Genomic DNA, 53,507 nt, shown 5'->3' with positions numbered 1-53,507 from the left:
GTTGGCATTGGTCGTCCTGTAATTCCATAGAGTAACTCACGTCTATGGAAAGTATGATATTAAGTTTTTGTTGGAGATTGTAGCATTGCACACGGACAACATATTTCCACTAGCGCTTTGCCATTCTTCTGCACGAAAGCAAGAAGACGTTGACGCTTTTTTTGAACTTGAAGCAGCACTTGTTAAACGCGTTCAGGTATTTGTCTAATTTGATCGACTGTGGTTATTTTATTAGTTCTGTGCGGGCAACTGCTGAATGGCGGAACCCAATGCATAACCACACGTTACTGTGTGAGGCCCTGAAGGCCAATTTTCCAGAAGAAATATCCTGACAGGCCTTGCATGACTTAATGTGGATGGGCCGCAACGAGCACCAGCATGCAAATTCATGAGACGGCATATTTTAAGCGATCCGGCAGATTGATCCAACGAGCATAATACTTGGCTGATGGGACATGAGCTTTCACATGTGACATGCATGTTGATGGCGGCAGACGATGGGAGCCCTGACTACAAATGTTGTCGGAGTCATTCAAACGGCTTTGTTTGAAGTCTGCCCAATGGATTGACTGTCACGCCATGGTCCCGCATGACATTCAAACAGAGTGCGGAGAGGTTTAGTTCAAAGGCATGGAGCTTGTTGCATCGGCATTGATGGACATGGGGTGTTCAATTTTATGCCAATACCGATGAAGAAGATTTGAAGGTACAGGAGGTGAGCATATTGGCAATTCATTTTTACAGTACGATCACGATCGGGGGTGTTTTTGAGTTAAGACTGCTATCCGCAGGACACCGTGGGAATAACCTACATAACTATGAATGAAGCCAGAAGGTTGTGTTCTATGTGGGAAAACAAATTGAAATTTACAGTAATACAAACATACCTGCGCCCTGTGGTATATCGCATCAACCGCCGGGGATGAGGCATAACTCAATCTAACGCCCACCATCCACGTCCTGGGTCGGCCGAATCCTCAACTGTGATAGATGGGAACTGAAAAGAACTGTTTCTAACATCCCTGTCAAATGTACCCGTGATCAACCAATTGTAATCTGACGGGGTGACCTGCGATGCTGGCAAGAGATAGCTGAAGGCTGTACGACGGTCATGCTGTGGAAGGCTCATCTACTTGAGGGAAATTACCTCGGCTGATCAATCTCCAAGATCCTCATCATGTGCCTCAACAGGTGGGGACAAGGTGCCATCAACGTCCCTTTGCTGGGGACCACACCTCCTCGCCGTCCCCCGACCACCCGTAGGGCACCCCTGCCTCGTGCCCTAACCCTGCCGTCGTGGGAACACCCACCCCGATGGTACTCCTCTGGCGCCGCATACTCCAGCCTCGTGATCCAACCTCGCGCCATCCTTCTTCGCTCGATATAGGGTTCTGACGAGCCAGCTCTTTGCCACCCGCCAGCCATAAACTCAAACGACTCCAACATTGTCGGCCTCTGCTGCTTGATCTCCTTTGTCCCAAACCGGTAACAATGCATAAAACCATCAATTGCTGGTTTAAATGACCAAAACACATAGTTGAAAATATATTCTGGTCTGTCCGGACTCCGCTCACGCTTCCATTCAACAACAGTCCCGGGGTTAAAGTGTTGCAGTGCGGCCATGTACCTGGGCAGATTTGAAAAAGACTTATCCCAGTCGCCATAAATAAGTTCAAAGGCACGTTTGCGACCAAGATATGCCTTTCTTTTGGTTATAGTACAACCATACTCCTGGTGGACGGCTGTAATACACTCTTTAATCTTGAACCTAATGGACACTTCCAAATATGGAATCAAGACAAGAGAAATCAAGTCTACATCCAGGTTGAAGTGATTCTCATTGAATGTGTCCATTTCACATCTGTGGGTGCTAATAAATTTACCCACTTTCCACAACCCTGATTTCTTCTTGCTGGCACGCAACATCCAGTGACAACCCATAAAGTATCTACGGCATACAGCCTTGTATACCTCCGTAGTTGACTCGCTTACCGTCATCTCACGACACTCTCTTACGCTGTAGATTTTTACAGCCCTGATTAGGCGAGCTTTATCGGGGAAATACATGCCCTTTGTCAGCACCGCTGGTCTAGACTCATCCCACATCGCTGACCGAATTTCGTCATCATCCCTTGTGAGGGCATCCACGTCCGGCATACTTGGCAAATTATCAAAGTAGGGAATATTCCGCTCATGAAATGGCACGTGGGACTCGTACACTCTTGGTCTAGTGGGAGGTGGAGGAACATGCTCCCTCGTCAACTCAGGTTCAACATTCACTTCCTCCTCCTCATCACCCTCATCAGGGAAGGGTGTGTCATCTCCAGACTCATCCGCATTGTTGTCATAATCACTATCATCTTCCTGACTCTGCGCATCTGCCAAATCACGAGTCAATACGTCGTCTATGGCCAACTGTGTGAGGTCAGGAGCATCAAGATGCTCGTTTTCACTGCACAAAAGAACAAAATGATAAGCTACCCAACTAGATAAATACCTTACATATAGCTATATCACTTTACTTACAAGTCGTACTGTCTTAACGTTTCATGATGGATGTTTTCTTGTTGGTGATGACTCCCGGATGGACCATCGTGGTCCAATACGTCAGAACTACGCATATTCCAACTAGGGGCGGGTCATAACTTGTAAAATTCATATCCAGACGGTACCCCCTATGAAAAATATGAGTGTTAATACAAATCCAATTAAAACATAAAACAAACATCGCTAAAGCGTAGAAAAATTGAAGTTTACCAGTCGTCTTGTGGATTATATAAAGTCAAAAAATTATTTTGTGGCTGCTCATTCGCCGGTGGTGACAAGTTTAAATCAAGGCAAGCTCTTTCATCAGCAATCTGCCCCGCAAAAATTGCTCCAGAATAACCACCTGATGACTGGGGGTTATCCCTACTATGCACGCCCTCATTATTGGAAACGTCTTCAACCCTGACGTACATTTCCAATAATTTTATTACAATAAATTCCCTGTATTCATCCGGAATCCGCAAAAAATCTCTAAGAGTTTCATAATCTTCGATGTAAAACTCAGAATAATAAGCAAACCCCTGCGGAGTCACTGAATACGGAAATCTACCGGTTACTTTAAGGTTCACCGAACGTTTCCTCGCACTCATTTTTTTACGTAACAACGATACCAATTTATCGTACTCCATTGTAAGCGGCAATTTAACATGACACTGTGGATGTGAGCTATACCTCACAAAGTTATTCTCCAGCACAACTTCAACCCCCCCCCCCTCCCCAAATATAATGAAACCCTTATTTTTGGCTCTTCAGACATTATAGAAAAATGATTGATAAGAAGAAGAGAGAAGTATGAACGGAAGTTTGAAGGAAAGTTTTGAATGGATTTTCATAAAATTCAAACGCCTTTAAATAAGGCAAGTCCGAGCTTGGGGTGCAGAATTTTTATATATAAAATGCAGTACAATACTACGTTTTATCTATTTGAATTATTATTATGTCAGTTATCCGCAGAACACTTATTGGTGGGCCAAAAAATTGGTGTAAAACGCAGTATTATAATACGTTTTACACTAAAAAACAAATATTCTCTGCAGTCCTGCAGAACTATTATTATGGTGGGCCCAAATTTAATAGCGAAACGCAATATAATACTGCGAATTGATGAATCGCAGTACACTACTGCGTTTAGCTTTAACGGCTAACTTTTCGTTAATGTTAAACGCAGTAGTGTACTGCGTTTTATGTAGAAATGTATCCTTTTTTTTACACGTAAAAACGTACTTTTTGTCCAAAAGTACAACATTTAAGTTTCGGACTCTTTTCCTTTCTTATTGCAAAAATATTCCTTTTCTGGATTATCAGTAACCCGAGTACTTCTAAAATAGGCTTTGACCGAAATTCCTATTTTTTGGTTAAACAGTTGGATTCGTGTGGCTAAACAGTTGTTGGTTAGTTAACAAAACACTACTCCCTCCGGTCCAAAATAAGTGATTTTTTGGTTGTTTTCACACATATTAAAAAACTCACCTTTTAGCATTAATTAACAATGAAATTGGCCATATTAACCTTTACTAGCTCTTCACATAAATACTTACATACTTCAACATTATTTACTCCAAGGGCAATGTAGGAAAAAAATAATTAATTCAGTCTTGAAATCTGGAAAAATCACTTATTTTGGACCAAAAAAAATGCCAAAAAATAACTTATTATGGACCGGAGGGAGTACTATTCTAAATCCCTGCTTTATGTTAAGCTATTTTTATTTTGAGAGTCAAATAATCTTTAAATCATTACAATTTCTTAAACACTTTAAATGTTTTGAATTATAAATGATTTACTTCATATAATACTTATGTAATTTCAACACTCTTTTTTATTTCAAAAAATATTAATTTCTAAATTCATCTTAAAGATTAAATAATTAATCGTCATATTTCAAAATTCGTCATTAAGATAGTAAAGTACTACTCCTACTCCACTTGCGATATATACGAAGTAAGGGGTAGTTTGGTTTAAAAATAAGTTATATTGAGATTAGTTATACTGGAATTAGTTATACTGAAATTTATTATCCTGTTATTATTTTATATTGACTGTTTGATATGTTGTATTAATCTTGAAATTTGTCAATTTTATAATTTTATCGTGAAATAACTTATTTTGGAATTTCTATTCTACTTTCTGACAAATATAAATTAGCCCGATAAAATAACTTATTCTAAAATTAATAATCAAACTAGAGATAAGACGGTACCAAAATAATCCCTATGAGATAAACTTTGGCAGATAGATAATCATTAATACGTCCAACTGTTTTGACGTTTTTGCCCCTCAACTTTGAGCCAAAAAAAACAAAGCAACATCAGCTTTTTTACCGTTTAGTGATTAGATTACGCTTCTCGAGGCAAAAGCTGTTAGTAACATTGACGGATCGCTCAGTCCACTCTCCGTCTTCCGTCTCCTATATAAAGACTAAATTCCCATTTCACACTAACTTCGACAAACACGCCGTTTTCCTCGCTCCGATTCTCTAAATCCTCTCTCCAGATAGCCATGGCGATCCGAGCCGCGATTTCCGGTCGTTCCCTCAAGCTTAGCTCGTCGGTCGGAGCGCGATCTTTGTCGTCGTTGTGGCGAAACGTCGAGCCGGCTCCTAAAGATCCTATCCTCGGCGTTACTGAAGCTTTCCTCGCCGATACTACTCCCCATAAAGTCAATGTTGGCGTTGTAAGTTTTTTTTTCTCTTTCCTTTGTTTTATTTTCCACCTCATTTCGTGTAAACAAGGATTTAGCTTACTTGACCAGTTCGCCATAGCTGTAAAAATAGTTTTACTGTGACGAATCACCAACATATGGATAGAAACTACTCATATAGTCAACAACATAAGTCGATCTCAATCGCTTTGGGATTGAGAGAGAGTTTATTGATTTAATTTTTGTATGCGTTCGACTTTTGTCAACTTGATCTATTTAAGAAAAAATTGAAAAAGATTTGACCATTTTTCTTAAAATATTTCTTTTTAAAAAAATTATTTATTGTAATTATTGTGCAGGGGGCTTACAGGGACGACAATGGAAAACCCGTGGTACTGGAGTGTGTCAGAGAAGCAGAGCGGAGGATCGCTGGCAGTTTCAACATGTGAGTGCTTCTCCTGATTTATTCAAGTTTTTCTGTTATTTTATTTGTAATTAATTACGATTACGTTAAATTTGATCTATTAAGTAGAAACTTCAGCCAGTAAGATTGTTTTTTTTCTTCGAGGAGTTTGAGATGTAAAACCCAGGTCGGATGCACTGGGATTTTTAAGTAGTTTGTACAAATATATTCTTAAATATTTTTTAAAAATTTCCTGTATACACACACATACATGTGATTAATTAATTACCTACTGATCTAGGATTTATAGGTAGTTTGGAAAAATATATTTTCAATATCCTTTAAGAATTTCCTCGTATGTGTAATTTGAGTATGAGAAAATCACTGCTTACGCTAGGGATCAGCCTCTAAAAAGCTGGTGCTGAGTCTTGTGAGTGGTGACTGTTCTTTATTTTCAGTTACTATAGCCACAAATTGTTGGTTATTGATTAAGTATAAATAAACCAATGTATTAGGGAGTGCATTCGTATGAAGCATCTTTTTTAAGTCTCTACAGAAATGGGTGGTCCGATATTTTCCACCCGTCACTTCCACTAACCAGTTTGATTCTTTGGGACTTTTTCTTTGTATTCTCACGTTTACGTCTAGTGGATGGTGCACATGGATTTCCTTACTAATTCTTTCTAATGCGTTTGCAGAGCTTTCTCCCAAGATAAATTATTAATATCAAATTGACCTTTCGTTAGTTCAATGATGCTTAACTTTTTCAAATATTGCCCCTCACATCCCATTTTATATTATGAAGTTTGAAAAGTTTAACTAGACATGCTGTAATAAAATTTTATTTGACTTGTATATTTTATTCATTATGGTAGGAGAAAGTATTAAAATAACAAGTGAAAAGTCTGTTTTATGGATAAAGAATATTACGTGAAATTTGAATTTGAAATTTTGAATTGATTTGCTTCTTTAAATTTATGAAACCGTCTATGAGAATATTATTAGTACTCCATTTGTCTCATTTTATATGAAGGCATCTGACTTTGCACAAAGTTTAAATATAAAGAAACTCATGTATTTAAGTAAGTGATAGTGAGAGTTTCACATTTATTTTTGTTCTCTCTTCTTATAAAAGAATGAACTTTTGTATCAAGTGGATCCCAACAAGTCATGTCATTAAGGGTAAAACAGGGATGCTAAGATTAACTAATTTCCAAAAAGAGAAAGATTTCATTCTTCTTGGACATGCTAAAAAGGAAAGTGTGTCACATAAAATGAGACAGAGACAATATAAGTTTGTCAAACATTTTGTGACGTCCTAAACTAGAAAGTGTCTTGGATGGGGGAGAACTACGTTATCTGTTCTCAAAAAAGTGTGCATCATGTGATACTATGTGGATAGTTTAGTTCACATGTTGACAATTCATCATTTATCAGGGAATATCTTCCTATGGGAGGTAGTGTCAACATGATCGAGGAGTCACTGAAGTTAGCCTACGGGGAGAACTCAGACTTGATAAAAGATAAGCGCATTGCAGCAATTCAAGCTTTATCTGGGACTGGAGCATGCCGAATTTTTGCAGACTTCCAAAGGCGCTTTTGTCCTGATTCACAGATTTATATTCCTGTTCCTACATGGTCTAAGTAAGTGTATTCTTCTGCTTCTCTGCATCTCTACAGCATCCTAATTGATCTTCCTCAATTGGTTTTTGCACATTAAAACATGAGTATGCAAATACCTTCAAAATTTTCTAATTTCCTGTCATTACTAATATGAAATTCTTGGCAGTCATCATAACATTTGGAGAGATGCTCATGTCCCTCAGAAAACATATCATTATTATCATCCTGAAACAAAGGGGTTGGACTTCGCTGCACTGATGGATGATATAAAGGTAAGAAAACATATATTTGAGATTGTTTTCCATGATGGTTTGTTCTCCTGTTTGATGATATAGTGTCCCTCCTCAAGTGGCAATTATGTGTTCTATCCTGACGTATTTCAATTTTCATTGACATAGAATGCCCCAAATGGATCATTCTTTCTGCTTCATGCTTGTGCTCACAATCCTACTGGGGTGGATCCTACAGAGGAACAATGGAGGGAGATCTCACACCAGTTCAAGGTAATGATTTGTATGTTTTGTCTCTCCCTTTTCTTGTCATAAGTCATATTAAATTTATTACACTGGTTCCAGGTGAAGGGACATTTCGCTTTTTTTGACATGGCCTATCAAGGATTTGCTAGTGGGAATCCAGAGAAGGATGCTAAGGCTATCAGGATATTTCTTGAAGATGGTCATCCGATAGGATGTGCCCAATCATATGCAAAAAATATGGGACTATATGGCCAGAGAGTTGGTTGCCTAAGGTAAACTACTACTCCCACTATCATACCTTGTTTGCCCTAGTTACAATCTGGAGAGTGTTTGGCCAAGCTTTTGGGAGGCCAAAAGTACTTTTTTTTCCCAAAAAAGTACTTTTTAAAAAATTTGAGTTGTTTGGCCAATACAGAAAAGTACTTTTTGCCAGCAGAAGCAGTTTTTCTGCTTTTGGGAAGAAGCAGAAAATTCTAGCTTCTTCCAAGAAGCACAAGTAGAAAATTAATTTATTCAAGACAAAACTATCCTCACCATAAATTTATATTTTCCAAATTATCCCTTACTAATTTAAGTTTTTTCTTTTCATTTTTGTTTCTAGTTTTTACCATCCTATTAAAATTAAAGATATCATATTTATGAATCATATTGTAACTTTTCAAATTTTTTATTGACTTTTCTTGTTTTTGATCTTTTCTTGTTTTTGATCTTTTGTGTAATGTCTCGTAACTTTCCAAATTATCTTCTTCTTTTTTCACACTAAAGCAAATTATCTGCATCTTCTTTGGATTATCAATTCTCTTCCGACAAATAATTATTTATAATTTCTTCTATCATATGCTATTAGTTCCCGAATCTTTAAAACAGTTATCAAATCTGATTTGTGAAAATGACCTACAAATAGGTAATAAATTTACAATTGCATTATATAATCTATCGATATATTATTAAAAGAAGAAGAAAATGCATCCATGTTTAGTCAAGTGGCAGCCTCACAATAGGCCACTTGGCATTTTAGGACAAAGTTAGTAAGGTTAGGTAATAATTAGTTTCTTTTTGAATTTAAATTTTTTCTTTAAAAAATAAATTATACATTATGTGTTGTTAATAATTAGTTACTCTTTTTGAATTAGAATTTAAACATACTTAACTATTTCTTTTACGATTTCTTTTTTTATATATTTAAAATTATTTTTATTTTACGCTCAATGCCATCTTTCAAGTTTGACACTCAAAATCATTTAGTTACAACTATCATGGCTATACATAATTTCATCCGATAATATTCTTCTACCGATAAAGAATTCAACTATTATGCTAATGAAGACATTACTACAGAGATTGATGAAGGAGATCAGTCTTCTGATATTCCTTTAGAAATGCGAGGCAAGTCTTCTACTAATATGGAAGCGTTGTGTGATAGAAGTAGAGATGAAATTGTTGAGAAGTATTATCATGTGTGAGCGACTTTACTTATTATTTCATGATGGATTATCAATATATAGTAATTTGTGGATAGACTTCTAATTTATACTGAATGATGTTATTTTAATTATTCAAATCATCATATAAAAATAAGTAATTATACTGGATAATATCATATACTTTAGTATAACTATATATGTAAAATTGATTTAAAATTTTAATATGTTTGTTTACTTTATGTTTTATATTTTAATTAAATAAAATAAAAAAATAATAAAAGTCTCGTACGATAAATATTTAAGTTCATTTTTAAATTTAAAAGAATTATACAACCTTGGTACTATCCTTTTTGGTAATTTGACACTCAAAAGCACTTTTTGAAATGATTGGCCAAACACAAATTATTTACCAAATGTTGCAAAAAGTACTTCTTAAATGAATTGGCCAAACACAACAGTTTTTTTTCAAAAGTACTTTTAAAAAAAGTACTTCTGAAAAAAAGTACTTTTCAAAATAAGCAGATTTTGGCAGCTTGGCCAAACGGGCTCTAACTTTTTGTTAGACCATAGTTGGTCTATTTTCAAATGTTCTAATTCCAAAAGCAGTTACTACTATTAATTTTTTACCGTATGTCATATTTTCATATAATCAATATGTAGAGTTAGTTATTTATTTATATATTTTAAATTTATTTAGAATAAATTGAGTTCTTTCCGGTAATTTCAGTTCATTTCCACCTCAAAGTCCAACTCGACGAGAAAAACAGAATTTTGCTATTCAAAACTTAGATCCAACAAAAAGCACCAAAATTTTGGTTTTAAATTATAAAAAATGTCTACTCTAGGTTTTCGTCCTATGCAAGTGATGTGATTTTACAATCTTAAAATAAGGCATCAATCAATCCCAAACTAGTTTGATTCAACTATATAAATCTTTGTTCCTATTTCACGGCATTGGGCCCATTGCATTCCAATGATGGTAAATAAGACAAATTAGGGGTTCTCTAAGATTAGAGATTCCTTAATAAAATCTCATACTATTATCTACACTGTCACACGTCTCTGACCTTAAAAAAGGACTTCTAGCAGACACTAGATTTAATGTAAGTGTAACAACAACAACAGCTAAGTTTTAATCCAAACTAGTTAGTATCGCTTATATGAATCCCTTGATTCCATTGAGTAGCACTGGAGGCATGAAATAGAAAACTTTTCTTCTGATTTAAATCTATTATTAAATTATCGAGGAGAAAAAATTTGATTACTTGTTGGTAAATCTTATTTGTTGTTTTAAACACACACAAAGCCGAAAGACCTCTAATACTTTTGCTGAGATGCTTCCGCAATTCACTGCAGTGTGGTTTGTGAGGATGAAAAACAAGCAGTGGCAGTGAAAAGTCAGTTGCAGCAGCTTGCTAGGCCCATGTACAGTAATCCACCTGTTCATGGCGCGCTCGTTGTTTCTATCATCCTTGGAGATCCAAACTTGAAAAAGCTATGGCTTGGGGAAGTGAAGGTAATACGTTTAGAACAAGATAAAGATTTATGATTATATAACTATCATTGCTATTTTGACGAAAGGTAGGAACTAGGAATCTTGCTATTAAAGATATTTGCTTGCCTTTATTTTGGAAAAAGGGTATTTTCTCGCTTTTTCAAATGTATGAGATTTGGATCGAGCCATCACATGGAGATGCTGTGCAATTTTCTGCTACTCACATGGAAAGGATCTTTTTCTTTTGGTGATCTGTTTAAGCACCAATTTGCCAAAGCCTACTATGTTGTCCAATCTTTTCAGCCACAGAAACAGGTCTAAACCAGCCCCTAACTTTAATAAGCTTACCATGGTAGTTTCAGCAAAAATAAATTGGTCTGTGCAGCCGTTAACTGTTTTCTTTGTCGGGCCTGTTAAACTTGTATTTCTCCCAGCAGGGGAGGAGGTAGCCTTTTGGCTACGGGTTCAACTGAACCCATAACTTTCAACACGGAGTATGAATTTATATGTAAAAACCTACTAAAATTTCAACAAGTATTATAGATTTGAACCCATAATTTTAACAGAGCCCAAAGGTCAAGTTGTTGGTGCTGTGGCTGCTCTTTAGCTTTGTGCTCATTATCAGAGCATCATATGTTTAAGCGTTGAGGTTCAATGACTAAGAGTTCTTTTTCCAGGGCATGGCTGATCGCATTATCGGGATGAGAACTGCTTTAAGAGAAAACCTTGAGAAGTTGGGGTCACCTCTTTCCTGGGAGCACATAACCAATCAGGTATTGAAATCAACGACATCTGTTGTTTTCTATACTAGTAGTATATAACCATTTAGAAAATTACTATGGTTCACCTACTGCCCCATTAATACTCGATACTACCAACAGATTGGCATGTTCTGCTATAGTGGGATGACACCCGAACAAGTCGACCGTTTGACAAAGGAGTATCACATCTACATGACTCGTAATGGTCGTATCAGGTATAATCATTAGGTCACCAATTTCTGCTTAATGCTCCGGTGTTCTTGTACGAGTTATATCTCATTATTTTTTCCACTATGTTATGTCTTTTGTATGTGCAGTATGGCAGGAGTTACTACTGGAAATGTTGGTTACTTGGCAAACGCTATTCATGAGGTTACCAAATCAGCTTAATGTCTGAAATTATGGATTCATTTTAAATAACCAGCAGCGGAAGGCTGTGGAAACGACATCAAATGTCAGAATATCAAGATTCATTTTTTCCCCCTACCATTTTCTCTCCTTGTAGGATGGACTGTTGAATTCCTTTTTTTCTGGTGGGTGAGGGAATAGGGACTTGATTTCTTTTTTTTCTGATGGGTGAGGAAACATGTTGTAATAGCTAAGTTAAAATAATCATACTGACAGAGGAACGAATAGGGACTTGATTCTGGGAGAATTTTGAGGTGTAGAAGCAGAGTCTTTAGACATGTTGAGGTGGATAAGTTTCTCTGTTGTATTATATGTCATTCTAGGATACATCCGGGGAGAAATTCAAAAAGTCAGATTTACAAGTGGTCGTTTAAAAATAGCTCAGTTTCAAAAGTAATCGAAATTTAGTCACTTTTCATGTAAAGATAAATCTGAGCGAAAACACTGTTCAAAACCCGAAAAATACGCCAGTATATTATGTTGTAGTTCCAGCATAAGTATATTTGAATTCCAGCATATTATACTGGAGTTCCAAGATAGGTATCCTGCTGGAGTTCCAAGATAGGTATGCTCCAGCATAGGGGTGGCAATATGGTTCAAAGAAAATAGTTAATCACCATATTATCCACTAAAAAATGGGTTGGATAATGAACTTTTTAAAACGGGTCAAATATGAATAAGAACCATATTATCCATTTAGAAAATGAATAACCAATAAGTAACCAATGGATAACCAATGAGTCTAACTTTTACATTTGTAAAGCCTCAAATTAGGGGTTCCTAGTTAGGGAGACTAAGAATTCTCCCAAAAGTGATCATATACAAGAAGTCATGGATAATATGGGTAACCTATATTATCCGCCGGTTAACCCGTTTTTTATCCGTATTAAATATGGGTTGGGTCGGATAATTGATCCGTTTTTTCATTACCCGTTTTCGACCCGAACCATATCCGACCCGACCCGCCCGTTTGTCACTCCTGCTCCAGCATAATATGATGGAGTTCCAGCATATGTACACTAGAACTCCAGCATAATATATTAGAGTTCCAGCAAGTATACCGGCACCATTCGCCAGCCCATGAGGCACTGGATTAAACTCATCTGCGGATGTTATCATTAATTCTAGGTTGCATCAACTGAACTTCATCATTTGCCTTAAAATCTCAGTTTTCTGACTTTGTTCTGCAATTCAACTGTTTGAATACAGCAGAATTCAGAAAAAAGATTACACCTTTTAAAAAGATCATGTTTAAAAAGATTACACCTTTTATAATTCAATTCAACTACTCTAGCTTCATTTTAAGATAATTCTTGGTGAAGGACTCGAGGTAAATAGCTGAAACAGTCGTCTCGTAACCAGCATTAGTATGGCATGATAAGTATTTGGCATCTCATTTGTTAGCCCCTATTAAAAAGCCTTATCGACATTGAGTTTGCTCTAAGTGGTATTTGAAAATTTGACATCTCCTGTCTACATATTCAATGGTTCTTTAAATGTCCATTTTTCTTCCTTCTTTGATTTTTGGGTTTCCCTTGGTGATAATTTCCTCTACTAATACACAACTATGAAACTTGAGAAATATAGCATAAGATTTTAAATTTGTCTGTAGTCTCGAAAATAAATTTAACAATCATCAGTTTAAGAAAAAACAATCAAATTGATCCTTCAAAGGCAAAAAAAAAAAAAGCCAACGCTTGGAGAGACCTTGGATAACATTTGCTCCAGACACAGGAGAACAGAAAAAAGAGCAAAAAGGAACTGCATGTAAATATAAATAACCACAACTGAAAGCTACAAATCCTATTATGTCTTCTCAAGGAAATCTCTGCCTAACTAGACATTACAATATTTATCATTTTATACTCCTATCTGAAATTTTCTTATCAAAACAATATACAGAAGCGGCAACAAGTCTGCTATTAAGATGACATAGTAGCAGGATCACTTCCTTGTAAGCCAAGCAGCGACTATACGCATACAACTTACAGGCGTACATAGCTGCTGGTTAAGCCAAAATGCCAGGTTACACCAAATCCACAAAACCTCCCTCTACCTTGATACACCAGCTTTATATTTCATTAGGACAATTACGTCGCACCAGGATGGGGAAAATTCAAACCAGTTTGCCTCCACACATGCTCGGGGATCAGCTTGCTTACCAAATCAGGTGAAGCTCCAGTTAACTGCAAGCAACAGGCAGACAATGAGAATAATCACAAAGAAACAAAAGATTGGTTCATGTAACAACCCACTAGTAGAAAACAAGTCCACCTAGTTGACAATGAAAATAAATACCCAATGCCTGCCTCATACAATTTTTTTTTTATACACACACACACACGCATGCGTGCGTGTGTGTGCAATTCCTGAGAGAAGGCTCATATTGGATAATAACAGGAACCTTTTTCTAATGGTTAATGTTTCTGATAATAAGTTGTGAAGCCAAAATTATTATCTTGATGTTTAAAGATCTGCTAACTGTTTGGAAAATGGAAGCTTTTACCGAGTGATAAAATTTTAAAACCATCAATTACCATAGATGAATTCTCATGACAACCAACCACCAAAATATATTATATTAAATAGCTCCGCAATAATCGGTAACTATAAATATGAATACTTAGATTCATGCACGTGCAGACAATTTTTAATACTCACGTTTTGAAGCAGAGGAAGTACAGATGAATAGAAGTGATTGTTATTTCTTAGAAAAAAGACAATAAATTATCAAAAAAAGGAAAAAAGAATATGAACGACAAGACGCATGACGCACTTAAAAGTACAAGAAAAAAGGACAACACACAAAAATCATGAGCTAATATGTAACGCATCATTTTCCGGTATTATTCACTTTTGAATATCTTTTTCTAAAAGGACCTACTTTAAAAGTTCCTTTCCTGTAATTATCACTTCACACGAGAAAAACATGTGCATCCCCACTCCCAACTCAACACTTCCGTTTTCGTTTATAACAAATATCCTAATAATGGATAAGGAAAAACAATGCTCTAATTGACAAAATAAATCTTTGATGGTTGTGTAGAATTGCATAACCGTAATAACCGGTGAGCCAGCGATTTGTCAAAAATTCAAAGATAAGGTCAGACAGAATAGTTAAATAGTTATGGACAAATATAATTATATTAGTAAAGGAACAAAAGATTTTGGAAAACATACTTCCTGTTTGAAGTTGAAAAGAGGTGGAAATGGACGTCCATTCGGGAGACGGGCATTGGGCTCACGAAGCTCGTCAAAGAATGAATGTGCACACGCTTCTAGCTGCAAGGAGTAAAAGCAGGTAAATAGAGTGATATAGCATATGTTTTGAAGATGATACAACAGTACTTTAAAGTATATCACTTGCACAAGAGGAAATAAAGCTACAAAAAGCAATTCCATCTTGTGACTAATGCCTAGCTATATGTCACTGTCAGATTGCCACACATAGAGAGAATGAGACAACTCACCGCAGTACATCGAAGACTTGGTGAATATTGGAGAAGCCGTGAAGCAAGATCAATTGCTTCAGGGGGCATTCTTTTGTGGAATACCTGAAACCATGGAAGTTTTTTAGCTCTCTTTTCAATTAACTAAATCTGATCCTAGGGGTAGTTAACATAAAAATATTTCAACAACAATATGACCTTATTCAGAATAACTACTAAAATATAATAATGCACAATACCTTGTGCCAAGGATGAGCTTTTATCTGTGGGAATCTGAAATCCGTGTAATTTGGGTTCATACATCGAATTTCTTCTCGAGTAGGAGTACCAAGGACCTGTGACAAGGTCTCGCATTAGTAAAAAGAGATCCATGTAATTGTTATCAGGATTACTAGAATGTCCAACAATGAAAGTATAAAGACACACCTTGATAATCTCTACAAGTTGGTCTACAGCATTTTCGCCGGGAAAGAGCGGCTGTCATAATTTATGATTAATGAAAGCTCAATAAAGTTACAAACTCCAATGAAATAATAGATAGAAAATTATCCACTTGAAAACAAAGTTATAACACAAACCTGCCCCAGAAGAAGCTCAGCAAGAACACATCCCGCTGACCAAATATCAATTGATGTTGTATATTCTGTGGCACCAAATATGAGTTCTGGAGCTCTGTAGTAGCGAGAGCAAATGTATGAAATATTTGCTTCACCATTCACCTGTGCATGGGAAAGTCTTTTAGTATTAAAATGCAACAAAATGAAATGGTTCAGTTTAAATGTTATGCGCAAAATAATTCTCCTGACAAACATACCAGGACTTTTGCACTTCCAAAGTCACAAAGCTTGACTTGATGGGTCAGAGGATCAACCTTCAAAGGACATACAATATAGATTTAGGTCAACGGTATCGTATAATAGGTGTAAAGTGGATTCTCCTTCACATACAATAGGAGTAAAGTGGATTCGCGTTAACATACCAAAAGATTTTGTGGTTTCACATCTCTATGGCAAATTCTTGGAACATTATGAATGTAAGCCAGCCCCCTGAATATCTGACGTACAACTTACTTTATTAGGATCACATAATATCCAATTGCAGAAGAGCCATAAGAAGATAAAGGAGGAGAGAAGTAAACCTGATACATATAAAGTTTGACATAGATGAGTGGCATCCTTTGGTTTGAATTGCTATAGTGCCTTAAAACCTTGTATAAACTTTCAGGGACATAATCCATGACCAAATTAAGGAAAAGCTCGTCTCTACTTGTCGTGGAAAAGAAGCAGTGCTTTAGACAAATGACATTTGGGTGATCCATCAAGCGCATCAGCTGTAGTTCACGATTTTTATACCGTTTGTCCTGCAAAACCTTCTTTATGGCCACGGTCTCTCCAGTTTCCAAGCATTTTGCCTAGAGACAGCAATGTTAGGTTACTCTATGTGCAAGCGGACTGATTCAAAGTTATAATTAAGTTAGCCCACAAACCTGAAACACTATTCCAAATGATCCTGTACCGACAACTCGCTCTGCCATGTAACTGATTGTCTGCAGAAAATAAATACAAAAAAGTGTCAATGTTTCTGAAAAAGCATGTTTATCAAAGGAATGAATTCCCAAAAATATCTCATCAGATTCTGTCAGTTAAACTATCAAAAGCATTGACACCAACGATTAGAATCATCTTAGTAATGTCCCCAGATTAGAATCCCAATATTAATGAACCAAGAAATTACAAAAAATTGAATTTCCAAATGAATAAGAACCAAAGAAACTGACATATATCAGGTACACACCCTTTTTGGTTCCCCATTCTTGCCTCCAATTGTGGTGGATATTATGTGACCAGTGACAGCACCATTACCCTCAACAACGGCAGCTGACATTTCCTACAATGCAAAACAAGCAAGGTCAATTGAAATGCCAAAAGAACTCCATCTCGTCTAAAAAATAGTAAGAACCTGTCATTACCATCAGACGACCTTACAAAATCGTTCAACAAAAACAGAAAAGCAGCGAATGGAATAAAAACATAGGCTTTAAGAAAGCATCACATGATAGAGGCTTGTAACTGAAACAAATACACTATTTAAGGAGAATCAGCCATCACCATTCACATGAAGCAAACGCTATGAAAGATTGAAGCACAATTTACCTAAAGATGAAGAAAAGCAGCTAAAAAGCCTTTTCATAAAAAGAGACTTGCAAGCAACCTAATAAAATTCAAGAATACCTGTCCTATATAATTCCCAACACACAAACAAGATAAAAGGGTAAAAGAGTCACTACCCTACATAAAAACCCTCATGGATCTAACCCAAAATGTGCACTTTATACGAAACCCCAAAATCAGCTACACTAGAAACAAGTACTAGTATAGAGCAAACAGCAAGAAAACCAAGAATAATTATTTGGTAAATAAAACCAAAACATGAAGCGGAAGCTACTCAAAGTTAAAAAATTTAAAATAGTAAGAGCTACAAATAAAGATGTTCCAAAGGAAAATAAAACTAAAAACAAAAACACTTTCTGCTGCTCTCTCATTTTGTTTCGGAAATACATTATTTTCCCCAGCAGCTGAAAAATACCTCAATTTAAGCAACTAACTCAAAAAAATCGAGCCGCCGGAAAATTCTCCGGCGATATCTCCGACGAACATTCCGGTCATGGAGAACGCATGAACTCAAAGAGATAGAGCTAGATCGAAGCACAAAGAACAAGGACAAAAAGTTTGAGCCTGTAGTCTTGGGAGAGGAGTAAAAGTACCTTGTCGGAATCCGTTTCCGGCCGTACGCCGGCGACGGCGTGCCTAACGGCAGCTGCTGCTCCTTGGTCACGATGAGCATTCTGCTGATGCTGAAGATTTTCCGGTGGATTATGGTGCTGCTGAGGTACCAGCGGTAACGAGGCCATGTGCTCTTCCTCTTCTGCTGCTTCTACACTCTGCTTCTTTCTTTTCTTCTTTCTCTATTCTCTAATTGCTTTATTATTTCAGCCTTAACCCCACTACTACTACTGCTGCTGTTCTCTCTCTCTCTCCAAATAAGGAATTATTGCCCAAACAATAGATAACTCTTGTCCTTTTACATTAATATTTAGTATTTATATTTTTATTACTATTTCAATTTGTGATTATTTTTTTTTTACTTTTATTAAATTTTTACTTTATAGAAAAAAATGGGGATGACCATTCAAGATGAGCTAGCCAACTAAGTGAACTATTAATTATTCAACTTTTTATTTGATGTAAACAATGTGTTCGAATAATTTTCTTATTTCGGATAAATTAATATGGACTCAACCTAGTTTAAATTTCAAATGTCAATTAGATACTAGAAATTAAGCTAGCGTTTGGATATAGATTTGATTGAAACTTAGAAAAAAAAGGTTTTGAAGTTATGTTGAAAAATAATTTTTAGAAGTTGAAGTTGCGTTTGTACGTGCATTTTACTTGAAAAAGAATTTAAGTTTTGTGAGTGGAAAAAAAAATCACTCAAAAACAAATAGAACACCATGAAAAAAATAACATTTTCAAAACAATTTTTTTTTAAAAAAAGTTTTATGTCTAAATACAAGCTAAAAATTCACCAATCAACATTAGGAAAGCCCTATCCGTTTATGAATTTTCTAAACGTACTCATTTAAGCATGCTTTATGTTTTATCGTTTTTTGGTCGGAAAGAAATTATACCAGGATTAATTATTTTACCTTTCTATGATGATAAAAAAATACTACAATCCCGAGATAACTAATTTCGAAATTAATTATTCCTTATCCCTCAAACCAAACGAGGCCTTAAAGTTTTAATTAAGGCATCATTAGTGCCTCATCAATTTCTATTACTCTTTCCTAAAAATGTATATCAGCTAAGGCGTACAGTACAACACAGTCTTTTTAACTTTTAGCTTTTTTGACTAGCAATAGTGATACTTCTTCACCCTTTATAAATTTTAGCTCTTTTGTTTGGCTGTGGGTGCATGAATTAGCTTTTCAAACTTTCAACTCCAATCATTAAAAAGAAAGCACTATGCTAGTAGTTTGTCCCTAAAAATAATATATTTGGGACAAAAAGTCTTATTGACCGCTTTAAATAGTTTTTTTTTAATCCTAAGTTATTTTTGCTACTTTTTATTTTATATTCAAAAAAGTATATTTATTTTTCTAATAAGAAAAATAATATTTCATAATGTAATATTCCTTTTTCCACCCCAAAAATAATAAACAATTGCATGGTAGCTAAAGGTGGATGCAGTTTCGTTATGAATTCAACTGAGTCTAATATTTCGATACAAAATATAAATATATTTAAAGAGGTCACAAATAATTCAATAAGTATCATATTGTGAATCCATAATTCCAACGATAAAATATGTTCAAACTAAGAATTTTAAAAGTTAAATTCAACAAGTTTAAGCCGGGGATCTACCTCTATGATGACAAGAAATGATGAAGTGGAGTTGAACCATATAATCAACCTTTTAGATACTTTCAAAGGCGTTTGAGATTTTTATCAATCAAATAATCCATTGAAATTTTTAGTAGTTAGTGTATTTTCTTCAACATTTTGTCGCCTTTGTGTTTTGCATATTTTATTTGGTGATTTCTTTATAAAAATTATACATTTGTTTAAATGTCTTAATTTATCCTAATAAATAGAGCTACTTAATTTATCCTAATAAATAGAGCTAGCTTGTTTTAGCTTGTAATTAAGTCTTTTCCTCTTATGGCGTCCGGGCAAAACATTCCCAACTACATAGGACGAAATCTTATTAGTATTGCATGTGATGTGTTTTTTGAAAAGTCAGTATTTGTTTTGAAGAACCATCAATGTTTCCTTTCTTTCCTTCTTTTTATTTTCTTTTTTAGCAGAAAATAATGTTAATTAATGCATATTTTTCTTGTGTATTTTTTTTTAGTTCATTAACATTAGAATACAACGGAAACATTTATGTTATACTACTGAACTTCACGGAAGAATCTTGAGAATTAATACTCTTAGAAACCACTAGCGACTTTTGGTACTCTCAAAATTAACTTCTTCCTCCATCTTATTTTAAAATGTCGTTTTAGCTCTTTTCACGTTCATTAAAAAAATTAAAATACAAGGTATAGTTTATTACATTATCCCTATCAAATATTTTTTAAGATTGAGCAATAAAAAGAACTATTACTTCTTTAATGTAAAGGGTATAGTTAGACTCTAAAAATAATTAACAAATTTAAAATTCTAAAGTCATAATTATTTTGGAATAATTTTTTTTTAACTAAAGCCACAATTAAACTGAGATGGAAGGAGTATTAAGTTAACGTTGAGGAACGATATAATTTTTTTTGAGGGTATAAATTTCCAAAATTAAATAACTATTGTAGTGTACACAACCAAAATAATAAATTCATGGGAAAACTTAATTGGATAGAGATGAGCAGACAATACAGGAACAAGGAATTAAGACCAATGCATTAGAGGACGAGTCCATTCCATGTGCCATATCATTGAGCCTGGGACCTATATATACATATCAGATCTCCTCGTTGGCAAAGATTTTGACTAGTTTAATCAATAACATAAGACTCCATTTTATTAACCCACCCACGATTATTAGTCTTTTTATTATTTAAAATGATACTCCAATAATAACAAACGGAAAAGGGACGAAAGCATGCATTATTAATCTAATGATACACTATCAAGAATTGTAGTGCGTGATAGAATCTCTCCATTCTTAACTAAAAGTTTATGATCGACTCATGGAAACGAGAAAAATCCAGATAGGGAGCGTTTTCCTTTTGAATGGGTCTTACGGGATACGATCAAATTAATTGAGATTCGAATGGAAGAATTAAATACCGAATTTCGGATGGAAAACCAAAAGAAATTCAAGACTCCATTTTTGCTATATATGTGGCAAAGGAAAAATACTTAACAAGTTCAGTGCACTGCGTTTTTACTTTTTAGTGCAGGATTTTTTATTTTATTTTTAAAAAGGCCAATAATTAATTAATGCAATGAGCATACAAAATTGTGCATGGTGTTAGGACCGAAAAAAGTCGGGTGTCATGCGGAAGCTAGCAAAGCAAACCTTGAACGACTATAAGTCCGACAACAAAGAGAAATCTACCAAAAGAGACACAAATATTTAACGTGGTTCGGTCAACTGACCTACATCGACGGCGGAGATGAGCAATCCACTATATAAAAAAAAGTACAAAATATCGAGAAAACAACCTCACGAAGAGGCAAACACAAGTGACACACTAACACTTGTCCCGTAAAGTTCTCTCCCTAGACACGACTCTCAAGCCCCCTATGGCTACATTGTGGATGCTACTGAATGTGAAGGAAGGATCCTCAATTTATAGAAGTCCAAACATTTTCCTACAAGAAAAAGGACTAGCCAAATATTGGAGATTTATAATTTCCTTTTACAAAAAGGAAAACCCAGTTAAGGTAATTATATTGCCCTTTTCCTTCAAGAGATAGGAAAACCAAATACGGTAAGAAAATTATGGCAAACACCTAACAATTCTCCCCCTTGGCCTGAATTTTCTGACAAAATAAACTTGATCCACCTTCTTCACATAGCCTTCAACAGGTCGCATCTCCAGATCTCCGCCACAAAGTTTGTCTCAACGTGCGCAGCACTCCGGTCAAATTTCTCAGACAAAAATCACGATTATCGTCAAAAATGTTGCGGCTAGAACTGAACCCGCCAAGATGAACCTGTCTTGAACCTGGGCTCTGATACCAGTTGTTGGGCTAAACTAGCCCAAATACACTCTTAATATGGTGTGATATTGTCCGCTCTAGGCCAAGCCCGCACGGTTTTTCCCAAAAGGCCTCACACCATTAAGAGATCCCTACACCTTATACGTAGACTCCCAATCTTTTCAGCTACCAATGTGGGACTTTGTTCGCACACCCAAGAGCTAGGAATTCTCAGGTTGCTTGTAGAGTTTTATTTATCGGAAAAGGTCCAAATGTGTCCCTTTACTATCGAAAATTAGTTATTAGTGCCCTCCGTTATACTTTCCTTCACTATTTACCTCTACCGTTATCCATTTTAATATTTTTACCCCCACAACTAACGGACTCATTTAATAAGACACGTGGCACAATCTTAAACAACCTAACCATCTACCCATTTACCCCACCCGTTCAGCCCCGACCCGATACCCCCACCAGTCCTTTCCTATTTTCCAAATGAGTTATCTTTTCCTTCCCATCTTCCACGCCTTCCCCTTCTTTCTTTTTTCACAAACTAATACCTTACCCCCATTTTTATCTCTCTGTACATCGAATAATTATGGTGATATACTTAGTAATTAATAAAAAAATCCCTTTCTCCCTCTCTGTTTCTTTATTTCTCTTTATCTCTATACTATATCACTCAAAAATGGTGAAACAGAATCTTTTCCATGTTGGAAAAACCAAACTCAAACTACCAGCAGGCAGCAGGTAGCCTAATTGATCTTCAATTATCTAAATGGGTAAGAGTCGGAATCAATTTTTGTTTTGTTTTCGTTTACCCTAATTCAAGACTCATGAAAGCATTTCAATTTTGCATAATTTCATTGTTTATCGATAACTTTTAGGAAGTTCAATTGGATCTTCCCATTTGGAGGTCTGAGTTGAAATTTGTGTAGCTTGACCAATATTTCGACAACGTGAATAGTGAAGGTGACGAGAAAATTGAGAAGAACAAGGGGTGGCCAAGCTGAGGAATAGGAGAAAAGTAAAAGAGAAAGAACAAGTGCAATAATTATGCATTTGAGAAAACTAAAATTTAATTTCTCTGATTTTCCACTGAGATTTAGAGTTCTATTTGGGGGATGATGAATATATCGCATGCAGCAAGTTTCTTGATTTTGAGTGAAATTGGCATATTGTGTTAAGGAGATGCTGGAATTTTGAATGAAATTGGCCGAGATTCGACAAGCTTTTGATGTGAGTTCATCAGTTTTTGGGTGGGTACAAGGAAGAATGGATGGAAGGCAGGTTGAAGATGATTAGAGTACATTTATTAAATTTTTATGATACCCAAAAAAAAAAGAGGGCACACGGTTTAGTCGAATTTGGGAGGAAAGATCCGAACTTTGATATGGGTCAGCCATCTAATCGGGTATCAACAGATAGTCGCCACGTGTCCGTTTGAAGATGGGTCTGAGTTGTCCGTTAGATTGAGGGGTAAAAATATTAAAATAAGTAACGGCGAGGACAAATACCTTTGAAAAGTATAACGGAGGATACTGATAACTAATTTTCAATAGTAAAGGGGTATAAATAACCCTTTTCCGTCAATCAAGACCTACGTATGGATTACATATTTTACAACAGTTAGTATAATTTCTTATTAAATTAGTTCCCTTAACTAGATTATTTGGCTATCCGCCTATAACTAACTATCACATCAGTAAATTCATAATCACTTTTTTGGATAATGCAAAGATTTTGATTAACTCAAAACCAAATAGGCGGCTAAGTATTTTTGGAGTTAAATGCTCTTTCTAATGGTGCCATGTGTCCCTTTCCCTTGAAACACTATTTTAATTTATTTCATTTAGCTTGAGAAAATGCCTTTTGGTTGGACTAAAACCTGCATTGCTCTTCCTTAGACAATTATTTATTTATTTATTAATTTCATATGTTTACTTTCCGAGAATAATACATCACTTCTATATAGTCAATATATACTTTTTCCCCTCATACGTCTTCATCTTTTCTCTCCCTTTAATCATTATTTTTAAATTTCTTTAATCTAAGTCAGCTATGAAGTTCGACAAGAGAAGATTTAAGGTTTTTGTAACCTTTCAAAGCTAGAATCAGCACCTATTATATACTCTATAGAGTTATATTTTCTTCTTTCGGATTTTGCCTTTTTAGAAGTTTTTGCTTAATCTAGTGACATTTTATCAGATTTTCTCTGACGTGTGAGATTTTTGTAAGTTCTTTATATCACAAGATTTTAAAAAATAACAGCTATTTATGTTGAAGGGTAGCCTTGGCATAATAGGTAAAGTTGTTGCCATGTGACCAGAAAGTCACGGGTTCGAACTGTGATAAACTGATAATTGATATTGCACCCAGAAGAATAAGAGAGAGGAAGAAGGATACATATAAATGGAAGAAGTGTGTGTTCATTCACTTAGCTACATCTGTACAGTACAAGATATATATATACACACACAATGAGCTTAAGTATAATTAACAGATTCTAACTAACTAATATATCCGTTAGACGATTAACTAACTGATAACAGGAAATGTCCAAACTATCCTTTCATTCACTATGTTACACCTTTCTCTGCATCCCCTCAAGCTAGGTACTGAAAAAATATTAAGAACTCCTAGCTTGAAAGAAAGGTATTCACACTGTACTTTGTTGAGCCCTTTAGTCAAGAGATCCGCAGGTTGTTCTTAAGTGGAAATGTAGGCTATTTTGACTAGTCCTTGTATGATGTTTTCTCTAATGAAGTAACAATCGATTTCGATATGTATTGTTCTTTCATGGTAAACAGGATTTGTTGCAATTTGCATAGCAGCATTGCTATCACTGAAGATTTCCACAGGTAGTTTAATGTCAACTCCAACTTCTTTTAAGAATCCTATTAGCCAAATTTGTAACGACCCAATCGGTTGTTTTGAGCACTTGCACTTCGCTCGGTTGTTTGAGGATATGAGTAGCTCCGTATGATGTATTATGACTTATGTGAATCGTCGGTTTTGGTTTTTAGGCTATTCAGAATTTGATTTGGAAGAATGATTCTCAGCTAGAAGCTTTAAATTTGAAAGGTTTGACCAAGTTTGACATTTTAGTATTTGACCTCGGATTAAATTTTTGATGGTTCCGTTAGCTCTGTTGGGTAATTTTGGACTTAGGAGCGCGTCCGGATTGTGATTTGGAGGTCTGTAATAAAATTTGACTTGAAATGGCGAAAGTTGGAATTTTGGGAAGTTTGACCGAGAGTGGACTTTTTGATATCGGAGTCGATTCTGATTTTGGAAGTTGGATAGGTTCGTAATGTCAAATGTGACTTGTGTGCAAAATTTGAGGTCAATCGAACGTGATTTGATAGGTTTCGACATTGGTTGTGAAAGTTTGAAGTTTCAAAATTCATTGATTTCGAATTGAGGTGCGGTTCGTCGTTTCGATATTGTTATGTGTGTTTTGAGGCCCCGAGTAGGTCCGTGTTATGTTATTAGACTTGTTGGTATGTTTGGATGTGGTCTCGAGGGGCTCGGGTGAGTTTCGGACTATTTGTCCTTCATTATGCGTTGCTTGTTCTGCAGAAACTGAGTATCTAGTTTCCTTAATCGCGATCGCGAGGTATGGATCGCGACCACGTAGAGTTATTTTGAAGGCTGGGAGAAATTATTCATCGCGTTCGCGAGTCTTCAGACGCGATGGCGTAGGCTGCTGCAATTTGAGCATCGCGTTCGCGTAAGCCTTCACGCGTTCGCATAGAGTGTTTGGCTAAGCTGGGCAGTGTCCGCTTCTTCTTCGCGTTCGCAGTCCTTTTTACGCGATCGCGTAGTGCATTTTCAGGGGGCAGTGCATTTCCTTCTTCGCGATCGCGAGGTTGCTTCCGCGACCGCGATTCATTGATTCGCCCAGTGATTATAAAGTACTCTATTTCGAGGGTTTCGGCCATTTTTGCATTTTGGGAGCTTTGTAGCTCGGATTGAGGCGATTCTTGAAGCAATTTTCACCATATGAATTGGGGTAAGTGTTCTCTACTCGCTTTTGGTCATATTCCATGAATCTGTCTTCGATTTTAGCTTTTGGTTGATGAATTCTAAAGAGGAAAATTGGGGTTTTGGCCTAAAGTTTCATAATATGAATTTTTGAATTTTGAACACCGTTTTGGAGTCGGATTTGAGTGAAACTAGTATGGTTGGACTCGTAATTGAATGGGTTGTCGGATTTTGTGAGTTTTGTCGGGTTCTGAGGTGTGAGCCCGGGCGTGATTTTTGGCCGAATTTGGGATTTGATTTAGGATTCGATCTTTATCATTTGTAATTGCTTCCTTGGGCTTTATCTGAGTATTTGAGTTGTTTTTGGCTAGTTTTGAGCCGTTCGTAGGTCGCTACGCATGGGATGGCATTCTTGGAGCATCGCTTGGCTTGCTCGGTATTTTTAATTGGCTTTTTTGAGATAAGTAACTCTTCTAAACTTAGTGCTGAGGGTATGAAACCCTAAATTATATGTTGTGTGATCGCTATTGAGGTGACGCACATGCTAGGTGACGGGCGTGTGGGCGTGCACCTTGTGAATTGTAACTCCGTTCTTTCCTTGGCACTGCTTAGTGGCCCTAGTTTGTTGATATCTGTATTTTCACCATGTGATTAATTAATTGAGCTGTCAATCATGCTAGATATAATGTTTAGGCTTTATGCTAATGTTGTTAGGACCTATAGTGGTCGTTTCTTGCTGTCACCTTACTGATTTCATTGATATTTCGTACTCAGTCATATTCATGCATTCATATCATATCTTAGTCTCAATTGTTATTTATTGATACATCATATCATTGTTGTCGGGCTAGTTTTATGACATTGAGAGTCCGAGAGACTGGAGAGATTGATAACTGAGTAAGGTCGAGGGCCTGATTGTGAGAATATTTATGGGATCGGGCTGCACGTCGCAACATGTTTTGTTGATTTATGCCATTATTGGCTTGTTATACCGCTTGGGCTAAAGGAGACCCTCCGGAGTCTGTACATACCCCCAGTGAGCGCAGGTACCTACCGAGTGCCGAGTGCCGAGTGCCGAGTGATTGGGAAGATTGAATGGCTGTGAGGACTGAGTGGCTCTGAGGACTAAGTGGCTGTGAGGACTGAGTGACTGTGAGTGACTGGGAAGACTGAGTGAATTGATACTCTGAGAGTATGCATATGGTTTTATTACTGAGTCGCATTGCATTTGACATGTACATGACATACAGGCATAGAGATGCATTTTCCTCATGCTGTACGGTATCATGTCATTCGAGACTTCTACACACATCGATATGTGGGCATAAAGAGGTATTTCACACATGCTATCTAGAAAGAAAATGAAACATCATATTTACTGTTGAAAGGATTTTTGGGAAAAAGTTACAGTTTTCAAACTTACTCATATTTTTGGACGATTTCGGTAACGGATTTGGGCTTTCATTGGTATACTTGAACAGCGGAACTGTTTTCGGAAAACTATGAAAAGGCTGAGCACTTTGTCTTAGTTTTTTCTTTATTCATTTGCTTTACAATGTTATGAACTGCTATTTGGTTATTGGTGTTGGACCCGACCTATATTCCAGCTCGTCACTGCTTTCAGCCTAAGGTTAGGTTTGTTACTTATTGAGTACATGGGGTCAGTTGTACTCATACTACACTTCCTGCACATTGCGTGCAGATTCCGGATGCAGATGTTGTTGTGTTTTATGGTTGCTGGATTTGAAGATGTACCTGCGTTCCTGTTGTAGCTGCCTCTTGTTCATGGTAGCCTTAGTTTTAAAAAACTCTGTTAACGTACTTTTCAAACAGAAGATGTACTTACTTCATATCAGCTTTGTAAACTCTATTCGTAGAAGCTCATAATTTGTACTACCGGTCCTTAGGAAATGTAATAGATCCAGATTGTTTATTTTTTTTGTTTAATTGACTTATTAATAGTATTGAAATTGGATAGTTATTAGTTGGCTTACCTAGCGGGTTGGGTTAGGTGCCATCACGACTAATGGATTTTGGGTCGTGACAAAATTAGTTCTGCCACAGTAGCAGCAAGACTTCTGTTCTCAGCTTCAGCTGAGCTTCTTGAAATTGTAGTTTGATTTTTTGATTTCCATGATACTAAAGAGTCTCCAAGTTTAATCAGATAACCTGAAACAGACCTTGTAGAGTGTGGGTAGGCAACCCAATCAGCATCACAAGTATGCTGAAATTGTGTTAGTTACATGTACTGGAGAGTAGTATCCTTGTCGAGGTTTATTCTTAAGGTACTTTACAATTCTTAGAGTTGCTTCCATGTGAGATTTTTTAGGTCTTCATAGAAACTGACTCAGTGTTTGTACACTGAAAGAGATGTTCGGTCTTGTCATTGTTAAATATTGAAGTTTACCTATCAATTTTTGATAAGAAGTTTGATCTTCCAGTTCTTCATCTACGCATACAGTAGATTCAGTTTCTCTGATGTGTTCATCATACTCTTTTGTCGTAAGTTTTAGGTTGACATCCAGTGGTGTAATTGCTGGTTTAGTTGCTGCCTCAAAAATAAGTTCTAAGGCATACTTTCTTTGATGCATTAGTATTCCTTGTTTTGATGTAGCAAACTCTATGCCTAAGAAATATTTCAGTTCTCCTAGGTCTTTCATTTTGAAAGCTTGCTGTAAGTTTGGTTTCCTCTATTAAACTCGGGCAATCACCTGTAATGGGCATGTCATCTACATATACTAATACCACAGTAATACCTTATGAAGTTTTCTTAAAGAAAAGAGAGTGATCATATTGGCTTTGTTGAAACTGAGAGCCTAGTAGTGCTTCTGTTAATTTAGCATTCAATTGTCGAGGGACTTGTTTTAATCCATACAAGGATTTGATAGGTCTGCACACTGGAGTATTCTCCCCGTCACTTGTGAATCCTTGTGGTAGGTGCATGTAGATTTAATTAAACAAGTCTCCCCGTAAAAAGGCATTGTACACATCCATTTGATGTATATGCCACTATTTTGTTGCAGCTAGAGCTAAGACAGTCCTTACAGTCTTCATCTTAACAACCGGGGAGAAGATTTCTTGATTGTCTATACCTTCTTTCTGACTGAAGCGTTTAGCCACTAATTTGGATTTAAATCTTTTCACTCCACCTGAAGCTTTGTACTTTATTTTATAAATTCATTTGAAACCTATAGGAGTTTTACCTTCAGGTAATGAGACTATGTCCCAAGTATGGTTGTTCTGTAAGGCTTCAATTTCTGCCTTCATGGCATCAACCCACCTAGGATCTTTTACAGCTTCTGAATATGTAGTGGTTCAATAGTACTTGAGGCAGATGTCAAGTAAGCTTGGTACTTTGGTATGAGACTTTCATAAGTCAGAAATTTAGACAAAGCATAGGGTTCATCTTGATGAACATTTAGAGATGCAAAGTCTTTTATCCATATAGGTGGTTTCTTTCCTCTACATGACTTTCTGATTTTTGGTTGATCTGAGGGATTAATAGGAGCAACTTGTGATTCCTGAATCACTGGTGGTTGTGTGTCTGGTGCTATTGAAGGGTTGATCACGATGATTCTGAATGAAAAATGTCAGTTGGTTGTGTAGAAGTCTCTTCTTGGTTAGTTGCTTGTGTGTGAGTCTCAGAACTTGTATGATACATGACTAAATCTTCAGTAAGGTATAGATTGTCTTCTATGTTAAGATGGGTGAATATAGGTTGACTGTTCTCTTGCTTGTTCTTGAAAGGAAAAATATCTTCCCTAAATAAGACATCTCTGTTTACAAAGAATACTTTATCAACCAGATCATATAATAAATACCCTTTTGAGCAGGTACATATCCCATATGTATAGATGGCCTTGATCTAGGCATTAGTTTGTCATGTTGTTGAACTATCTTAGCATAGGATAAACATCCTAGAACTTTCAGGTGTTGTATTGCTGGTTTCTGCCATATGACCTTTCATAAGGAATTTTGTTGTCAATGGCTGAACTAGGCAACCTGCTAATGAGATAAATAACAGCTAGAACACACTAACCCCAGAACTTGATAGGTATTTCAGCTTGGAATCTAATGGCTCTAGTTAGTTCTAGGTTATGTTTATGATTTCTCTCCGCCACTCCATTTCGCTGAGGGGTATATGAACAGGTCTTTTGATGAATTACTCCTAGACTGTTGAACATATCACTACAGATTGAGTTAACAAACTCTGTCTCATTGTCTGTTCTTACTATTTTCACTGTTTTCTCAAACTATGTTTTCACAAAGGCAAAGAATTATTGTATAACTGTGCACACTTCAGACTTTATTTTCAGTAGAAATATCCATGTCATTCTAGCAAAATCATCCATCATAGTTAAGAAGTATTTGTTTCCAACAATAGTAGGCACTTTATAAGGCCCCCACAAATCTATATGAACTAATTGAAAATAAGTAGTAGTTCATATGCCACTAATAGGAAAAGGCTACCTTGTCTGCTTTGCACAAGGGCATATACTGCATTTGTCTATTCTAGCAGATATAACTTCTGACTTTACTGGTAGTATCTTTTTAAGAATGATAGTAGATACTTGACCAAGCCTTCTATGCCAATGATCTATATCATTTGAGTTAATCTCTTGTTGACTTCGGTATCCTTTGCTGTTAGACTGACTGCATCACTCCTTGTATTTTTGTCTGCTCAGGATATATAGACCACTATCTTCTTTACCAATCGCTTTCACTCTCCCACTGAAGAGTTCTTGAAATATGCAAAAATCAGAAAAGAAAGCAAATGAATATTTCATCTCCTTGATTACCTTTGAAACTGACAGAAGATTATATTTGAACTGAGGAATGTAAAACACATTAGTTATTGTGTTTTGATATGATATAGTGCTAGTTCTAATATGTGTGACTTGAGTTGTTTCTCCATTTGGTAGATACACCTTCTTTGGTTGACCTGTTTGAACTAAAGAGGCTTTGTTCAGTAATTCTAAGTCAGCTACCATAGGATTTGTAGCTCCTGTATCTATTATCCAATCTTGCAAACTATTTGATGCAAGTAAGGCACATGGTATACCTGCTGCATTTGCTGAAGGAGGTGTTGCAGAAGCTGTTGCAGTGGTTTTGTTTAAGAGTTTTACTATGTGATCATATTGCTCCCTAGTGAATGTGCAATTTCCCAGTTGAGAAATCATGCATATTGGTGCATAGGTCTCCTATCCCATGTTCTGTGAGTTTGTAACACCCATTGTACTACCAATTATCTGAGTGTTCTGTAGGTTATTCTCTGTCCAGTTTGTTCTTGGTAGCTGATTGTTCTTCATATTTGTTTCAGACAACACATTGTATGCAATATGAGGATTAAAATTCTTCTTTCTTGGCTTGCAATCTCCAGGGTAGCCTACTATTTTTTTAGCAATTTTCCTTGTTGTGACCTTTCATTTTGCAGAAATCACAATATACGTTGAAATTCTTCCTAGATTTTTGAAAGGTACCTCCAGTTTTGGTGTACATAGCAATATCATAGTGCCTTGTAGTGGTGCTGAGATTTGCCCCTAGTAACCCTGTAGTTGCAGCTACTGATTTCTGACTCTCATCACTAATAACCATTGCATATGCTTGATTGATTGTAGGCATTAGACTCATCAATAGAATTTGGCTTCTAGTTTGATTGTAGGAATCATTAAGACCCATCAAGAATTGACACAATTTGAGTTTTTGCAAGTGAACCACAAAATCTCTTGATTTTGGAAAATGACAACCAGGAGCAGGGACTAACGCTTCAAATTCTTCCCACAAATCTTTAAGCTTTGAAAAGTACACAGACATAGATGCTGTTACTTGACTTAGAGTAGCAATTTTTATGAAGATTGTAAGATCTGAAACCATCTATTTTATCAAACCTTTCATGCAAATCATTCCATACTGCTTGAGCACTCGAATCAAACATTATACCACCAAGAAGACCACTAGTTACTAAATTCATTAGCTAGGATAACACAATCACATTTACTCTTTTACAGTGGTTCCACATACTTTCTGGAAAATTTTCTTTAGAACAGGTTCCATCCACCATATCTAATTTATTTTTCCTACCAGGGCCATCCTCATAGACCTATACCACAGAGAATAATTTTCAATACCTTTCAATTGAAAGGAGATAATTTGAATTCCACTCACGTCTAATGGACTCAAGAATAAGGGATGATTGTAATCAATTCCAGGAGTATGATTGGGAATTACCCCTTGATTGGAACTTGAAGACTGGTGTACAGCTGGAATTGGTTGTTCTTCGATCGCCATTGTCAAGATTCTTCAAGAAATTGATGAAATTGAACAACTATTTTGAAAAATTGCAGAATTGTAGAATCGAATTTCAAGCTAGACAGTTCAGCTTGACAGTTTTGATACCATGAACTGATAATTGATATTGCACCCAGAAGAATAAGAGATAGGAAGAAGCAGAGAGAGAGAGAGAGAGAGAGAAAGAGAGAGAGAGAGAGAGAGAGAGAGAGAGAGGAAGAAGGATACATATAAATGGAAGAAATGTGTATTCATTCACTTAGCTACATCTGTACAGTACAAGATACATATATATACAACGAGCTTAAGTATAATTAACAGACTCTAACTAACTAATATATCCGTTAGACTATTAACTAAATGATAACATAAATGTCCAAACTACCCTTTCATTTACCATGTTACACCTTTTTCTACACATGGAAGCAACCTCTTTAAAAAATACAGGGTAAGGAGCATTTAATAGGCATTTTTGGTCCGGCTGTCACGATCCAAATTCCAACTAGTCGTGATGGCACCTATTCCAACCCGCTAGGTAAGCAGTTATCAACTATCCATTCCAATGAAATTTAACAAGACAATTAAGTAAAGGAAAATATCTAAATCCTATACATTCTCAAAGGACTAGTAGTGCAAATCATGAGCTTCTAAGTTTAGAATTTACAAAGCTGGTATGAAATAAATACATCATCTATTTAAAATATACATAAATAAAATTTATAAATCTAAGGCTACCATGAACAAGAGGCAACTACAACCGGAACGCAAGTACGTCTTCAATTCCAGCTCCCTCGATCACAGTAGCATCAGCATCCAACATCTGCACGGAAGGTGCAGAAGTGTAGTATGAATACAACCGATCCCATGTACTCAATAAGTAACAAACCTAACCTTAGGTTGAAAGTAGTGACGAACTGGAACATAGGTCGGAGTCCAACACCAATAGCCAACAACAGTTCATAACAACATAATGAAAGTAATAAAAGAAGTAACTTAGAGATAAAATGCTCAACTCGTTCATAGTTCCAGAAAATAGGTCTGCCTTTCAGGATATCAGTGAAAAACCCAAATCTTTTACCGAAATCGCCAAAAATATGAGTAAGTATGAAAACTGTGATTTTTTTCCAAAGGCTTTCAGCAGGTAAATGTTTCATTTTCAAATGGCATGAGAAAAATACATCTCTATGCCTACATGTCAATGTATGCATGCCAACTGTAATACCATGCAATGATAAAACCATATGCATACTCTCGGTGCATCAATGCACTCAGTCCTCCCAATCAGTCTGCACCCAGCACTCGACACTAGCACTCAGTAGGTACCTGCGCTCACTGGGGGTGTGTACAAACTTCGGAGGGGATCCTTTAGCTCAAGTACTATAACAAGCCAATCATGGCATAAATCAGTAAAACATGCTGCAGCATGCGGCCCGCTCCCATCATAAATCAATAAAACATACTGCAGTATGCAGTCCAATCCCATAAACATCCTCACCATCAGGCCCTCGACCTCACCCAGTCATCAATTTCTCCAGTCTCTGGGCTCTCAATGTCATGAAAAATCAGCCCAGAATAATGATGTGATGTATTAACAAATGGCAATAGAGACTGAGATATGATATGCATATGAATGCGTATGACTGAGTATGTAAATGCAATGTAAGCAGATAACTCAATAGCATTAATGACCTCAGTGGGTCCCAACAGGATAAACATGTAGCCTAGACATGGTTTCTAACACGGGTCACAAATCAATAGCTCTAATACGTAGAGATTTCATGGTTACAGATAAGATCATGTAACTACACAATACCACAGGGATAACAGAGTCACAATTCACACAGTGCATGCCCACACGCCCGTCACCTAGCATGTCCCTCATCTCAATACCAAACACATAACACGTAATTCGGAGTTTCACACCCTCAGCACCAAGTTTAGAAGTGTTACTTACCTCGAACAAGCCAATTTCAATACCAAGCAAGCCAAGCGATGCTCTAAAAATGCCATCACACGCGTACCGACCTTCGAACGGCTTGAAACTAGCCAAAAGTAACTCAAATACATCAAATAATGCCAAAGGAAACAAACCCAATCGATAAAGGTCGAATTTTTAGTCAAAGCCGAAAAATCATCCCAAAAGTCCAACCCGGCCCCCCACCTCGAAACCCGACAAAAATCACTAAATCTGATAACCCATTCAATTACGAGTCCAACCATACTAGTTCCACTCAAATTCACTTTATGAAACTTTCGGCTAAAACCTAATTTCTCTTTAGGAACCCCTAATCAAATGCCAAATATGAAGATAGATTTATGATGTAAAATAAAAAATGAGTAGAGAATACTTACCCCAATCCACATGGTGAAAATCGCCTAAAAAATTGCCCAACTGTGAGCTCCCAACTCAAAATATGACCAAATGAACAAATCTTTAGTATTAAATATTTTTTGCCCAGCTGTTCTACCTTGTTTTGTCTACCAAATAATCTCGAAACTCGCTTTTGATGCCTCCAACAGATTCTTTGTGAAATTTCAGTCAAAATAGGCTTTTGAATCACCCAATTTGACCTTAAAATTAGGGAGATATGATGTTTTGAAGTTGTAAATGAAGTCTGGAAATTTAAGGGATAAAAATTGATATTTTCGTAATTATTTTACACCTGAAAATCAGCAACGAAAGAATTTTCGTTTTAGCACCCAAAACTCATTGGAACCTCCCGGACACAAACCATATATGCGTTTCAATCATAAAAAACTATGCAAACATGCTCGCGCAATCAAAGCACCGAAAAGAGATCATCTTGACCCGATATTGACCATGGGCAAACTCCAAATCCTTAACTTAACTAATTTCTCAACCAATAATCCAAAACACCCGAGCCCCTCGGGACCCCATTCAATCATACCAAAAAGTTTTAAAACATGATACAAACTTATTTGAAGCTTCAAATCACATCAAACAACATAAAAATGACGAATCACACCTCAAATAAAAAATCAATGAACTTTGAACTTTTAACTTTCAGAACTCGCGCCGAAATATACCAAATCAACCCGGAATGAACCCAAAGTTTGCACACAAGTCTCAAATGACATATCGAAGCTATTCCGATTCCCGGAATCACAATCTGAATCCGATATCCTCAATGTCAACTCTCGGTCAAACTTATGAACTTTCTAAACCTTCAAATTTCCAACTTTCGCCAATTTGTGTCGAAACCTTCTAGAAACATCCAAATGCAAATCTGGGCATACGCCTGAGTCCAAAATCACCATCCGGACCTAACGGAACCATCAAAACTCCGTTCCGAGGCCAAATTCACAAAAGTCAGACTTGGCCAGCTCTTCCAACTTAAAGCTTCCTAGTTGAGAATCATTCTTCCAAATCAATTCCGAATAACCTGAAAACCAAAATCGACGATTTACACAAGTCATAATACATCACACGGAGCTACTCATGCCCTCAAACTACCGAGCGGAGTGCAAATGCTCAAAACAACCGGTCGGGTTGTTACATTCTCCCCCACTTAAACATACGTTCGTCCTCGAACGTGCCAAGAGTCGTTCCAAAGCCATCAAATCACCGTGTAACCTTACCATGAACATACCCGGGGGTGATCCCATGTCACCCGAATCCATATAAGCCTGACGAGACAACTTAATTGAAGATCCTTAATTCAACCTTAGCCCATAAACCTTGGAATCCAATTTTTCAACATCCGAAATTTCCTATAAGACCTAAATCCCGCATCTATACACTGTATAAGTCTGAATAAACTGCATCGAGCCTTAACCGTAACCCAAGACACAATCACATGATATACCACATAACTCAAATACTCATAGTAATAATTTCTAATTACCGTAGCTGCTTAAAAATAAACCAATACTAGTAATAAACCTCATATATAACCAAACCTCGTTCTAAAACCTTCGTACACTACTGATGATGAAAGAAACACGCAGAAACTCATAACCACTTATCAGATCAACAAGTCATGGAGCTCCCTATCCTTCGACAAGAACTATAGCAAATTTCTAAGCCGATCAACGTCATTATCCTGTCGAATATACCACAACCAAATCCGATAGAACCCATCCTAGATCCCACCACCTCATCTTATCAATACCAACTACCCTGCTGACATGCCGCACCAATACTATCCAGAGCCACAAACCGTGCAATCTGTGCACCAATACGGAACAATTCAAATGTACTCAAACATGGAAAATGACTCAAACGAGAGAACCATCTCACAAGCTCAACAAGTACCGCCACAATGCAATGCTAAAAACCCATCACACACCGTGGAACCATAACTCACGAATCTAACACAAAGCATTATCCCATCCAAACACTGGTCCATATGAAATACCTCAAGCCACCTTGCTCAAAATTAATAACCACGCGCAATTCGACATCAAGTACCCAAGGTGCATGACCATAACCACGGAGAAGCAAATGACACAATTCCACACAAACCCGAAAGAAACATAACTTATGCGCAATCAGTCACGCAACACCCAAATACCCATCTCGCTCAAATTTCGCTATAAGGCCCCAATAGAATCGCACCATGTGTGCATATAACCAATAAATCACAACCCCTCGTAGCATAGAAGAGTAACTCATAGAACATATCCGAACTCTAACAAACTCAACTCTAACCGAATGCCACACCCCTCAGCACAAACAGTTCTGTGTCATCAAATCCGACCCGATGTAGAATACCCGTCCTCATTGGGCCTACATGGGCCCCCAGATCAATCTTGGTCATCCATAAATAGATACATAACCTTCAGAAAGTCCACAATCACTGAACCATAACACATACTATCTTCTGGATAGCTTTGGCACATCATCACAGTCCACAACCACGAAACAATCTGTTTTTGAGAACTCCAGTCTCCAAATCCATAAAACACATGAATCACCTTATCTGATCCCAACTTCATCGGCCGAATGTCTAGCACATCTATCATACACGATTATCCCATGAGGAATACTTCTATAATTCTTCCTCACCACATAGCGGAATCTGAATGTCAGCAGTCGATCAATTCGACGAGTATCGCAATACCAATGAAGCATCCGTCAGTCATAACACAGTGCACCTTCTGAAATGTGCACCCTTCTAAGGCAATACCAAGTAGTAATAGCATTCATCTAGTCATCTGAAACCATCCATATTATTTAAGAATTCATGACTTTCCCTTCAAACTGAACCGTGACCCTGCACATACAAATCTCAATCCTACACAACACACCGCATCTATCATCCCATCATATGAAAAGTACGAGAATCTCATAATCAACTCTGATTCGCAAGCAAACTACATACAATTATCGAGGAATCTTCTATTTGATCTCATTTAGGAGAAAATCACAATACGAAATATGTTCCTCACACTGGTAAGAAATATCCATCTCAAACTGTGGTAGAAACCATCGAGAACTCTTCGTAGCCCATTTGCACATAACCAAGCCGACTGACCTGAATCTCTCTAGCTCAACTAAGCCACGCAAGTCACCAACCCAAGAGTATCGCCACAAAACACCTATAGAAACTCACTACATCATAAGTACCCAAAGAACCGATCATATCCATTACGGTGCTGATCCAATCTACTACTAAACTATCATATTTCTCCGAGTTCCTTCCGAATTGCCTTCAAATTGATACTTCTCCTTTCTAGAACAATACAATCCTCAACCAAAACTCACCCCACAAACTCTAGCATGGGACCACACTGCCCTAAGGTCCATAAGCCGCTAAATTCCCTCTTATGTACCCCAAAAGTATAACAACCGAGACATCCACTCTGAAGAGACCTTGTTTTAGTCTAAAGTCGTTGCCTTCACCTTCCTGATACAGAAATGTAGAATTCATAATGATATAGAAATATCGCAAGTCTCGACACCATCCGATGAAAAATCTCAGATCCTAGCCATACACAATTCCAAAAAATGCCACAATTGCTACATAAAAATCTTGAATCCATTAGAACTTTCTCGAGAGTCATCCACTCTACTCAAATCTCAATTGCACCACCCAAACGGGATGAACAACTATGCCCCTTAGTACGACAACACCCCAAAAAAGTAACCCCGTTGATCGGTTCCAAGCCTGTACTACTATTGAGCAGCAAGGATGGTCGACGCAGTTTTACCCAACAAAGGTCGGGATCGAATCCACAGGGAGTTAATTAGTTGGGAGTTAGGTTTATATCCGAGTAGAGATGCGGGTTTCGCTCTTAATTGCACTTCCACAAATGGTTGGTTTGTTTTCTACTACTACTTCTATTCTATAGCATGGAGTATTTGAAACTAAGTACAATGTTCTTTTGTTGGTTATTTTCAAAGATTTAAAGGGACTAGGGTAGTGACTTCCGCCTAGGTGGATATCTACCGGGTAGCAAGAATCTAGGGAAATCATGTGATTAATTGGGGTCATAGTATAGCCATCACATTCAGGTACTCACTCTATACCTCACGGTAGTTTGAGTGATTTTGCCCAATTTGTCTTTCTCAAGTCCAAATGGGTATTCATGCAATTCAAGTGATTTTAGCTCAAGTCGGGTATTACTATCTCTAGGTTTAACCCTTTAGTTAGGGCTATCAATTTCTTGAGTTCACCCCAATTCCTTGTTAGCCTATTTTTCCTAGACTTAGTCCCACTTTCTCAAGTAGAGACTAAGTCATAAAGGCATGAATCAGCGTTTGCAATCACCAATTCCTTAGTTCTAGCAAGAACTAAGCTAAATACTACTAACTCATACACATTCAAGCCCTAAAATTCAAGACCCATTAAATACCCACACTAGGGTTGGGTCACAACCCTAGCTATAGGTTTAGCTACTTATGAAAATAGCAGAAATCAAAGATAAAGAGAAGATAAAATCCATAATGCTATATTAAAAGATGAAAATCTAAAGTTATAAGGTAAATCTTATACAAAATTGCCCAAATAGGTAAAACTAGCCGTCTCACGTACTCAGCCAAACATAGCATAACCAAAAAATGTGAAAAAGATCTATTTATACTAGGCTGAAATTCCGAAAAAAATGCCCCTGCAAAGGTTTTGCGGCCGTGTAATTTTGACCGCGGCCGCACTCTTACTTTCGCGGCCGCGTAATATTGAGCGCGGTCCGCGTTTTTTTGTATCTGTGAATGGGCTGGAACTTGTCATCGCGTCCGCGTGAGTGATTTTTCACGACCGCTTATTCTTGTCGCAGACCGCTTTCTTCATTTTTGCATGACTTGCAAAGTCTCTAAACCTTAACACACGCTGGCGGAATTCCAATCGCGACCGTGGTGGTACTTCCGTGGCTGCCAACTTCTGGCGCGGTCCGTGCTTTATGTCTATCCCAAAAAATACCTCTCTGATTCTCCTTCTCGCAGTCCACGAATTCATGATCGCATCCGCGGTGACACTTTTACAGCCGTTCTTTTCTGCCGTGGTCCGCCTTCCATAGTTTTGGCCTAGTCTTTGTCTTTATTCATGTTTTGACTCCTTTATGAGTTGATCATGGTCACTTTGGCTCATTATGAACAATCCCTGCAAGCAAGCATATTATGTTAGTTTTCGAGAATACCTTTACGCATTTCAAGCCCATTGTTGGACAAAGCCACAGCTTCAACCCACTTGGAAACATAATCAACAACAACCAAAATGTAAGTGCTACCACATGAACTCACAAATGGACCCATGAAGTCGATGCCCCACACATCAAAAATATCAATCTCAAGAATAGTGGTGAGAGGCATTTCATCCTTCTTGGAAATTCCACCAGCTCTTTGACACTCATCACATCTCTTAACAAGCTCACTAGCATCTTTATACAGGGTAGGCCAATAAAATGCATAGTTGAGAACCTTTGAAGCAGTTCTCGCCTCACCATGATGACCACTGTAGGGCGAGGAATGGAAAGAATCAATAATACTCATTTGCTCCTCTTCAACACATCTCCGGATCACACCATCATTGCAAATCTCTAAGAGGTATGGCTCATCCAAGTAATAATACAAGCTGTCCTGTTTAAGCCTCTTCCTTTGGTTAGAAGAGAGATCACTCGGGGCACTGCCGGTCACAAGAAAGTTACCCACATCGGCGAACCAAGGCATACTATTCAAAGACACGGAGAGGAGTTGTTCATCCAGAAACGAATCACTAATTTCGAGGCCATCATGGGGCCTCCCCTCCTCTTCCAAGTGGGACAAGTGGTCCGCCACTTGATTTTCACATCCTTTTCGATCAATAATTTCAAGGTCAAATTCTTGAAGTAGAAGAACCCATCTCATCAACCTAGCCTTAGAGTCCTTTTTTGTCATCAAGTAACGGAGTGCAGCGTGATCGGTGTGCACAATCACTTTGGTACCCATGAGATATGGCCTGAACTTTTCCATGGCGAAGACAATGGCTAGTAACTCTTTCTCGATCACCGTATAATTGACTTGGGCATCATTCATCGTTTTGCTTGCATAATAGACCAGATGAAATATCTTGTTGATCCTTTGCCCCAAAACCGCTCCTACCGCAACGTCACTAGCATCACACATGAGCTCAAATGGCATCCAATTGGGTGCGGTAATGATAGGAGTGGTAGTCAATCTATAATTGAGAAGCTCAAAAGCTTTCATGCAATCATCATTGAACACAAACTTTGCATCCTTTTCCAACAACTTGCACAAGGGGTTCACCACTTTTGTGAAATCCTTGATGAACCTTCGGTAGAACCCCTCGTGCCCAAGAAAGCTCCTAACTCCCTTGACGAAAGTAGGAGGAGGGAGTTTTGAAATCACTTAAATCTTCTCTTTGTCCACTTCAATACCGTTCTTTGAGATCTTATGGCCGAGGACAATGCCCTCCTCAACCATAAAGTGGCACTTCTCCCAATTAAGTACTAAGTTGGTCTCTTCACATCGGGCCAACACTTTGTCAAGATTATCCAAGCATTCTTCAAAGGAGTCACCCACAATGCTAAAATCATCCATGAACACTTCAAGAAAGTCCTCCACCATATCCGTAAATATTGCCATCATACACCGCTGAAAGGTAGCCGGTGCATTACACAAACCAAATGGCATCCGTGAAAATGCAAAGGTGCCATACGGACATGTGAAGGTGGTTTTTCTTGGTCTTCCAGTGCAATCAAAATCTGGTTGTAACCTGAGCACCCATCCAAAAAGTAATAGTAGGCGCGCCCGACAAGTCTATCCAACATTTAATCAAGAAAGGGCAATGGAAAATGGCCTTTGCGGGTCACTTTGTTCAGCTTTCGCTAATCCATGCATACCCTCCATCCGGTGATAGCTCTAGTGGGGATCAACTCATTTTTCTCATTTGTGACCATAGTCATACCCCCCTTCTTCGGCACACATTGTACCGGCGAAGTCCATGAACTATCCGAGATGGGATACACAAACCCTGCATCTAGCAACTTGATAATTTCCTTCTTGACGACCTCTTGCATGGCCTCATTCAACCTCCTTTGATGTTCTACGGAGGGTTTGGCATCATCCTCCAGCATAATTCTGTGCATGCAAAAGGCGGGGCTTATACCCGGATGTCAGCCAAAGTCCATCCAATTGCCTTTTTCCTTCTTTGGAGCACCACAAGCGTGGCATCTACCTGCATGTTAGTTAAGCACGAAGAAAGAATAACAGGTAAAGTTGAACAAGGGCCCAAGAATTCATACCTGAGGTGTGAAGGCAAAGGCTTCAACTCCAATATGGGAGGCTCCTCGATTGAGCGCTTTGTTGGTGGAGTCTTTCGGTTCTCAAGATCCAAGGAAAGTTTCCGGGGCTCATATGTGTATGAACCCATTCCTTGCAAAGCATTGACATATTCCACCAAGACTTCATCCTCAGTCACATCATGGTTCAACAGCTTCCAAAGGGTCTTCCACATTAATCACAGCATTGGTGTCTTCAACAATCACCTCGGTCACAAGATCCACAAGTGAACATACTTCGTTGCTATTGGGCTGCCTCATTGACTTGCAGACATGGAACACAAATTTTTCATCACCCACCCGGAAGGTGAGCTCACCTGCTTCCACATCCACTAATGCCTTCCCTGTAGCTAGGAAAGGTCTCCCCAATATGATCGGCACCTCATAGTTAACCTCGCAGTCAAGTATCACAAAATCCGCGGGAAGTATGAACTTGTCAACCCACACTAGCACATCATCTATTATCCCCAATGGCCTCTTCATTGTCCTATCTGCCATTTGTAACCTCGTAGATGTGGGCCTTGGTTGCCCAATCCCCAATTTCTTGAACATAGAATATGGCATCAAGTTAATGCTTGCCCCCCAAGTCGCACAAAGCTTTGGTGAAATCAACACAACCAATAGTGCACGGGATTGTAAAAGCACCGGGGTCTTCTAGCTTTGGGGCCATGGGATGTACAATGGCACTCACTTGATGCGTCATCTTGATTGTTTCACAATTTATGGATCTCTTATTTGTTACCAAGTCTTTCATAAACTTGGCATATCCTGGCATTTGTTCTAGAGCTTCCACCAAAGGCACATTTATGGACAAACTTTTCATCATATCAATAAACTTCTTGAACTGGTTCTCATTGTTTTGTTTTGCAACCCTTTGAGGGTATGGTGGAGGAGGCCTTGGCAAAGGAGCCTTGGCTTTGGGCACTACCGTTTCCGGTATGTCTATCACGTGTTCCCTAGACGGGTTCACATCATTTTGTGTCTCCTCCACGTTGTCATCAATGTCAATTCTCACTTCTTCATTCGCATTCTCATCACTCACTTGCACATCATTGCTTTGCTCATCATCATCTTGCACCAAAACATCACCACTTACAACCTTTCTTTCATTAGAGGTACTAGCAACTCCACCTCTACCACTTCTTGTAGTCACCGCCATAGCATGGCCCATATTGTTCCCTCCCTTCGGGTTTACTACCGTGTCACTAGGTAGTGCCCCCTTAGGGCGAGTATTCAAAGCTTGAGAAATTTGGCCAAGTTGGACCTCCAAGTTGCAGATAGAAGTATTGTGGGACGCGAATTGGGCATCAGAGTCGCCGATTTTCTTCATCATTTGCTCAAACATGGATTCAATCCGTCCTATCTCATTATTAGATGAGGTAGGGCCTTGAGATGGAAATGGAGGCGGGTTGTTTGGTTGTTGATACATCGGAGGCCTTTGAAAGCTCGGCCCCCGATTCCCTTGACTATTAGTATTCCAACCCCCTTGGTTGTTATTCCCTCCCTAATTGCTATTGTTATTGCCACCCCAGTTGCCTTGGTTACCTTGGTTGCCCCAATTTTGATTGTTGTTCCCCTAGTTGCTTTGGTTGTTGTTGTTGCCGCTATTCCAATTTCCTTGTTGATTTTGATTTTCCCAATTTCCTTGGGATCTCCACTGTTGTTGTTGATTCGGACCATTGCCCCGTTGTCCTTGGTAGTTGTTCACATACTGAACCTCTTCACTTTGATCATCATACACATCATCTTGATTATAACCACTACCACTTTGCTCAAATTGATCCGGATTTCCTTGAACTTGTTGACCTCTTTGCCTCCTCTTGTTGACCATCATATTTACCCCTTCCATGGCATTCACTTGTTTTGGCCCTTGAACTTGTTGCAATTGAGCTTTGGCCAACTGGTTCATGGTTGTAGTTAACTCGGCTATTGCTTGGTCGTGGTCATGGAGCTCTTTGTGTAGGTCAATGACATTGGGATCACCTTGTGGCACATTAGCTCGACTTTGCCACGCCGAGGAAGTATCCGCCATCTCATAAAGAATATCACACACCTTAGCATAAGGCGTGTTCATGAAGTTTCCCCCGGCGAGTTGGTTAACTACACACTAGTTGGTAGGGGTGTTCATGGTTTGGTTTGGGTCGGTTTTTCCCTAAAAGAAAACCAAACCAAGTAAGTCGGTTTTTCAAATATTGGAACCAAACCAAACCAATTAAGTCGGTTTTTTATCGATTCGGTATTTGTCGATTTTTGTCAGTTTTTCGGTTTTTTCGATTTTTGATCGGTTTTTTTCCTTAAATATGAGACATACACTACCAAACACATATTCCGGCGACTACATTTTCAATGTAACACTATCAAATCAATTGCTCTTTGAGAAATCTATCATTTACCAAAATATATTGATGATGATTGAATCAAATAGTGATGAATAATTTAAGTACTCAATTAAAAATCGATTATTTTTTACATGAAATAAATTCATGTATTTAGCAAAAGAAAACTACCAATCAAACTAGAATGTAAAGGCAAAAAATTATATTATTATAGTAGCAAAGAACTAGACTAAAAATTAAAAATGACTTATGTACTATAAAATTTTAGAAACTTTATATAAAAATATGCACATATATAGGTGTAATAATAAATTTAAATAGCTACTTTTATAGTCGGTTTGGTTCAGGCTTTTTTCGGTTCTTTTTGATTAAAACCAAAACCAAACCAAATTTGATTGGTTTTTAAAATTCAAAACCAAAACCAAACCAAACCTAAAAAGTATCGGTTTTTTGGTCGGTTTGGTTCGGTTTTCGGTTTGGTTCGGTCTTTCGGGTTTTTATGAACACCCATACTGGTTGGTAGTGTTGATGCCATGGTAGAATGTTTGCTGGATCATGGCTTCGGTCATGTCATTGTTAGGACATTCTTTAACCATCGTCCGATACCTTTCCCTAATCTCATGAAGCGGTTCATTTAGCTCTTGTTTAAAGGCAAGGATCTCATCTCTCAGCGTCGCCATACGTCCCGACGAGAAGAACTTTGCTATGAATTTCTCGACCAACTCATCCCAAGTGGTGATGGAATGGTTGGGCAACCTTTCAAGCCAATCCAAAGCCCTCCCCCTTAGAGAAAATGGGAAAAGCCTTAATCTCAACGCGTCCTCAGAAATGTTAGTTTGCTTGCTCCCCCAACATGTATCAACAAATCCCTTGAGATGCTTGTAGGCATTTTGGTGTGGAGCTCCGGTGAAGAAACCCCTATGTTCCAAGAGTGTAAGCATGATATTTGTTATTTGGAAGTTGCCCACCCTAATCCGGGGCGGGACTATTGCACTTGCGTATCCTTCGTTGGGCAACACCCGGTGTGTTGCCCTTGCTGGAGGTGGGGGAGGGTTTGGAATATTATCATGAGGCAGTCGGCCTCTCCTTGTGCTTGAGGTTCGGGTTGAATCTCATCTACATTATCATCATCTACCTCCTCCCCCAATGGCAAAAAATCGGGAGCATCATTGCTAAGAGCCATATTGTACCTAAAAGCAATTCACAAATAAATTATAAAATCGGAAGGAAAGAAAAACAAAACACACAAATACTCGGAGATATAGTTAAAACCGTTTAACTCCCCGGCAACGGCGCTAAAAATTGATCGGTTCCAAGCCTGTACTACTATTGAGTAGCAAGGATGATCGATCCAGTTTTACCCAACAAAGGTCGGGATCTAATCCACAGGGAGTTAATTAGTTAGGAGTTAGGTTTATATCCGAGTAGAGATGCGGGTTTCGCTCTTAATTGCACTTCCACAAATGGTTGGTTTGTTTTCTACTACTTCTTCTATTCTATAGCATGGAGTATTTGAAACTAAGTACAATGTTTTTTTGTTGGTTGTTTTCAAAGATTTAAAGGGACTAGGGTAGTGACTTTCGCCTAGGTGGATATCTACCGGGTAGCAAGAATCTAGGGCAATCATGTGATTAATTGGGGTCGTATTATAGCCATCACACTCGGGTACTCACTCTATGCCTCTCGGTAGTTTGAGTGATTTTGCCCAATTTGGCTTTCTCAAGTCCAAATGAGTATTCATCCAATTCAAGTGATTTTAGCTCAAGTCGGGTATTACTATCTCTAGGTTTAACCCTTTAATTGGGGCTATCAATTTCTTGAGTTCACCTCAATTCCTTGTTAGCCTATTTTTCCTAGACTTAGTCCCACTTTCTCAAGTAGAGACTAAGTCATAAAGGCATGAATCAGCATTTGCAACCACCAATTCCTTAGTTCTAGCAGGAACTAAGCTAAATACTACTAACCCATACACATTCAAGCCCTAAAATTCAAGACCCATTAAATACCCACACTAGGGTTGGGTCACAACCCTAGCTATGGGTTTAGCTGCTTATAAAAATATCAGAAATCAAAGATAAAGAGAAGATAAAATCCATAATGCTACATTAAAAGATGAAAATCTAAAGTTATAAGATAAATCTTATACAAACTTGCCCAAACAGGTAAAACTAGCCGTCTCACGTACTCAGCCAAACATAACATAACCTAAAAATGTGAAAAAGATCTATTTATACGAGGCTGAAATTCCCAGACAAAAATGCCCCTGCAGAGATTTCATGGCCGCGTAATTCTGACTGCGGCCGCACTTTTGCTTTCGCAGCCGCGTAATATTGAGCGCGGCCCACGTTTCTTTGCATCTGCGATTGGGCTGGAAGTTGTTTCACGAACTGCTAGTTTTCATCGCGTCCGCGTGAGTGATTTTTCGTGGCCACGTATTCATGTCGCGGACCGCTTTCTTCATTTTTGCATGACTTGCAAAGTCTCTGAACCTTAGCACACGCTGTCAGCGAAATTCCAATCGCGGCCGCGGTGGTACTTCTGCGGCCGCCAACTTCTGGCGCGGTCCGCGCTTTATGTCTGCCCCAAAAACTACCTCTCTGATTCTCCTTCTCGCGGTCCACGATGACACTTTCGCGGCCGTACTTTTCTGTCGCGGTCCGCGTTCTACAGTTTTGGCCCAGTCTTTGTCTTTATTCATGTTTTGACTCCTTTATGAGTTGATCATGGCCACTTTGGCTCATTATGAACGATCCCTGCAAGCAAGCATATTATGTTAGTTTTCGGGAATACCTTTACGCATTTCAAGCCCAAAACGCAAGTAAAAAGAGAGTAAATAATGGTTAAAATCCCCACTTATCACACGTCTTAACGCAACCGAGCAAATCCTTACACCATGCGCACTACATACGAATAACAACTCTAATCTTTCCATGATTTTCATATACCCATAAAGCGTATTACATCATGCACCCAGAAGTTCCTTGCTTAAGTCATCCTCAAAACCAGACTCTGCAAGTCATAATCGATTCACAAGTATGCCTCAGACTGAAATCGATACAACACGTAACCATGCAATCAAATCGTCGATAGCAGACCCCCCCCCCCCCCACCACTTGGCTCAAAGCCATAGAATAAAATATCTGATAACTTACAATAACCATACCCCATTACTGCCATAATACTGCAGTGAGATTCAACTAAATGCTTCCTAAGCTCAAGTAAAAACCATCTAATAACTTAAAGCATTTACAATTCTCGCATTCACCCTTGTAACAGTCAAGCCAACTTCAACAAGCGGTCCAAACTCAAATTGCAACACATATAATTCACTGGTAAAGGAGAACTCTCTACAAAAACAACATAGGGATCACACAACGGACACCCCGCAGGAGATAACCCACCTGCTTTGCCTCAAACTGACATCTCTTTATACCCGTTAATAGGTACAATTACTACGCAATCACTTAATCTTCCTGAGTCAGAACTCACCAACAATACATGAGAACCTAATTCGTTCCACAATTACACAACATGAAAGATCCTCCAATTCACTCATAACTCGAGACTACACATCAAATCAAGACAAAATCAAGCACCCAATAGTCCTTTTTACATCTCAAGCAAACTCCTTTCGTCACATTCAAACAATCTAGATACCTCCCACAGTCACATCATACTCGTTATATAGCCATCCAACCACTCATCGAGCCCCAAATTCCACTAATAGGGACGCAACCAGACTTATAAGTCCAAAAGCACGTGCTCACACAGCCGAAATCTCCGTGCTCAAGCTATAGTCAAAACCCAACCTTAAGTCCTCCAGACTGGCCTGCTATCAGCACACCAAAATCACATCTCGCACCTCATCCATGGAATCACAAGCCGGCTATACACATATGATACCGAGCGCTCACATGCGCATACGAATGCGTGGAAGAAATTCAAAGAGTTACGCTTCAAGCTGAATCAATGCAGCACGATAAGGAAAGAAAGATGGGAAGTATATCCTAAATGTACTGTAGCCTCTCGAAGATAGGTATGGACGTCATCATACCGATCCACAAGACTCTACTGGACACTTGCTCATGACTTGTAGAACCTATAAACCTAGAGCTCTGATACCAACTTGTCACGACCCAAATTCCAACTAGTCGTGATGGCACCTAACTGACCCGCTAGGTAAGCAGTTATCAACTATCCAATTCCAATGAAATTTAACAAGACAATTAAGTAAAAGAAAATATCTAAATCTTATACGTTTCCCAAGGACTGGTAGTACTAATCATGAGCTTCTAAGATTAGAATTTACAAAGCTGGTATGAAATAAATACATCATCTGTTCGAATGTACATAAATAGATTTTTATAAATGTAAGGCTACCATGAACAAGAGGCAGCTACAATGGGAACACAGGTACGTCTTCAATTCCAGCTCCAGTCGATCACAACAACATCAACATCCAACATCTGCACGCCATGTGCAGAAGTGTAGTATGAGTACAACCGACCCCATGTACTCAATAAGTAACAAACCTAACCTTAGGTTCAAAGTAGTGACAAACTGGAACATAGGACGGAGTCCAACACCAATAGCAAACAACAGTTCATAACAACATGATGAAAGTAATAAAAGAAGCAACTTAGAGATAAAATGCTCAGCTCGTCCGCAGTTCATGAAAATAGGCATGCTTTTCAGGTATATCAGTGAAAAACCCAAACCTTTTACCGAAATCGCTAAAAATATGAGTAAGTTTGAAAACTGTGATTTTTTTCCAAAGGCTTTCAACGGGTAAATGTTTCATTTTCAAATGGCATGAGGAAAATACATCTCTATTCCTACATGTCAATGTATGCATGCCAAATATAATACCATGCAGTGATAAAACCATATGCATACTCTCGGTGCATCAATGCACTCAGTCCTCCCAATTACTCAGTCCTCACAGTCACTCAGTCCTCCCAATCACCCGGCAGTCGACAGTTGGCACTCGCACTCAATAGGTACCTGCGCTCACTGGGGGTGTGCACAGACTCCGGAGGGGCTCCTTCAGCCCAAGCGCTAGACAAGCCAATCATGGCATAAATCAGTAAAACATGCTGCGGCGTGCAACCCGTATCATAAATCAATAAAATATGTTACGGCGTGCAGCCCGATCCCATAAACATCCTCACCATCAGGCCCTCGGCCTCACTCAATCATCAATTTCTCCAGTCTCTCGGGCTCAAAATGTCATGAAAAATCAGCCCAAAAATAATAATGTGATGTATCAATAAATGACAACAGAGACTGAGATATGACACGCATATGAATGCATATGACTGAGTATGTAAATGCAATGTAAGCAGATAACTCAACAACATAAATGGTTTCAGTGGGCCCCAACAGGATAACCATATAGCCTATACATGGTTTCTAATATGGTTCACAGATCAATAGCTCTAATACGTATAGATTCCATGGTTACATATAAGATCAGGTAACTACACAGTACCACAGGGATAACGGAGTTACAATTCACACGGTGCACGCCCACACGCCTATCACCTAGCATGTGTGTCATCTCAACACCAAACACGTAACACGTTATTCGGGGTTTCATACCCTTAGAACCAAGTTTAGAAGTGTTACTTACCTCGAACAAGCCAATTTCAATACCGAGCAAGCCAAGCGATGCTCCAAAAATGCCATCACGCGCGTACCGACCTCCGAACGGCTCGAAACTAGCCAAAAGCAACTCAAATACATCAAATAATGCCAAAGGAAACAAATCCAATCGATAAAGATTGAATCTTTAATCAAAGCCCAAAAATCATCCCAAAAGTCCAACCCGAGCCCGCACCTCGGAACCCAACAAAACTCATAAAATCTTACAACCGCTTCAATTATGTGTCCAACCATACTAATCTTACTCAAATCCGACTTCGAATCGATGTTCAAAACTCAAAATTCACTTTATGAAAATTTAGGCTAAAACCCCCAACTTTTATTTTGGAACCCTCAATCAAATGCCGAAAATGAAGATAGATTTATGATGTAAAATCAAAAATGAGTAGAGAATACTTACCCCAATCCACATGGTGCAAATCGCCTAAAAAGTTACCCAAATCCGAGATCCCCAACTCAAAAAATGACCAAATGAACAAACTCTAGGTATTAAATATTTTTTGTCCAGCTGTTCTGCCTTGTTTCGTATGCCAAACGATCTCGAAACTCATTTGATGTCTCCAATAGATTCCTTGTGAAATTTCGGTCAAGATAGCCTTTTAAGTCACCCAATTTGGCCTTAAAATGAGGGAGATATGATGTTTTGAAGTTTTAAATAAAGTCGGGAAATTTAAGGGATAAAAATTGACATTTTCGTAATTATTTTACACCAGAAAATCAGCAACGAAAGAATTTTCATTTTAGCATCCAAAACTCATTCGGAACCTCTCGAACACAAACCATATATGAATTTCAATCATAAAACACGCTATGAACATGCTCGCGGACTCAAAACACCGAAAAGAGATCATCTTGACCCGATATTGACCATGGTCAAAATCCAAATCCTTAACTTAACTAGTTTCTCAACCAATGATCCAAAACATACCCGAGCCCCTCGGGACCCAATTCAATCAGACTAACAAGTCTTAAAACACGATACGAACTTATCGAAGCTTCAAATCACATCAAACAACATAAAAATGACGAATCGCACCTCAAATTAAAAATCAATGAACTTTGAACTTTTAACTTCCAAAACTCGCGCCGAAACATACCAAATAAACCCGGAATGAACCCAAATTTTGCACACAAGTACCATATGACATAACGAAGCTATCCCAATTCCCCGAAACACAATCCGAATCCGATATCCTCAAAGTCAACTCTCGATCAAACTTATGAACTTTCCAAACCGTTAAATTTTCAACTTTCGCCAATTTGTGCCGAAACCTTCTAGAAACATCCAAACACAAATTCGGGCATATGCCCGAGTCCAAAATTGCCATACGTACCTAACGGAACCATCAAAACTCCATTCCGAGATCAAATTCATAAAAATCAAACTTGGTCAACTCTTCCAACTTAAAGCTTCCTAGTTGAGAATCATTCTTCCTAATTAATTCCGAATAACCTGAAAACCAAAACCGACGATTCAAACAAGTCATAATACATCATACAGAGCTACTCATGCCCTCAAACTACCGAGCGAAGTGTGCCACACCTCCTTTTTCTTACACCCGCAAGAGTGTAAAAGAGTTTTTCCACTTAAAGGACAATCGGAACGGGATTTATTATTAAGATTTCAGAGTCGCCACTTGGGAGATTAATGGTGTCCCAGGTCACCGGTTGAATCCCGAACCGAGAAAATTATGACACTGTTAACAGTCCGCGAACCAGAAATCCGAGTAAGGAATTCTGTTAACCCGGGAGAAGGTATTAGGCATTCCCGGGTTCTGTGGTTCTAGCACGGTCTCTCAACTGTCATATTGGGCTTATTTATTTGATTTCAAAACATGTTTTAGCTTATGCTTTTAACTTTGAACCGCTTTTATTATTATTATTTTAAGAGAATTGCAACGTCGTGAAAACACATCTCGAACCGCGTCACATAAATGCACCCGCAATTTTTGACACATTTCAACTTCGTTGGGATTTGGATTTGGGTCACATAAATGTGCACCCGTACTTAAGAAGGTAAAATTATTTAAAATACGCATCTAAAGTAACTAGCGTGTTATTATCTTTGGGGAAGGCCGTGGAATTCGCTAAACGGCCTGTCCCGAAGTCTAAGTATTTTAGCATGAGCATTTAATGAAGGTCCCGCAATTTATGTGTTTTGTTTGTCGGGGCACACTTCTTTTATTTTAAAAGGATGTCCTAAGAAATCTTATGATTCTTCTATCTATGGTTATTTCTACAATTCAAATTAACCCCACTAATGCATGGCATAACAGTCCAATACTATATTTCAATTATCAGAACCTATGGCGGATTGGATTCCTATCACATTGGGCCGCCCATCAGTCCAAACAGAAGGAGCAATTAAGCAACCTAGCTTATGAGGGCCGCCAAGCACTCAGGGCCAATGCCAGCCCCAAAGAGGAATGGACTAACACTGGACGGAATTGTCTATCAGCAGATATTGAAGCCAAATGATTCAGAGATATGCTATCAAGCCTTAATCTATTAGAGCATTAACCTCAATTAACAAGAACAATGCAGCATTCATTTCAAATTGCTCAAATTATACCTAATACTTACTGCAAACGTTTAGAATAGTATGACTGATAGGGAGGTATCAATTTAAAGTAAACGAACTGGAAACCATGCTTTTGATAACACAAGGCCTACTACTCATTTTCAGATTGAATTAAGCTAACATTACTAAACCTGAACTGCTGGAATTGTTACTTTGAGGAAATGTTATCGTGCCTGGACTTGGTATAAACAGGAATCTATATTTTAACTATTTTTTTTACTCAGTTTCCAATCCAAACTACAGCGATCACAGAAATCCAACCACACTTCGTTGAGATTACTAGTTTAGAAAGAATAAACATTAGATCCAAAGTTTAACAGTCTAATAGCGTCCATAGTCCAAGTTATACAGTCCAATTTTGGTCCAATTGTACAATATAAACACAAATCTAACGTAAGCCTAAACAAGTGCAAATCAATTAGTATCTATTCTAGCATGACAACTTGAACACACACATCTCAAGAGGTAAACAGGTGAGCCTTCATTTCTGTATTTCAACTCAAAAGATACATCAAGTCAATCTCGAGAATGTGTACCTGGAAATAAAATAGAAATGGAGGAGAAAGGTCAGCTAGGGCAGTAATGAACAACAACAATGTACAACGACCAGCAGTGTTGAACAAACAGGGAACAAATGATCACAACAAGGTCCAGAAATGAATTCAACAATCCAGAAGTGTTTGAAATCGAATAGAGCTAACAGTTCAAACCAAAACCAACTTGAATAAGCATAAACGACCTCGCAAGTGAACCCAGGACCTTTTACAATCTCGACAAACCAGAATTCCACTTGAATACACTAAATGCAACTTCACATTTAACTCAGAAACTTTGACGAGCTCTAATTACTAAGATCTAGTAAGTAACCTAATGGAACAATGTTTCTTTCTTTGGTTTTTCTATTATTTTTGGGTTTTTGAATGTTGAATTTCAAAATCAGATCTGAAACTTAGTGAGCACCTTTTGGGGGGGGGGGGGGTTTT

General features: G+C 38.0%; 3 protein-coding genes across 3 annotated transcripts; 1 reads left to right on the top strand and 2 right to left on the bottom strand.

The window, feature by feature from the left end:
• LOC109225049 (aspartate aminotransferase, mitochondrial) lies at positions 4,893 to 12,154 on the top strand. Its single transcript, XM_019389644.1, has 10 exons — positions 4,893 to 5,220; positions 5,547 to 5,632; positions 7,028 to 7,234; positions 7,380 to 7,485; positions 7,612 to 7,716; positions 7,789 to 7,961; positions 10,470 to 10,629; positions 11,286 to 11,381; positions 11,490 to 11,584; positions 11,687 to 12,154. Exons 1-10 carry the CDS (start codon positions 5,047 to 5,049, stop codon positions 11,757 to 11,759), a joined length of 1,275 nt encoding a protein of 424 aa, XP_019245189.1. The 5' UTR covers positions 4,893 to 5,046; the 3' UTR covers positions 11,760 to 12,154.
• Positions 13,462 to 18,291, bottom strand: LOC109225041 (shaggy-related protein kinase eta-like). The gene is made up of 12 exons (XM_019389637.1): positions 17,991 to 18,291; positions 17,021 to 17,113; positions 16,713 to 16,772; positions 16,365 to 16,637; positions 16,206 to 16,280; positions 16,041 to 16,097; positions 15,805 to 15,945; positions 15,653 to 15,703; positions 15,466 to 15,561; positions 15,248 to 15,331; positions 14,958 to 15,059; positions 13,462 to 13,963 (listed from the first exon to the last, which is right to left on the bottom strand). Exons 1-12 carry the CDS (start codon positions 18,135 to 18,137, stop codon positions 13,868 to 13,870), a joined length of 1,275 nt encoding a protein of 424 aa, XP_019245182.1. The 5' UTR covers positions 18,138 to 18,291; the 3' UTR covers positions 13,462 to 13,867.
• On the bottom strand, positions 30,576 to 32,205 carry LOC109235265. Its single transcript, XM_019401320.1, has 4 exons — positions 32,083 to 32,205; positions 31,939 to 32,017; positions 31,398 to 31,781; positions 30,576 to 31,012 (listed from the first exon to the last, which is right to left on the bottom strand). The coding sequence occupies exons 1-4, from the start codon at positions 32,203 to 32,205 to the stop codon at positions 30,576 to 30,578; spliced, it is 1,023 nt and encodes a 340-aa protein (XP_019256865.1).

Source organism: Nicotiana attenuata, chromosome 1 (assembly GCF_001879085.1).
Source record: "Nicotiana attenuata strain UT chromosome 1, NIATTr2, whole genome shotgun sequence".
Taxonomy (NCBI): domain Eukaryota; kingdom Viridiplantae; phylum Streptophyta; class Magnoliopsida; order Solanales; family Solanaceae; genus Nicotiana; species Nicotiana attenuata.
The sequence above is the reverse complement of the archived record's forward strand: the minus strand, read 5'-3'. Positions and strand labels throughout refer to the sequence as shown.

Coding starts and splice junctions, on each gene's coding strand:
- LOC109235265 (XM_019401320.1), bottom strand. CDS start 32,205: ATGGCGATCGAAGAACAACCAATTCCAGCTGTACACCAGTCTTCAAGT. Junction 31,782..31,938: donor TAAAGAAAATTTTCCAGAAA/GTATGTGGAACC, acceptor AGATGGTTTCAG/ATCTTACAATCTTCATAAAA. Junction 31,013..31,397: donor TATGTACACCAAAACTGGAG/GTACCTTTCAAA, acceptor CCACTGCAACAG/CTTCTGCAACACCTCCTTCA.
- LOC109225049 (XM_019389644.1), top strand. CDS start 5,047: ATGGCGATCCGAGCCGCGATTTCCGGTCGTTCCCTCAAGCTTAGCTCG. Junction 5,633..7,027: donor ATCGCTGGCAGTTTCAACAT/GTGAGTGCTTCT, acceptor ATCATTTATCAG/GGAATATCTTCCTATGGGAG. Junction 7,962..10,469: donor CAGAGAGTTGGTTGCCTAAG/GTAAACTACTAC, acceptor AATTCACTGCAG/TGTGGTTTGTGAGGATGAAA.
- LOC109225041 (XM_019389637.1), bottom strand. CDS start 18,137: ATGGCCTCGTTACCGCTGGTACCTCAGCAGCACCATAATCCACCGGAA. Junction 17,114..17,990: donor CGGAAACGGATTCCGACAAG/GTACTTTTACTC, acceptor TTTGCATTGTAG/GAAATGTCAGCTGCCGTTGT. Junction 15,704..15,804: donor CTGAGCTTCTTCTGGGGCAG/GTTTGTGTTATA, acceptor AAATTATGACAG/CCGCTCTTTCCCGGCGAAAA.